Here is a 65,313-nt window from a genome sequence, read left to right on the forward strand (position 1 = left end):
AAAGGTTTTGAGTCAATCTAGATAAGCACTTTGCAGTAAGTGGCTCAAGCGTCTTGTTAAAGACGGCTCTGTAAATATCCCAACTTAAGAAGGGTATATTCATAAGTACCAAGTTAATGTTAGAGGAGTACATAGTTACTCGACCAAATCAAGGAAAAGAGTTGGTGTTTTGATAGACAGGGTAAAGTGGCTGTTGTTCCTCTTTACTTCACTAGGAAAAATAATAATCTTACACATTTGTGTTTTGTAATATATTTATGAAGTGCGTACACGGACCTGTCAATTTTTGTTGTCATCGGTTACAGTTGAGTAGTATATTGCCATCTATTCAGGTAGGTAGTGCATTGCCACTGTCATGGGGAGGCAACAAAGATTTGTTATATGCCAGACTTCATATTGGTATTGAACACAAATTGGATGTTGTGTTATTCATGTCGAAGCAGTCTCAAAGTACAAAGATTGATTTTGTTTGTCTATCAGTGTAAGGTGTGTTGGAGGCATACCTAATCCACATATTATAGTATATATATACAGATTGGGTAAGCAATAAACAATTTCTCATTTATACTTAATAGTAAATCATTTCCCATAATTGAAATGGTTTACAATACTGTTTCACGTAGTTTGTCCAGTGAGACCACACTTGTAGAGGTGTGTCTGGATTGTGCTATTAGCTTTTGGATGTGACCATAGATAACCCATAAACATGTCCGTAGAGACATGGTTGTCCGTAGAGACATGGTTGGCCGAAGAGACATAGATATGTATTGCCAAGAAAGAGTAAACATGTGGATATGCATGTATCTACTTGTGGGCTAAGAGTGGTACTCTTATTGGTTTATGTTACTCTTGATTTTCTAGTAGTGCACAGACACTATACATCACATAGACACTGTCTATGTGGAAATCATCATCGTTGCAAGATGTGTAAAGTGTTCTTGGAAGAATGCAATAACTTTTGGAGAGAGGAAAGTGTAGCTTTCCTTAAACTATGTCATCAATTGAACTTTACCACATTATAGAACAATTTGCGAACAATTTGCTAAAAAGACTTGTAAACAGTTCTGCAAATTTGTCGAATTAAAGTCCATGTGGTTTCTAACCACAAGAGGAAAACATCTTTAATGTCATAGAGCATGCAAAAGAATTCCTTGATTGTCGGAGCACATTCATTATTTATAAGGTTCTTGAGGATTTGAAAATTTCTGGCATATATTAAATGTTGAGATATCGAGCTCATCTAGTGAGGCGGTGGGCACTGATGACCCGCGTGGGGGATAGGCCCCACACTTACACCACTGGCATGGTTGGTGAGATCATGGGTGATATGCGGCCAGTGGGATGACAGGCTGTGTGACAGCCATTCTCTAGAGACTGGCATAGTTATAGCACCAGCTCATTTAGTTGGGTTCACACTATAGAGAACCCTAGTATGTATTTGGTTGAGTACCTGTTCATATCGTGTGTACTCTTATCTTTGTATATGGTGTGTTGAGTGTTGTGTGAAGAAGAAGAAGATTTTCAGCCTCTCACCTTGTGTGTTCTCTTTTAGGGTTTTGTGAGGTGTGTGTGCTTGCAAGAGCTCAAGCTCTCTTCTCCCTTGTATCTTTTCATGGCATCAGAGCCTGGTTCAGGCTAAGGGCTGAGTTGCAAGCAAGAGAAGCACAGGAAGCGGTACGAGGGTAAGAGCTTCATCTACTCTTCCCTATTTATGTTGGCGACTACACCCTTGTCTGGAGCCCTACGGGAGGCACCGACAAACGATCTTTGATTGAGGAGCTTTCTTCGTCGTGGGAGTAAAGCTATAGGGCAACCCGTTTCGGGCGCGTTAGGACCTCCGTTTTTCAAAAAGCAGGCGATTTCGAGCACTGCGGGGGTAAGTCATCGATTCTATGTAGAACTCTGTTTTAAGAACTGCAGGAAGACAGATTGGTTGTGCAGACATTGTGTGTGCTGCAAGGAGGTCAATAGTTGCCATTGGGTGTATGTATGCGCATTTAGGTCACTGGTTGTGACATTTGAGGGTAGTATAGTACCGCTACAGAAAATACAGCAGTTTGTGCAGGACAAACCAGAGTGCTGTTTCTGGTAAATTTGTGTGTCTGGCAAGATGTCAAATGATGGCATAAACCAGATTGTTGCTGAGAAGCTTGACAAGAACAACTTCCATGCTTGGAGGTTCAAGTTGACAAATTTCGTGATGGGAAAGGGTTACTGGGACTACATAGAAGGTGAGCATGAAGAGGCACCGGAGATATCGAAGATCAATCTGACTGCTGCAGATATGAAAGAGTTTAAGGATTTGAACCAAGGAGCCAGAAAAGTTATGTATTGGCTCTCTATCAGTATATAGGACACCATGATTGGGCACATACAGGATGCCAAGTCACCCAAGGAGGCGTGGGACACCTTGGTAAAACTCTATGAAACTAATACCAAGGCACAAAAGACACAGTTGAAGAATGAACTTCATAGTGTGGAGAAAAATGAGTATGTCTGTGAATGACTATGCATTGAGAAGATCAAGGGTATTGTGGAATCCCTTGCATCTATTGGCATTTCAGTAGATGATGATGATAAGGTGGAAGTCTATCTACATGGTCTCGGGGCCACAATACAAGGCGTTCAAGACATCTATTCAGACTCGGGAAAACATTCCCAATTTCATAGATTTGGTGTCTATGTTGATTATAGAAGAGAAGAGCTTGGGTGAAGACCAACAGTCTTCACAAAACAAAAACAGTTCAAAGCAATAGGCCTTCTACACAAGTTCATGAAGAAGACGAGGTAGAGGAGGCCGTGGACGCAGCCAAGGAGGTGGCCGAACAGGTAATCAGAATTATGGCCAGCATAGCAACAACAACAACAGTCCCAGAATTCACAACAGCAACACGCAGGTGGAAGAGGCCAATTCAGAGGCAGGGGGAGTCAAAGAGGTCGTGGAAATTGACGAAGGTAGTATAATGATACACGTGGATGCTTTTATTGTGGTAAGTCTGGTGGACATGTGAGTGCAGGCAGATTGTTATAAGAAGCAAGCTAACATGCAAAATGGAAAATTGCAGCAAAACAACTATGCATCCTCGAACAGAAACAATGAGGATAATGAAAGGTTGTTTGTTATGCAGCATGTCGTTAATGCCATGTCTGAAAATGTTGAAGCAGCACATAAAGATGATGTATGGTATATTAATTCAGGTGCTTCGAACCACATGACAAGTCATGGGGAGTGGTTCAAGGAGATGAAAAACCTTGAAAGACTAGGTTTTGTGGAAACAGGGGATGACACTGCTCATCCAATTGCCCATATTGGAGATGTGCCATTGTCTATGCAGGATGACAAAGTGAAGTACCTTGCAGATGTACTTCATGTTCCGAACATAACAAAGAATCTGGTTTCAGTTGGCCAGATGATTGAGCAAGGTTTGCAGGTTCGATTTAACCTTGATGGTTGTTATGTCGAAGACTTTAAAGACAAGCGCAGGTTGGTTGCAAAAGGCAGCAGAGTGGGCAGAATGTTTACATTGAATGTAAACATGCCTGAAGTGAGTGCTACGATGTTTGCAAATGGTTCAGGAATTGTTGCAGACACAGACATTTGGCATAAAAGAATTGGACATGTGAATGTACAGAGAATGAAGTCTATGTAGACTAAAGGAATTGTGACAGGGCTACCAAAGTTTAAAGTTGAAGGTATGCAGAAAATATGTGAAGCATGCCGATTTGGAAAGCAAACAAAGCATGTATTTTCACGTGACAAAAATGTGAGCAGAAATACACTAGATGTTGTGCATTCAGATGTATGGGGTCCTACGAAGACCATGTCTATGGGAGGCTGCAGGTATTATGTGACATTTATTGATGACCACACAAGGAAAGTGTGGGTATACTTCATGAAGGAGAAGGGTGAGGTGTTCACTCATTTTCAGATTTTCAGAGTTATGGTTGAAAAGCAAATAGGGAAATATGTAAAGCGCCTAAGGTCAAATGGAGGGGGAGAGTACTTCTCTAATGAGTTCTCTGAATTTTTGAAGAAGAATGGTATTCGGAGATTGTTTACATGCAGATACACTCCGCAGCAAAATGGAGTTGCTGAGCAGAAAAACAAGCACATTGCTGAGATTGTGCGAGCATTGATGGGATATAAGAATATGCCGCATAGCTATTGGGCTAAGGCTGTTTCTACAGCAGTTTACATCATGAACAGGACTCCAAGTGCAGCCATACATGATGTAACTCCAAAGGCGAGGTTTACTGGCAGAAAACCTGATTTGTCTCATCTGAAAATCTTTGGATGGATTGCATATGTGCATGTGCCAGATGAGCTGAGAACTAAGCTAGATCCAAAAGCTGAAAAATGTGTGTTTATTGGCTATTCCCTTGAGCAAAAGGGATACAGGTGTTATATCCCTGCTACACGTGAGTTGAGGGGGGTAAGCAGGGATGTTGTTTTTGATGAGATGAGCAGCTGGTATGCTGCTGGAAAAGAAGCTGTTGGGGTTGATGTGAGTGGAAATGTGGTTGCACAGAATGCAAGTCAGCAATCACAGTCTTTGAGTGAACCAGGAGAGTCCTCATCTAGTGGTTCAGTTGATAGACCATGGAGTGGCAGGCTGTGTCATAATACCAGTTCTGCAAATGTGATTAGTACATCACATAAAGGCAAAGAGAAAGTGATTGAGCCCCTTAGTATGCCTGACATTTCTGCAGGGCATTCTCATGTTGATGGAGAGTCTAGTGGCTCAGAGATGAGCCTTGATGAGGATCTTGGGATACCAGCTATGAGAACACCTGGTGTAAAGAAGGCTATGGAAGCCATGAATGCAAAGCTACGAAAATCTGAGAGGGTGAAGAATCTTGTGCAGAGGTTTACCTATGATGGTTATGTGGCACATCACTATGCATACATGGCAAAAGTTGTGCAGGTTATAGAGCCCACATGCATTGATGAGGCTGTTGGAAATGTGTGTTGGGAGAAAGCTATGGATAAGGAGATGGATGCACTATGTGGAAATGAGACTTGGGATTTAGTGCAATTGCCTAAAGGCAAGAAAGCCATTGGGGGTGTACAAAGTAAAACATAACAGTGATGGAAGCATAAGCAGGTACAAGGCTAGATTGGTAACCAAAGGATATGCGTAGACATATGGCATTGATTATGAGAAAACTTTCAGTCCAGTTGCCAAGATGGCAACAGTGAGAGTTGTGATAGCAGTGGCTGCGTCAAAGCAGTGGTCTTTACATCAGATGGATGTAAAGAATGTATTCTTGCATGGGGATTTGTAAGAAGAGGTGTATATGTTGCAGCCACCTGGTTATGAGGATGTGAGTCACCCTAAGCATGTTTGCAGGTTGAAGAAAGCATTGTATGGCTTAAAACAAGCACCAAGAGCATGGTCTGACAAGATTTTTGAATATCTTGTCACTATTGGCTTTTATGTAGCCAATGCAGATTTCTCGCTGTATGTGAGACACAGTGATAGAGGGGTTGTGCTTGTTGTCATCTATGTAGATGACCTGATCATTACGGGGGACCATGATGCAGAGATCTTTGATGTAAAGATCTTGCTTAGACAGAAGTTTGAGATGAAGGATTTGGGGGAGCTCAGATATTTCTTGGGCATTGAGGTGATTAGGTCACCACATGGTATTGGATTACTGCAGAGATAGTATGGCTTGGACATGTTGTCCAAGTATGGTATGACAGGCTGTAAGCCTATCTCAGTGCCATTGGATCAGAATGGCAAGCTGAGTGCAGATTCAGGAGAGATTTTGGAGGGTCATACTATGTATAGGCACATAGTAGGAAGCTTGATCTACATGACGATCACCAGGCCAAATTTGAGCTATGTTGTTGGGTTGGTGAGTCAATTTTTGCAGGTTTCTCGGAAGATTGGATGCATTGCGATGCATATTGAGGTATGTGAGGTCTACTTTGCATTGTGGACTATTTTATGAAACTGGGACAGAGATATGTGTACATGGGTACACAGATGTTGATTGGGCTGGTAGTAGTATCTCAGATAGAAGATCTACTAGTGGCTTCATGTTTTCTTTGGGGAGTGCTGCTGTGACTTGGAGCAGCAAGAAGCAGCCTACGGTTGCTCTACCCAGTACTACAGAGGCCGAGTACAGAGGTGCTGCTATGGCAGCATGTGAGGTAGCTTGGTTGAGAAAGCTACTTGTGCAGATTTGGGTCTATCAGTGGATAGACAAGTTGTCATTTTCTGTGACAATATTAGCAGTATACAGTTGGCCAAAAACCCAGTTTTTCATGCTCGCACGAAGCATATAGAGGTCCACTACCATTTTGTCAGAGAGAAGGTTTTGGCAGGCGACGTTGACCTTGTTTATGTCAGCACATAGGATCAGGTCGCTGACATCTTCACCAAAGCATTGGGTACAGAGAAGTACCGCAGATTCAGGGCTTCGCTTGGTGTACATGAGATGGAGTTGAGCTCGAGGGGGAGTGTTGAGATATCGAGCTCATGTAGTGAGGCGGTGGACACTGATGACCCACCTGGGGGATAGGCCCCACACTTGCACCACTGGCATGGTTGGTGAGATCATGGGTGATATGCGGCCAGTGGGATGACAAGCTGTATGACAGCCATTCTAGAGACTGGCATAGTTATAGCGCCAACTCATTTAGTTGGGTTCACACTATAGAGAACCCTAGTATGTATTTGGTTGAGTACCTTTTCATATCGTGTGTACTCTTATCTTTGTATATGGCGTGTTGAGTGTTGTGTGTAGAAGAAGAAGATTTTCAGCCTCTCACCTTGTGTGTTCTCTTTTAGGGTTTTGTGAGTGTGTGTCTGCTTGCAAGAGCTCAAGCTCTCTTCTCCCCTGCATCTTTTCACTAAAGGCATGATGTTATTCGATGCCTTAGTAGCAATTTGTGTTTTATTGACATCCTTCACAGTTGCAAGTGGCAACTATGGTTTGGTGTTCCACATGAACACGAGTGTTGCATGTTTCCTTGGTCGTAGTACTTAAGGTAAATATGTGCTATATGTTTTGCTTTCCTTGTCATAGAACTAGGGAAGTTACAGACGTAGATGACCATATGGTCTACACATAGATACTTGTTTACAACTTTCTGAACTGTTTTCGCGGATGAAAACTCTTCTTAAAGGGAAAAGTAAAAAGGTCAACATTTGACCAACTAATAAGATGTGAAAACAGAGTTTGAAAGTCTCTTTATCAAACATCTCTACAAACTATATGGCTTGCCCGCCGCGCCGCAGATAGAGCATTGGGTAGAGATATAAAGTTTGATAGTCATCAAAGGTTAAATATCACTCTAAGTAAGAGTGAGGTCAACCATCCGTAGATTGATGGTAGTCAAATTGAAAACCCAATGAGGTTCTAAAGTATATGCTTGTGCATAGATGAATAATCTAGTGGAGAGGAGTACCTCTCACCTTTGGAATCTATTTTTTTGTTGTTCATGACTAGATTTGCTTCATTTACTTTGTTTCATGGACTCTAGTCTAGATTTCCTATGGCCGTAGAGCTATACAAGGAGAAGAGTCGACAAGTTGGTAGCATAGCATGGTAGCTAGTCTACAAATGGTTGGTAGTGTAGTCTACAAACTTGAGTTGCTGGAGATCTCTCAAGTACACCTAGTTTTTCATGCTAGTGGCCGTAGAGCTATGCAAGGAGAAGAGTCAACAAGTTGGTAGCATAGCGTGGTAGCGTAGTCTACAAACTTGAGTTGCCAAAGAGCTCTCAAGTACACCTAGTTTTTCATGTCAGTGGCATGTGAAAACAATGTATCACACCAAGACAACGTAGTTTGTCTTAAAGTTGTAGTTGAGTCCTTGGAGTTACCGCACTTCTACATGAACCAAGGAGAATTCTTAGGTTCAAAGATTGGAACACGAGGTGTATTGTGTACCGATGAGAAATTATTAAGTGGAAGGATAGGGTTAGAAAAGGTCTCAAGTGAGAACAACTATATATGCTTACCAACAACTTTCCCCAGTTTGTTTTCGCAGATGAAAGCTCTTTAGAAAGAGGGGGGCGGGGGGGGGGGTAATGTCACGTAGCTTGTAATACGGCATGCGTGAGTCACTCGTAGCGAGACGACAGAGCTTGACCGACGGACATGGAGTCCACACGCTAGAGTGCATGTGGCAATTATGGTTGAGGTACCCAGGTCATAGGGCCATGGGTGACTGGACTAGTGTCTACAGAGGCAAGTCACTATATAAGCCCGGCAATGTGGACATAGGGCCATGGGTGACTGGACTAGTGTCTACAGAGGCAAGTCACTATATAAGCCCGGCAATGTGGACACTTATCCACATTCCTCTATGGTTGGGTAGTGACTAGAGCTCTTGGCCCTCTTGTCTATGTTGGTGTCTATGGAGTTGTAACAATAATACTTCCACCATGTACAATGCTTATATAGGCTCGAAGGCCCTATCTTACATTCTCTTAATAAGAGGGTGTTCACACACCAGTGGACACACTGACTAGACTCCGAAATATCTATAAGCTTCCAAATTTGCCCTTCTTTTTGGTAAAAGAGAGATGGTATGGGAGCAAGCATTTGCTGACACATCTAGCACGACCCATTTTGAGTGTAGATTGCGTACAGGGTCGTAAGCTAGAGAAAATTTGGGAAGATTGCCTCAGTTCAGATTGTTCTGTGTGCGATTCGAGAACATGAAGTTGGAATTGCTAGTAATCGTGGAACAGCATGCTGCAGGGGGTGAATGCTCCGCGGTCACACCTTGGGAATTGGTTTTGTGTGAAAGCGTCGTCCATCCTCACGTGGGGCGACGGGCGGCCTCGGCTTGATGAGCGGACAAAATGCAGCTTTGTGAAACCTCCAGAGATGTATTGAGTTGGGAGGGGAGGAAGGGAAGGAGGGATGGCTGGGCTGCAGATTGGTGGATGTTGGCCATCTCTGTGCATCGCTACTACTCTGCTGCAACCTCGTCTTACCCGCCAGGCATCTCGCCTCGCCCAACTGCCCAAAATTTCCCGCCATTTTGCCCGTTCGCCCACGCGCATGGGACTCAAAATAGTGCACACATACGACTCTTCTTTCGAGCTCAAGCCGGAGGTCTCTTTCTTTCTCAAAACAAAGCCCACTTCATTTTTCCACATAAAAAACTGAATTAAATCATTATTTTTTTCTCAGTGCCAAGAGAAGCTCCACAGCCTTCTCGACTCTCTCGCGTTCCGGAACCAGGTATAACCTGCTTTGTTTTCTCTTTTTCTCTTGTCCAGTTGTTTTTCCTGTCTTACCTGAGTCATGGGTTACCCACAGGTGGCAGGGCAACTTGCTCAGCCGTCAGGGGATTCCACAAGTGCTTCCGAATATGAATTCACTGGAGAGCTCTTTCAGCCTGTTCCTTGGAGCATTACCACGAGGCATGGCATGCCTCAGGTGAGTTTTTCTTTTTCTTTTTTTTTTGGGCACATACAGGTGTTATCCCACACATTCCAGCTATTGTCACTTTTGTTGCAGCTAGGCATTGTAGAATGTGGGATTGTAATTATGGGATTAAGGAAACGAAGAAGATAGGAATTGGGGTTAGGAAGAAAAAGATATGGGAGAAGGAGAGGTGAAAAGAAAAGAAGAAGAGGAGGAAGAGAAGACTAAGAAAAGCTTCGAAGGGGAGGAAGTGGAAGGAGGAGGAAGTAGAAGAAGAGGGGAAGGAAGGAGAGGAAGAGGAGGAGAAGGAGAGGGCCCATGGGCACTCAAGTTGCTACTACAAAAAGGATCTAGTCAAGGGAAAAAAAAATAATTTAAATATGTTTTAAGAATACCAATGTACCTGTTGTCCGGCACCTGTGCTCTCTCTTGGTACAAAGGATTCTCAAGACAATTGAAGCTATGAGCCATGTTCGTCACCTTACCCATTGTACCTACTATCCAACACCTCGGCCCTTCCGGTATAGTAAAAGTTCTCTTGGTGCAAAGGATTTTGAAGATAACTGAAGCTGGGGTACTTTTTCGACAACTGGAGATTTAAGACACAACGGAATCTGTGTGATCTGAGGACTCATGGCCACGGTTTGGTAAAGGTTAGTAAGTGAATGCATAGCTCTTATGAGGAACTCTTGGCTAGGAATCATTTGTAGAGTCCTAAGTGAGGAGTTTCTGAACCTCGACCTAGCAAGGCACTTGGTCCAAGAGAAGAGGGCATACCGCCTTTCTTTGTGGAGGGTGGGCGTGTTTGGGTGTATGAGACTCTTCTGAAGAGCATACACCAAGACTTGTTTCTAGAGTTCCAGTGAGCAGCCTGGGATGTGGAAAAGGAATTGTTTGAAGTTATTTTTGTACTTCATTACCTGCATCACGTACTTAGAAATCTGGTGACCCTGCAGGGCATCCTCATGCTTGTACCTTTTAGATACTCCTTTTGTAATACAGAATTATTATTATTATTATTTTTTTGGGTGGGTGGGGGGGGGTGTTGGGGATCGGCTTGTTCCGGCTCCAATGTGGTATCGATATTCTCATGCCGTGTATGTTGTTTAAGTGGTTCACATTTGTTTCCTAGGTGGTTTCACTTGGTATCCACTCCCTCCCCACCCTTGGCCTCTCCTTTGACTCTCCCTCCTCCGCCGCCGCCACTCCCCATGCCTTACTCCGCAATGCTCCCTTGGCCCTTGATCCCTTGTGAACTTGGTGCTGTTCTTGGTAGTAATTGTTGGACCCTTTGGAGATGATCATTGGTTCTTCTCCGGTTTTGGCACTTTCTCTAGAGTCAACTAGCACCTTACCTCGCCTCCTAGGAAACCTAATAGATTACACTCTTTTTAGATGCCTCTGGCTCGACTTGAGCTCCCTTGTGGAGGTAGTCTCTCGGACTGTATCATCCTCCACCTCTCCCGGCCTACCCTCATGGCTGATCTCTCTCTTGGTATGGAAGGGCTCCCCCGTGGCACTCTTCCTCTTCCCCTTTGTTGTGGAGACCATGAGCTACACTCACAAGATATTATTTAGGGCCTTAGCCTCCCTATCCGCACCTTGGAGGAGTTCTTAGATGTGGAACTCACATATGAAACGATAGCCTACCTTTTTCGCACGCAAGGGAATGTTCAACACTTCGCCATGTGGCAATTGAGGAAATCTGCAAGCTTCAGGTGTGCACATGAACTGGCACAAGTTGTATGGTTTCTAGGTGGAAGCTTCTCTCACTCTGACTTGACTACTGGTTGACTCTTTCCAGTGGATCCCGGACATCATCCTACTGAAGATAGCTTGGGGCATTCGTCAACCCAAATGGCATGCAAGAGGAGGTCAATTACAAGCTATTTGATTGGTTAACTTGAAAATTGGCTTAGCGAATTTGTGATTCACACTAGTGAGGAGATAACTCAAACAAAGTTTGGGTTTTCTGCTCAATATCATCCGGATGTATGCGAAGCTCATGGTATTTGGATTTCAGCTCCAGCTTACTAAACCACTTTGCCCGGCTAATCCAACAGGTCGTCAATACGAGGCAATGGGAACTCGTTCTCACCAGTAAGCTTGTTCAATGCTCGATAGTCTACGAATACACGCATACTCTCATCCTCCTCTTGACCAAGAGGACTCGAACTCCAAAAGACGAGGAGCTCGGACAGACAAACCCTTTGGCCAATATCTTCTCCAATTTCTGCTTGAGCTTTGTCAGCTCAAGACGGCTTATCTTGAATCAAGTGTGAGACGAGCGTTCTACATGAGGAACGAGGTCAATACATTGATTCTCGAGCTGGCATGGAGGTGACTTCTCTGGCAAATCTATATTGAAGAGGTGTCCATGCACGTCCAAATGTGCTGCCTATTTGCTTCCAAATCCTCCAACTCGTTTGACTCTTACAACATACATGCGTGCAACCCTCGCGCATCGTTTATTTCATCTGAAGGGTGGCTACTACTACATCACCTAGAATGAGATGGCAAGGTTTCCCTAACAACCTCCAAGTGTTGGCCAAAACTCTCTTGGAATGTCAGACTGTGCGGGAGGGTAGATGTAGTCGTTTTCATCATGAGTGCTGCAGTAGACGAACTGGCCTTCTCCTTCTTCTTCTCCTTAACCCCAACCATTTTGCTTCTTCATGTTCTTTGGATAGTCCTTCCCAATATGCGTGGTGGAGCCACAATAAAAGTAGTGCCCAGCAGCCATCTCGGTGGGCGCAACTTGAATGAGTGCACAGAGCGGAAGCAAATAAGCACTAGAGTGTGCTGAGCAAAGAGTGCAAGAGAGAGGGATATGGAGCAACTAAGCTGAATATACTGAAGTGATAACAGTCCCAAAACAGGAGACAGAAAGTGTCTCATAAGTGAATGTGCTAACACGACTCTCTTCAAGGGTGAGGCAAGACACCGAGGCTCCCCCACTTGCCTTGTCCTAGGACTGGCCACCCTTGTCTTTACCATTTTGCTGCCCTTGCCACTGAGCCCGAGACTTGGAACTCTCCCGCAAATCACAGTTCATAGCAAGAGGAAGTGCGCCCGACTCAAAACGTGTGTGCAAGGACTGTTTCAAACCATCCACTGCCTCTTCAGGTCACGCCGATAATCTACGGGAGCAAACTCCTACTGCACAACTACTCATTGTGCACTCAGACAGTTCTATCACCAAAGTTCATAAGCAAAAGATTTATGATTTTATATGGGAGGTAACTCTATTGCTCAGGTGTTCAGGATTTCTCAGAGCACCATGTACACCTTAAATGATATTAGATTTATTTTACCTTGCTAGCCACCTTCTAGCTGTTTCATAGCTGGCCATTCTTTTTCTTTATATATTTTCATGCCACGCTGCATGATAGTGATAAACCCTTGGGATCTTTTGTAAAGGTTTATTAGTATTCTCTCTCTCTCTCTCTCTCTCTCTCTCTCTCTCTCTCTCTCTCTCGTATAAAGGTCACCTGGTAAGAATGGAGATGCGAAAAGAGAGGGAGTCAGAAGCAATGGTATTAGAGACACTGGCGATATTTTAAAAAGGGGAGGATGTTGAGAACACCTTTCAGGAGAGTGGTCGGAATCCTAATAAGAAGTTACCAACTCAAGTTAGCACAGTTTCAGAGGGGGTCATTACAAAACTGAAGGACAAAAATTTTGGGAAGCATTAACAGGGCCAGGGGTTACCCGAAGGACGATTTTATATGGATTTGGAATTTTGAGGCAATATTTCAAACAGGACCTATTATTAAATGGGATGCGAATTCTGTGGATGTCATCACACAATGAGGTAAAAATCTTCCAGTTGTCACTCTTGAATACTTTTAGGCAATCAAAATCGTTGAAGGATACTCCAACATGGATAGATGAGGTGCTTCCGTTGACTCTAGTGAGGCAGAAAGGTGTAGAGCCACAGAAGGCCACAGCAGCTCAGAAGAGTGGTAAGTCAGCAGTATCGAGGGAGGTAGGAGCTCTTACTTGAGTTTTGCATTCCAAAAAGCTCAATAGACTCACAGTCTGACTGATCTATGGTGGATGCCCGTGAAGACCATGTGACAATGTAGTAGGTCTGTTTTTTTAATCAGGAGACCTGAAAGGTTTCTAGGTTGTACTGGTCCTACGGGCTATATTTTGACCTCTTCTGGATGCCTATCTCTCCTACACTATTTGGGCTATACATCGATGAGGTGGCTGACTTCATTGGTCACGGTGGTGGGGATGGGGTAGACATCTTAGGTACCACAGTCCACACTATGCTATATGCAGATGATATTATTCTAGTCTCTGAGTCGCAGATGGGACTACAGCACCATCTCCGTGCACTCGGCGACTTCTGCACACAAAGGGGGCCTACAATGAACCTTGGGAAAACCAAGGCCATGATTTTCCACACCTCAGAGCTGGTTCGACAACAGGCTATCTTCACACGAGTAGGAGGACAGGTAGAGGTGGTAGACTCATGTGTACCTGGGGATTACATTCACGACTCCGCCAGGAAGATTTACTATGGCATAGGCAGCCAGGGATAGACTCACACGAGGGTATGCAGCTCTGGCCATGCTAGAGAGACAGTGTCACCAGGCACACTTCCAGGAGCCCCGCACGAAGGGGTGGTTGTTTGACACACTAGTCACCCCTGCTTTGATGTATGCTGCAGCAGTATGGGCACCTGGGCTCGCCACCTCCACATGGTCTTAGAGAGGCCTTAGATTCTCATGCTCTCACGGATGATCCGCAGCAAACCCTCCGTCCCATATGACATTGTCCGGACAGAGTTTGCTGCACCTCCTATGCTAGTAGAGGCCCTCTTCCAGACGATCTGCTTCATACAGAGGATCGGAGATACGCCATCAGATCGATTCTCACATGGAGCTTTTGAGGCGTCCAGGCAGCTCGCAGAGAGTGGAGATAGGAGATCATGGTATTCACAGATGATACAGTGGCTCACTCAGCATGGTCTTGACATAGATCACCTTCTTTCCAGTATGATATACATGCACCACACATCCAGCTCTCTCACAGTGAGAGGAACAGAGTCCTTCAGTAGGATTTACGGTATCGATACACTCAAGAGACTTGGATTACACCCAGTCAGCCTCTACCGGTGAAGATGCTATACTACAGAGATCGGTTTATGCGTATCTCAGGGGATGGATTCATACATAGACCTGGATACATGGATGTGTACATGCCTCACAGTGCCTGAGTGGCGATTGGCCAACTCAGAGTGTCATCACACCAGCTTGAGATTGAGGCAGGTAGGGCAGCACGGATCCCCAGAGCAGAGAGGATATGCAGACTATGCCAGGAGGAGGTTGAGAGTGAGGAACATTATGTATGCAGATGTAGAGCATAATGTTCCTCACATCTGCATACATAATGCTCTGAGGTATTTTTGCCTCACCATCGCCTATGTATCACATATTACGCCCCCATTATGGTACTGGTTGGAGCTAGACAAATCTGCATTGCATTCTTGTATACCCTACGCATATAGGTTGCACACTGAGCCTCTAGCAATAGTGCTCCATCCATCACACCCCCCCACTAGCTCAGTGCTTTCATAGTTTATTTCATGTTCATTTTGTCCTTTTTTTTTTCTGGCCATCCAGAAGACATTGACAGTTGTACATTGATTTGTCTCATAGGTCGAGTTCAGCCTCTAGTAGACGTTAATACAGCTTTCTCTCTCTCGTCACTTTCAGTGGCCCACGCTTTACCATGCTTCCCGCAACACATGCTAGAGTGACGCGGGGATATGCAGCCTTGAGCTTACTTGAGTGCTTCCAGGCACATTTCCAGGAGCCCAGGATAAAGGGCTGGCTTTTTGACACCCTCGTCACACCAGCCTTGATGTATGGAGCAGCTTTTTGGGGGCCAGATTTATCCGATGAGGATTGGCAGCGAGTTGAGAGGCCCCAAGTCATGATGTTCTCTCGTGTGATCCGCAGCAAACCATCAGTCCCACAACAGATTATCCAGGCAAAGTTTGTTGTAGCCCCGATGGTAGTGGAGGCACTCTTCCAGACAGTCACGTACCTTCATCGCATCAGTCGCATGGATCCCCACAGGTACCCGAGACTTGCCCTGGAGTCCTCTAGACAGCTAGCACTTGAGGGGCACTCTGGAGTATGGTATGCACTAGTTTCACTTGGTTCTCAGTATATGGGCTCTGCATGGACCGCCTACCCCCCCTTCAGTACAGCTTGGACTCCCCTTTTTTCCGACTGTCTCACGAGGATACCAACCGGGTTATCCGGTTAGATCTTCTTAGCCTCTACACACATTGCACATGGATCACACCCCCGGAGCTCCCCACAAAGATGCACTTTTACAGAGACCACTTCCTCACACTCACTGAGGATGGATTCATCCAGCAGCCGGGCTACTTGAGTGTTCACATGTCTCATGCCATGCGGATTGCAATTGGCCAGATACGGGTTTCTTCCCACCGCCTCACAGTGGAGACAAGTAGAGCTGAGCGCATCTTCAGAACCGGGAAGCTCGTACGGACACCTAGAGAGGAGAGGATGCCACACAGAGGTTGAGACGGAGGAGCATTACATATGCCGCTACCCAGTATACTATGAGATCCGCGGGAGGTTTCACTGCCTATTTCGTGAGGGATTCGGTCCACTCTCTAGGATCATTGACTTCCAGGACCAACGTTGCCTGGGCCTCTTCCTGCTTGAGCTCTGCAGACATGGGGACACCTTCTTGAGACACAGGCCCCAGCCACCCCGTCCCCTCCCTCGGCAGCCAACCATCACCAGCTTCTTCCGGACCCAGGAGGTGGAGGACACCGACATAGTGGATCTTGTGGACCCTCCACGAGCTGCTCTGGACCTACCCCGCCCGAGAGGAGTTACCTCAGACCGAGCCTTTGCACTCCAGCGTACCCCCCCCCCCCGTCGGCCACGATCACCTTATCAGCTCCAGATCCAAGACATGCTCCACTCCCATCGAGCTACCTTTCCACGTGACATAGCTGAGGGAGACCTCTCGGCCATACTCGTCAACCCCATGCTTGACATTTTGGAGAGTGGTATACCATCTACTCTGAGCTGATGTTGCTCCCATGTTTTTATGTTCTTAGTATTCCATGACGAGTTTCCATGGACAGTTTTGTATCACCCCAGTGAGATAGCTATATTTATGTTCTCATTCTATTTTATTTTCCATTCCATCTACTCGGAGCTGATGTTGCTCCCATGTTTTTATGTTCTTAGTATTCCATGACGAGTTTCCATGGACAGTTTTGTATCACCCCAGTGAGATAGCTATATTTATGTTTTCATTCTATTTTATTTTCCATTCCATGATGAGATATGCCATGGACATTATTGTACCACTTTGGTCTCATAGGCCCATTGGGTCTTTAGTAGACGCTTAATATATCTTTCTTTCTTTCTTCTCTCTCTCTCTCTCTCTCTCTCTCTCACTATGATTAGTCCTCTGAGGGTCTTATGCTTTGTAGTGAGCCTTCATAGACGTAAATCCAATCTATCTAACTGGCAATAAGTTCTTGCTTGAATAGAAATTCTATGTTTTCAGCATTTGCAGAAGTGCATTTCATGGGATTGTCATGTTGTGCAAATGAAGTGCAATGGCTAGCTTGGGGTGAAGTTTACATTACAGTTCACAGTTCATTTTTAGCAGTTCTTAATGGACGGGTTGTTTTTTAAGCATTTAAGGTGCAAGGTGACTATCTGTTACTGAAAGATTTTGGATGGGTTTTGTTCAGGAATTTGAAAAATACTTCGGTAATGCTGATTATACCATTGTCAACGTTCCTCCAAATTTTATGTTTCAAGCCAAAGTGAGTTTTCTAAAACTAACCTTGCAAATCATGTATGTTAGGAAATGTGCCGATAAAATTTATGCATAGTCATGGTAATTTAATTGTCTCATGGTTTTCCTGGCCCTTTTTATCTCACATACAAGGTTGTCTGGGTAAGCTTTGCAAGTAACTTCTGGTTGCTGAAGGATTTTTTAAGGATCAAAGTTCTTTTTGTTTAATTTGATGTTTGGTTTTTTTGGACAGATCTTCAAGCCCTCCAGACTGTGTGCTATTTTTAGAAAAGTCGTGAAAGCAGTCTGATGTCTAGGCTCGTAAAACCGAAGGTCATAGTCAAGCTGTACAATGCGTTGGATTAAATCATGTGTTGCAAGTTGTGAGAAGATGAACGGTCGCTGGCTAGGATCTAAGACCGAGCGAACCAGCTGAAAGCTAGAGAAGTTCTAGAAGGAAAAGGTTTTGAGTGCGTTTTCCTGAGAATTTATGAACTTCAGCTTACGCTCATTGATTGAGATGAAGCTACTTCTTGTAATCTTTCCAAGGGTGAAATAAGTAGTGCCTCGGATATCTTTTTGGGGTTGTTTTCCAAGTTCATGTGTGTTGAGAGCTTTTGTCCTGTCAACTGACAGGTGAGTTGGTGATGGAATGCCCTGTTTGAGGTGTATATGTGCTGACATTACATCAATATGTACAAAGGGAGAAGCGACAGGTGGTGAGTAAGCAGTAGAAGTGACATTTCAAAGTACCTTCATGTTCTTCCATCTCCCAATGCGATTATTCTGTTTGTTTCACAGCGTTGAAATACTAACCCTCTATATGTCTACATTAATATTCTGCCTTCTTGTACAAAGAGTTGGGTTGGTGCATGTTCTTGCTTTGCATTTTCATTTGAGAATGGCAATGAGAATTGATTTGGAAAAAGACCATTTTCACCGTCTTCGCACTCATGCCACGACCTCCAACCATTAGGTAAAATAGAAGAGTTGGACACCATTAGATAAAATAGGAGAGCTGGGTTGAGTCAACTTTTTCTTACCCTCGTTTTTTTGTCCGACAAGGTGGTGGTTTTGGCTTTCCCATTTTTGGGAGAAGGTTCTTGTGGCATGCTTGTTCAAGCTTGGGACACACCAAAATTCTTGGATTTTAATGTAGAAGCATCCTTTTGTTACTAAGGTGTTTAGTGTTGTTTGCAACTAGTATAGCTCATGTGCAAAAATGTATCTGATGAGCAATGGATTAGTGGTAGTAAGTGTCAAAGATAGTACAGTCATGACTCAAATCACTCACCTTTCAAGCCACCTGTTGTGGAGGTCAAGAGTTTTGCAAGCGACATTACAGCCAATGATACTTTGGATGTGTCCTCTTCTATTGACTCATCCTTTTTACTGCTTTGGAGATGCTTTGGTGTTCAATGTTTTTTGCAACTAGTATAGCTCTTATGCCATCACTCTCGTTCCAAAGAAAGTTGCCTAAGTAGCAATGGATTAGTGTTAATAAGTGACAAAGATAGCATGGTGATGACTTGATCACCCGTGTTTTCGAGCTAGTGTGAAGCAAATATGCCATATTACAGACAAGGATAGCTTTGGATGGGTACCTCTTCTATTGGATCACAGAGGCAAAAAGCCAATTATTTTAGGCCTTGCACATCCCACCTCAACAAAGTAGTCACCCAAGTTTCAAACTGTAAAGCATTTAAGTCATGTGGCAACACTTAGGGTTTGCAATAACTGGTCATGGATGCATTGGATCTAGGATAAAAAGGAGGCCATGTCCCACTGTCTTGCAGTATGTAGGACTAATGAAGTAGTTGGTAATTACATAGATAATGTTATCTTTTTATTTTTTTGAGATTTCAAATATCTTAAAATCATGTCTTTAATTAACCTTTTGAAACCTAAAATCTTGTCATACCCTCTTAGATTACAAATATCTTAAAATAACCTTTTGAAACCTAGAATCTTGTCATAAATCCTACACATTTAAGGGTACCAACCATAAATCTTTTATATGTTCCACCTTGAGAGTACAAATCCTACACATTCAAGGGTACCAACTATAAACCTTTTACATGTTGCGCATAAATCATGCATATTTACCAATCATAAACCTTTTACATGTTCCACCCTTGAGAGCACAAAAACGACATTTAAGGTTATTGTGAGATAGAGCTGGTAAGTATTGTAGTATGGTGGTGGTTGTGTTGGTATTGGAGCTCATAATGGATGCTATGGAGCTTTTTGGCATGGATTGATGGCATTTAGATTCATTTTTAAGGTTTCTTCTCTAGAGCACAAGGGCCTCACTCTTAAGAAAACCTCCATATCTTTCATATAGACGCCACTCGAGGGGTGTGAAATATTCATTTGAAAATAGTGCATATATTTATTTTTAGGCCTGGCCTTAGTATTGGGATGGGTAAGGAGGTTTATGCTTCACTTTTGAAAGCACTAGGGTGATTTGTGGAATATTTTGATGGATATTTTGTGGATGTGGTAACATGGGGGCTAGTTATTATCTTTTGGGGTTTGTATCTAGAGCTCAATCTCCCATTTTTGGATATCTTTTATACTCCACATTTTTTTTATCTTTCCTAACAATGTGAATAATGCCTATTACTTCTTTAATTACCTTAACTAGCAATGCATTTTCACACCAAGCTTCCTATTAGTTTATCAACATATTCATTTTATTTGTTTGCATTTTCTTAGCTCTTCAATTCAGTGAGTTTTTGGTGTTAGCAAAGCAATCTATGTGACCTTGTGGAGCTTTTCCCATATTTATCTTTGCATCTTCTTGTAGTACCCGAATCATGTCTTTCGTTTGGAGTCATGAAACAACACCAATTTTTAAATCTTTTTTGATTTAGTTGTCTTTGTGTGATACTAATTTTAGCACTAATTTATAAAATCAAAATTCAAACTATGTTAAAAAAATTTGTTGCAATACTAATTTTAGGACTAATTTATAAAAAGTAGTGACATCCCATGTGGGCTTGCTCACTTTTCAATCAAATTGCATAGTTTCAACCAATGCACAAAAGACCTCTCATGAAAGTTCCTCCAGTCGGACCTTTTATTTTCGTATTTCTCCATGTTAACTCACATTAAAGTAGGGTAAGTAAGGTCTTCCTTTTGGCACACTCTACCGCTGTTGCTACCATCACGTAAATGGCCTCTCTAACCCAATATAATTTGTTTGTATTTTTAAAGACTTGAATCTTAGGTTTTTTCTTTGCTCTGTTATAACAAAATTAAAGCTTTGTTCATCCAGAGCTACAACTTTTCTTTTCTCAAAGGTTCTTGTGGCAAGTGATGGTCCTTCATAATTCAGGTGAGAATTTGTCATGTCATTATGCATATAATTTACACACAAGGGCTACATGTATGTCCACCACCTTGGGATTACATCATTTAGCCCCTCCTCCTTTGGAAACCAATATTGGGCTCCCTATGGCCTCCCTCTTTTGAGCACCATTATTAGCCTCTCTTTGCTCCTCCTTTGCATGTTTACACCTACTCACCCTCTACACCTTTGCATGTTTACACCTACTCACCCTCTCTTTGCTCCTCCTTTGCATGTTTACACCTACTCACCCTCTACACCTTTGCATGTTTACACCTACTCACCTTCCTCTCTGAGCTTATTAGACTTTTAATTTACAGGGTTAGAACTACCACATCAACATGTTGAATGAGCATGCCACATGGGCTTACCATGCCAAAATGCCCAATCGGTAGGCCATGTCATCATGCCATGCCAATTGACCATGTCATCTTGCCATGTAAGGAAGCACATACATCTTGTCCACCCCCATCACCACTTTTTTCCCATGGAGATTTGTATCCTATCCACCCCAACCATCACCACTTTTGCCGATTCTTCCTTGGGGGGGTGCTTCCCTCTTTTTTTTGACACCTTCTAGTCGAGATATGAGAATTCTTTGAGGTTCACGTTGTTAAAACCCTAAGATCTCTCTATAAACATGCATAAATCAGGCATAAACTCATCCACTTAACCACCCCCGAGCCCAAGGGGGGGACCCTCTTTTTTCTGACACCTTCTAGTGGATATATGAGAATTCTTTGAGGTTCACGCTGTTAAAACCCTAAGATCTCTCTATAAACATGCATAAATCAAGCATAAACTCATCCACTCAACCACCCCCGAGCCCAAGGGATGCACACATGAATTATAATGAAGTACCTCATACCTTTACCTTGATGTTCCATACCACCAAGAGGTATGACTCCAATCCAGCAGCATGTAGCTGTAGTGTGAAATGGTAGGTAAGTAGATATAATCCTCTACACAAGAGAACATCATATCATTACCTAGCCTCAAGATAACATCCCTTGAGTGTGCCCCATGCCCCTATTATATAGGAGGGCCCTCAAGTGACTCTTGACTCTCCATATCCCATGTGTGACCCTTGGATGCCTGACCCTAACCTCAACCCTTAAGGTTAGTCCTAACCTATGCTCCACTAGAGCTTGTTCCCATGCTCCCATGCTCTCAAGCCTAATGTGGGTTAGACTCCTAATATATGCACATAACATACTTTCCCTCTCTCAAAACATTGCACTCTTGCAATGAAAAGAAAGAAATCTGTGCTGAACATTCTCAATCGACTCCTAAGTCACCGATCCTCTATTCCCCTATCTTTCCACCTTAGGGATTAGTCAATTACGAAGTTTCCTTTCCCTAAATTCAAGTACCTTATCAGGTTCATGTGGGACATAGGATAAATTTTCGACTTCAACGAGTTCTTAAGGAGTAACTGTGTTATCCTCACCTCCCAGTTTCCCTTTCAATCTACTGAAAGACTGGATGAACTCTAACATGTGGATGCAGCAACCGTGCCAATCCGATGTATAACTCGAAACCACAATATCTAGGAGATAAATTTGAGCATTTTCTTGTTGATAAAGTCTGAGAATCTTTAGGAACTTTTAAATAAACCAATGCTCCTGGCTCAAAAGACCAAGGTGAGCGTTCTCTATCAGCATAAAACCGTGCCCTATCCTAAGCACTCCTGATAGAATCCTGAGTTTCGATCAGCATTTCCTACATATTATGCAATAAATCCCTCGATGCATCAAGCTCAATGTCCTTAAGACTGACATCAATAGGTGCCCTGAGTTGATACCCATACATAAGCATGACAGACTGAAACCAATAGCCGTATGTTTGGAACTGTTATAGGCAAATTCCATCATTGGAAGATACTTTTCCCAATTTGATGATTTTCTAGAGACATATGCACGAAGCATATCCTCTACAATATGATTAACACGCTCTTTTTGCCCATCAGACTGTGGATGATCAGAGGAACTCATATTCAAAGTAGTTTCCTCGTTGTAAACCATTCGAAATAAAATAGGAAGACATGGCATTATAATGGCAGGAACCACGGATCCATCGGCGGCCTGACGTACCCACATCTGCACAAGGATTTATCGGCGTCTCGAGTTACCTATATCAACAGAGAGAGTCATCAACGTCTTGATGAGTCACATATGTGTTCATCCATAAACCATCAGGTGGACTATATAAATCACCTAAAGTATGGAACTAGAGAAAGAGATGCCAACAAAGGAAGAATCCCAATTTCCTTAATCCGAACACAACAAGATAAACTCAATGAACTCTAAAGAAAAAGATTTCAACAAGTGAATATGCCGACAAGATAATATGCGAATAACCCGCATCTATCTAATGTCAGCATGTGAAAACGTACTTCAATACTAAACAACCCTTGAAAATATTAAATTCTCAAGAAAAAAGAATTATCATGATTTTTTTTTAAAATTTTCCTAATTTTCTACGGCCTCAAAATATGGTAATTTGAATTCCACCAAACCTATCTTATGGCATTCCAACCTATATTTTTCCAAAAAAAATTTAGCAAATAAATTTACCAAAATACCATTGATATTTTATAAATACCAATTTCTAGGACTTCTAAAAATAATTTCTAGAATATTTCTAATTTTTCCTGAGAATCCCATCGTTCACGAAATCTTTAATGCCCACCGACAATTCTCAAATCCAATGAAAATTTACAATTTTAATGGATTTTCTAAATTTTTTTGGTAAAAAATATATTTTTAAAGAAATTTAAATGGTCACAGGCGCTCGAATGGACACACCACAGACATTTTCCATAAATTTAAAATAACCTTTGTCTATTTTTTCACTAATTTTCAAGATTTTTAAATTTTTTTAAATTTACCTCGAACGCATAAGAATACGAACGGTCGAAAAATTTCGGAATCCCAATGGTTTTTCCGAACTACAGAAAGCCAACTGTTCGGGAAAATGAAAAGACAGAAAAAATCGGAATGTGAAAGATCAAAAGTTTTCGGAATCCGAAAGGTCAAAAGATTTCCCGGAATTTGGAAAGCCAATAGATTTCCCAAGAATGCAGAAAGCCAAAAGGTTTCGGGAAAGCGGAAAGCCAAAAGGCTCCAAGAAAATAAAATTTCAGAGGATATTTTTTTTCCTCTCAATTCTCATATTTTCTCTGCCTTTTTTTTCAAGTTTTTTTTCCAAGCTTTGAAAAGCTTTTTTTTGACAAAATTTTGAAAAAAAACCTCTTTTTTTAAATATATTTTTAAAAGCTAAAAATAAAGCTTTTTTAAAGCTTTGTATTAAAGCTTTACAAAAAAAAATTCGAGGGGGGGGGGGAGGGGGCGATTTTCACCCGACGGCTGCAGCTCAGGCCCCCCCTCCCCCTGCCACCCCCGCGTGCGCGTATATATAGTGAGAGAGATAGGAGGGTCTCTCTCTCCACTCTCCTCTCTCCTTCTTCTCCATTTAAAACTTCTCTCTAACCACCCCCTCCTTCTCTGTTAAGAGAGGAGGATTAAGCAAAAAATTAAATTTTACTTAATCATAATTAAAATTTAATCAACTTGCACCTATTAAGAGGTGTTCACATGCGCGAGAGAGGAAAATAGAAGGAAAATTTAGAATTGAGAGCAGAAGAGAATTCCACGCACACAGGAGAGCATTCAATGCATCAATTGGCTGCCCCACACTGCATTTCAGCAGAAAATTGATAGCATCCCCACGAAAAATCGCCAAAATGCATTAAAAATATATATTTTTTTCCATAAAAAATTAGAAAAATTTTCTTAAAAATTAGAAAAATCTTCTAAAAATTATAAAAATTCAAGGAATTCACTCTACCACAAATATCCGCGATAAAACGTGCGATATTTTGGTAAAAATTTCATAAATGCTTATTTTAAACCGAAAAAATTTAAGAAAAATAGCATTAAACTCACGAAATTCCCCCGCAAAACGTCGATTCCTCCATTGAATAGAAGAAACATGCGTTCCAACCACCATATTGATGATCCACATGATAATCATCAAAATAAATCAACAAAATAATATTTTTATTTAGTAAATATTAAAATTTACTTTTAAAAATGCTAAAAATTAGAATAAGAAAGAAAAAATAACAACATTTAACTAGAGATTGCTCTGATACCATTGTTAAAACCCTAAGATCTCTCTAGATAATTATTATGCATGGGAGATCTACGCTACTTTTTAGGAATTGAGATCATTCGCGCATCTCGGGGTATTTGGCTGTCATAGAGACACTATGTATTGGACATGTTGTCCAAGTATGGGATGGCTGATTGTAAGTCAATCTCGGTGCCATTAGATCAAAGTGGCAAGCTTAGTGTGCAGATGTAGGTTATGTGTTGGAGGATCCCACTATGTACAGGAAGATTGTGGGGAGTTTGATCTATGTCATGATCAGCAGGCCAGATTTGAGTTACACTGTTGGCTTAGAGAGGGAGTTTATGCAGGCTCTACACAAACCACATCTTCATAGTGTCCGACGCACACTTTAGTATTTGAGGGCCACTGTTGATTATACATTGTTTTATGCAGCAGGTGTACCATTGGAGTTATATGCGTACACAAATAGATTGAGTAGGTGGCATTTAGACAAGAGATCTACCAGTGGATTTATGTTTTCATTGGGGAGTGCTGTTGTGACATGGAGCAGCAAGAATCAGCCCACAATTGCCTTGGTGAGTATAGAGACAGAGTACAGAGGAGCTACGGTGGCACCATGTGAGTTAGCTTGATTACACAAGCTATTTGTTGATTTGGAGTTGCATGTGGAGAGAAAGGTTGTCATATATTGTGACAGTCTTAGTAGTATACAATTGGCCAAGAATCCAATTTTCCCTACACGGACGAAACACATTAAGGTGCATTACCACTTTATCAGGGAGAGAGTCTTGGCAGGTGACATCGACTTGGCCTACGTCAGCATACAAGATCAGGTCGTTGACATCTTCACGAAGGCCTTAGGAGATGAGAAGCTCCACAGATTTTGAGATACGCTTGAAGTTCATGAGCAGCATTTGAGCTTGAGGGGGGGTGTTGAGATGTCAAGATCAATATGGGCTGACACTCACGAGACGCCTCCATGACTGTTCGACATTTACATCACTGGTGGGTTTGGTAGCTGGCACCGACATATCTTCGCCAGAGATTCTACAATTGGACTACACCGACTAGTCCACATCTACCCACCACTTAGCGTGTTCACATTATGGACTGCTTGTTTATACTCTATTATGTGTGTTAATAACTTTATCTTCTTTGTAGACCTTTTTTGTTGTGTGAAGAAAAAGAAGAATTTTTAGCCTCTCACCTTGTGTGTTCTCTTCTAGGGTTTGTGTGAGTGTCTGTGTGCTTGCAAGAGCTCAAGCTCTCTTCTCCCTTGCCTCTTTTCAAAAGTATGGGGCATTCGAGCACCAAATACTTGTTGATCCAACATCTAATCAACAACTATGTCAATCAATCACACTGAACTCTATGGTTTAGTATCTAACTATGAGTCCCACTAGGTAGTGAGATAGAGGCCTCACCTTCAGTGTGAATACAAAATAGTAGCAAAGTTTTTTAAAACTTACCCCAAATATTTTGTGGATCCACCTCATGGCCAACTGCCATGCCCGAGCATAGCGTGAAAACACTTCCACACCTACCCAAAATACACACTAAACATTCTTGGTGATTTGGCCACACCAAATTGACAAGTTTAGGGCTTCATCTAGAATAACAAGCACCTAAGGTTTGTGACTTTCCATAAAATTTGAGCTCATTGGAAGTTAACACCCAATATCGATTAAAATATACTATCACTTATTTCACCCCCATTTGACACAGTGTCAAGTGGGCATGAAGGGTCCACCCCTAAGCACTCCGTCTCAATACATAACCCAAGAGATTTGTATGATCACTCTGGAACAACACTCACTCTTCTTCTCATAGAAACCTTGGCTAATCTCTCCAGAACAGCACACCTTTCTAAACGAGGGAGGCGATGATTGTTGGAAAATGTGCGCACATACATCGATATCATGCCTAAGTATAACAAATGGTCAAGATAACTGTTGAGCATTCCATGCTAGTATCAAGATCAAGACCTGCATAGCACAATCACTGTTCACCAAATCTACTGGGTTTGCCTCTAATATCTTCGGATTAGCTCCAAACTTGGAGTTTTCTTTGAACCATCATATTCAACCTTAAAACTCTAATATCCATGTCAAGAGACCCATCTGATTACTCTGGATCAACATCCTACTTGACATAGTAGACAACCACCAATCGTCAATCAAATAACATAGATTGTGCAGACATAATCTATGTAGTGACTAGGCACCACAAAATCAAAATCCAGGAAAGTACATTTCTAGTGTTTGCCTTGGTGTCCCATACCACCAAGGTCACAAGAGTTTGCATAGAGCAATTGATGTCCCATACCACCAAATGATCAGGAGGAAAACTATTGTGACACGAAAAAAAGAACCTTCTTTCTTTTGGTTGGATGATTACACATACCTAAAACCCAAGAGTGATGCAAAATATCACCATTTGTAAGGCACAAATTTTAACCATGTATTCACCGTTTAGGAGATTAAAATTCTAATCTCAAGACTCTACAATACTCACTCCGGAGTATACTTATAGATTAATTTAATAAATCTTGGGCTACATGTAACTCCAACCACTTGGATTCCAAATTTTACGGAGTTACAAAACACATCCAATCCATATCTTTTTCATGGGAAACCATTAATCAAGATAATAGGCAATGGATAATGTGTAGATTAGAGAAAAAATGATAGAAAAAGCCAAGGGATGGTTCCCCGACAGTGGCACCAAAAATGTTAAGGCTCACCGTAACCCTCCTTGAAACACATCCAAAAAGAGATTACCTGGTGAACCGCAACTATCGTGATCTTTCCAATGGCCGAGCTCATAACCCTTGAGGTCTCCAAGCTCTACAACTCCTTGGGAAGCAATTCTATCGTGCCTCCCATGAGCATTGTTACACCGTCGCGTTGCACTACGGGTACTCGTCCCTCCTCTCACCTGACTTCACTCACACACACTCACTAGAATGCATTAGGGAAAGATATTAGCAAGAGGATTAGCAAGAGCAAGACTTAATTGTACAATGGGAGAGTCCCTTGTATTATGAGAGATATTCACTTATATACATGACCATAAGTGTTCACACTCACTTAAATTGTGGCTAGCAAGGCACTTTAGGCTCATAAGAGGCCTAATGCAATTACAATGACTTTTCTCATAATATATCCATGAAGTACATCACTTAGGACTTCATCCTTGCTTGCTACCATATGCACTTGAAGTGGGAATCACCCCATAAATACTCCGTCATAGCATTACGGGTGCTCGTCCAAGTTGTAGCTTTGGACACTATTGCTTCATATCTTGAATGTATGACCCTTAAGTGTATCTAACATGACTCCTTGATGTAGGATAATGGCGGTAGATCTTGTTAACCCTAGAATTGGGTTAACAAAGGCATTGCTTAATTTGAGTGATTTTTCACTGTATTTAGTTCATTTTTAGTACATAGTTTGGATTTTAATCACTTGCACAAACTTGGTGCATTAAACACTATCCTAAGCATGCCCAAATCATAAGTACATAAGATGACCCCCGCACACAACATGGCATCCACACTAAATGCATCAAAGGCACATAAGGAAATCTAGAACAAAGTATCAAAGCACCAAGTAGAAGCATCAAGTGGCATCAGATATAAAGTCTACACCACAAAGGCACAATGAAGAAGACAATGCCAAAATGTGGACACAAAGACAAGCAAGGACAAGCAGTTAAAGAGCCAAGCGTCAAGCCAAAGAGAAAAGACCAAGAGCCAAGAAGTATCCAACAACGTGAAGGACACGACATTGACATAAAGCATGAAGGAAGAAACAAGGGATCTTCATTAAGCAAAAGTAAGGAGATCTTAAGAAAGCAGCATCATTGAGAAAGAAAGGAGCTACCAACCACTACCCTAACCTAATCAATTCATATGTTGTAAGCCACAAAATGAGTAGGCAAATCTATGTGTTTGTAAGTGCTTTACCACCTAAGTGTAACCAGAGAGCACCTAGAGGAAGTGATGCAAATGTAAACACTCCTTACCACCTAAGAGTAGCTAATCAAGCACATAGGGGAGATGTCCCATGTCCAAATCCAAATGTCAATCCACCTACCACCTACATTAAGGGGAGGTGACGTATTTGCAAACCTTGCATCTGACCAATTTGTAGTTGCCTAAAAGAAACATGACACCAAGGGGGTGTGTTAAGAAATGTGGTGCCATTGAGCATAGGAGTTGGTAGTAGGGAGTGAGTATGACTAGCCAAAAATGAGTATAAGCATAGCAAGCAACCACAACACAAGCAAAGTATTATCCGGTATGTCAAAGCAAGGCAAAGCCATGTATTTGGCTATATAAAAAGGACCATTTTCAAGAAATGGAATGAAGCAAGCTCCTAAGTCTCTCTAAGAGTAAGTCTAATCTTGTAACCTAATTGTGCTTGAGTCTTCAGCTTAATTAGCTTAGCAATTAGTCATCATGTGTGTACTTTGATGCCACCCACCTTAGGTTAGATTAATCACACTAGATTAATGTAAGATTATAATACCCATGATTTTAACACATCTCTCTTTACACAAGATCTGCTTCAACACTCTTATCATGGATATCTTCCACCCATAGCATGACGGTGATAATTATGACATAACATGCTGCTCCATACATTTTGGCATGTCAGTGGCTTTGTTTATGTATTTTGATACCACATGGACAATACACTGTGGAAAAAGTGGTCCTACATTATATGAATTGTTCATACATTATTGTAAATACTCTTACGATGATTACTCTTAATCTAGCCATTAAAATCTACATTATGTGAATTGTTCACATTTTATTGTAGTCTACATGCTACTCTCGTGCAAATACTCTCGAGATGATTACTCTTCATCTAGCCACTTATTTATTATATTCTAGATGCAAATACTCTTATGATGATTACTCTTTTTCTCAATCTAGCCATTAAAATTGCTTAGTGTTAAAAGATATGATGCTTTACAAATTATTGTTGTCTAAAATGCATATGATTGGTGGGAAGTGTTCCGATTGTTCATAGTACTAACACATATATTTTTGAAATGATTACTTTTAATCACTTGGTGTTAAAATTTTAATGCTCTACATAGTGATATCTACAACTTTACTGCTCAAATTGGTGTAGATCTTATTTGTAACCTCTACAAGTACTTAACTGGAAATTTCAACTTATCTTGGATTGCAACTTCCTAACTTCCTAAATTCTAACTTATCTTGAATGACGCCTTTCTAACTTTTTTAGCAACCAAATTGGGAAGAATATAATTGTTAAATCATCTTGATGTCATCTACAAAGTTTTTTCTTACATTGCAAAAAAAACTTTCATTCTTGGAATCGTGATTGTTCAATTAAGGGTGGGATGCTAGGAGCTAATTAATAAGCTAGATAATTTCCAATGTTGCATGGTCAATCAAGTTATCACCAAGTATACTAGGTGCTCTTACATCTACATATAAGAGCTTAAAAGTTAGAGACTTGTAAGTATTTCACTTAGAGTTTAACCTTCTTTATGTTAGAATCACATAGGGACAACGTGATTCTCCTTTTCTATTTCTATTTATTTTTAAAGTACATGATACTTTACAATTTTTTATGTAACGTGAATATTACTTTAATTGAATCCCACTTTTTTTTTCCAGGAAAGAGACTTCTATTAAGTATGAAAAAAAGCATACAACAGTCATGGCTACTATAAGCTGGAACAAAGAAAATGCAATAGTCCCACTCCTGCATAAATTCAACGTGCTTTGCTTACGTGGAATGAGAGGACCCCTGAATACAAGCCCAAGTAGCCATGAGAGTATGGAGGATATATCCCCATATAGTGCTAATGCACGAGACTCAAAAATATGGACCACCACTCAATAGCCTTCATGCATCTAGCTCTCCATATCTGCCATGCTGTAATATTAGCAATAGTCTCCCAATTGGTGTCAATTCTTTGTCTGGGGGTGTATAATGTGAGTGAGGGATATCTTGCAAACCATGCTGGGCAATACCTCCACGAATGAAAATGGCAGTGTCTGTATCACTGCCCTCGTAGAAAAGCTACAGACTAGATGGGGAAAGCCAAGCAACTATCTCCCAAATAACATGCATAGCATGGCTACTCAATTTTCCCATAAGTTGGGCTATAGAACCCCAAATATGTTGTGCAGTGCTGCATCCCCATAAACAATGCTGTATAGTCTTAGAATTTGCCACACATCTCAAGCAGGTAGGTGCTACACTGAAAATCGATCTTCATTGATTGGCGAGAAGACCGCCATGTAAAAATGAGGTAAAAATAACCAAAAGAAATGAGAGATCTGTCTCCTTCTGTATGAATGCCAAAGCCTATGCCAATATCTGTGCTGTATCACTGGAGAGATGTCATAACTCTCCCATGAGGCCTGAGAGTAGGGATCCTATGCATCTGTTGAGTGATGAGAAGCCTATAATTTTGGATCATGAAATTGAAAAAGGGAAGGCTTTTTAATGGATTAGAGGTATCAATCCACTCCCACTCATCTGGATCCCACTGAAGATATTTTATAGGACTGCTACCATATAGCCACAAACACCAAGAGCCATGAGTCACTATCTAATGAGAAGGATCAATGAGCAAGTGCTTCCCCGAATGACCAACAATCCTCACTGGACTAAGCTTGGTATCTGGGATGATCCCCTCCATGCTACATCTCCTTAATCTCCCTCCAAGCATGATAGAAAAGATGATACAATCTATAGCCTCCTGGCTCGGGAGAGCAATGACCTATAGAGTTATGCCTATCCTAAAAAAAACTCCCAGCCATCTCGCATGATAATTTCCATGAAAGGTCCTAGAGAGCCACTCATGTGGTATAGCTGCATCAATATGATCAATACATATGTGAGAGCCCCTAAGATGCTGAATGGATGCAGCTCTCCAATCCACCGGAAGAATCTTAACGGTCTTCCAAGCAAGAACGGAGTATGCACATCTCTCCCATCTTGACCATTACATGTAATGAGATGTACCAAGTGGCCGACCAGCCTCATCCCTACCGAACTCGTTCCACATAATAGGTTGTCGGTCAACCTCATCCAAAGACCTAGGAAGCCTCTATCACAAGAATCGTCTCATGCTTCTCCGTGCTCTGACAATGGTTGCAATAATAAGAGGGGAAGATGGTACCCTGAAATTTGCCTCCGTGAACAAAAACCATGCGCTGGGCAGCTAGTCTCTCCCAATAGGAGGTGTACATCCAAAAATATGAGATTTAAAAAAATCCTTCCAAGGCTCAATGCTTGGTAGGAAACCTCTGACCACAAGTTTGCAAAGAATTGCCCTATAGTGAACATCCAGATCAATAATATTCAACCCCCCCTCTCGTTTGGGCTAAATAATTGTGAGCCAAGCTACCTTGGCACGTGTGTTCGTGGTGCCATCCAAACCCGACCAAAGAAAATTGCAGATCAACCTCTGAAATTAACCAATGCATGCAAGAGAGAAGCACTGCAAACAAGAGGCAATAAACCAAGCCAAGGCAAGCAATACTTGATTAACCACCAATGCTCTAGAGGGTAGATCCAATCTCCTAGAGCTCCAATGAAGAAGCTTCTTCATGGATCAACACCTCATGAACATATCCCTGATCATTTGTTCTCAGATGTAGATCTATCACGTCAAATGCTTGATATTTGGAGATCTCAGGATTTCTCACAAGCCTCGCAAAGCATAGCCTTTGCCCTCTATGGTATTAGCGACTTTTATCACGTGTGTCCTTTCTAAGAGACAAGAGGCCTTGGATTTAGAAAGGGCTATTAGACGTAAACTAGCTGCCTTACAGAGAGAGCATGAGAAACATCCTTATGCTCACTGGGTTGCAGAAACTTTATGTACTGTTAGGGTAGAGCTTCATCACACTCTTGATTAGCATGCAGAGTACTGCTATCCTGCCCAAGAATCCTTTTGGATGACCTAGATGGGTGGCAGATGCTACAAACATTTCTTTGCTACTCATAACCCATCTCATGCCAAAGATAGTGTCAGGCAGTTGTGCAGGATTCACATGGCACTCTTTATTTAGATCCTCTTATGGTTAGAGAGATTGCCAATGATTTCTCTCACCAGCTTCTTATGCTGCCTCATTCTGACTTGAGACATGTGGCATAGATGAAGGTTTGTAAAGCATTGCCACATTTGATTACTAAGGAGATTTGTGCCATTCAACATGCCCCTTTTTCTATGCGTCATGCTCTTCATGCCTTACCTCATGGTGGTAACTGTCTAGGGGTCTTTGGCACTCCAAGAAGGTATCCATCTTCTTTAATTCAAAGTTGATAAGGCGGTACCTCTCTTAAGAATAACTTTGATCTATTCCCATGTAATATTATTTTCATTTATAAGCTAAGTTTGGCATGTGGACTTCCACCAAGTCTAATCCAACCGGGCCACAAAGCTTTAAATAGGCCATGATTGACTTATTAGTTTCATCTCGTAACCGGTCATGGCCAAATAATCCTCCATAGAGTCTATCCATTCTCCTAGAGTTTCTCCTACATTTGAGCCTTTGCTTGATAATGTCCCAGGCTCCTGGGCTCCATGTAAGAGATCTCAAAGTTTATTTTGATAACCCCTTGGATAGCTCCACTGGCTTGACGAGGCATGATTTAAATGAAAAGAAAAGAAAAGGGTACAAAACTCTTTAAGTAATTCGGTAGCCTTAAAGAGAACAACTTCTCATAAACAAAACCTTTATATATGATAAATATTTACACCTCTCAAAAAGCTTTAAAATCTTATTTACATACAAGGGTTTCCCTTCCCTAGGTCTTCCTAAAACTCTCCAAGAAACCTTGAACCCTCCTAATCTTTTTTGGGATCACTATCTTATGGGTAGGAAAAGGACTTGTTTAAGCTTAATAATTGCTTTACAAAAGTCATCATTCTTGGAGGCACTGTCTAAATCAACAAATTAGCCCTAACATTTTTACAACCTCCACCCAAGAGACGATTTACAGTTTGACCCTTTTAACAAATCTAAGTCAAGATCAAAGAATCAAGCCCAGGTTTAGGCAAAGATGGCTGCTCAACAACCAATACCACCTGACCCAAAGGTCTAATCAGTAAAATTTTTAGGGAAGACCAAAGAAGATCAAAGAAGCAAGCCCAGGTTTAGGCAAAGATGGCTGCTCAACAACCAATACCACCTAACAACCCAAAGGTCTAATCAGTAAAATTTTTAGGGAAGACCAAAGAAGACCTTGATTTCCATGTGGCTCAATTTGAGATCCGATGGCTAGCTAGTGGATTTGAAGGGATATATGGAAATTTGGTGAAGAAGCAACCGTTTTCTACCACCTTAGAAGGCTCTGCAACAATGAACTAGTTTAATTAGTATGGGTTGAATAATTTTAATGAGTACGATGCATTAAGAACAAAATTCTTGAGTTGATTTAGGAAGGTAAAGACCCCTAATGACATTTTAAGGAAGATTAAGGCTATGGAGGAGCAGAAGGATATGTTGGTGGAGGATTATGCCCAAAAATTTAGAGGGTTAGTGGTTAGGTTTACATGTCCTGATAGGCCTTCAGATGAAATGTTGGTCAGCTACTTTGTGAAGGGATTGAGGGAAAGTTTAAGAGGTGCAGTTGCAAATGTGGATATTGCAGTGGGTTTTGAAGAAAGTGTGATAGTGGCTACCAGAGTTGAGAAAAGGTTGGGAGTAAGCAAATCAAAGAAGACAAAAAAGAAAAGTGAGGACTCAAATTCGAATGGGGAATCAGACAGTGAATCGGAGGAAGAGGATTTGGACTTTGAGATGAAGGAAGAAGAAGAGGAAAAGTCCCTCAACTAAAAAGCAGGGTTCAAGAAAGAAGAAGTCTCAGACTAAAAAGGGGAAGGATGGATTGGACAAGAAGATTATTCAAAAGAGCAAGAAGTTGGCTTTTGTCAGATATGTGAGAAGACATGGCATGTTACAAAGTCCTACTGGTATACTCCTAATTATAGGGGATGACTGCCAACTCATATTGCTCAAGGGAATAATGTTCCACAACCACCGGTCAATCAGGTGGTCCTTGATTATTAGAATAGGGGATTTAATAGGCCTCCCATCAATTTTCTTGCAAGGTAGAATTGGCCAAGACAAGATTAAAATGAAGTCCCACCTAGATAGTAGGCATGTGATTATTGTGGGGGGGTAGAGAGGCCATAGGATTGGTCCCACTTGTGAATTGTGGTGTAAGCATAGAGAAGAGAGGGGTAGACCTGTAGTTAGATACCTAGAAGTTAATAGGGGACCAAGGCAACCACCAATGGCATAGAAACCACCATCACAAGCCAATGCAATTTTGGTGGAGTTAGCAGTAAAGCAAGGGGATACACGGGCTGCAACAGAGGTGGAAGTACAGGGACCCACAAGAGAGCAGCATATCAAAGTGGATCATTAGGAGGAAGTAAATCCCTAACTTAATCACGTTTGCTAGATTTCGAATGAATTGAAAGTGGAATGTGATTATTCTAATTACATTCAGATTGAGGATTGTGATGGAAGTGAAGAAGTGCAAGCATTGGCAAATCACTAGGGCAAAGGCAAAAGGTAAAGGAATCATTAAATGGGACGAGCAGGAAGACATTAGAAGGCATGTAACCAAACAAATAGGTCGGGTGTAGAAATAGTTAACACCTAATAATCAGGAGAAATACATTCAAGAATTGGGGCATGCTAGTATTGGGTTGTTAGAAAATACAGGGGAAGGAAAACATGATTGGGATACATAGGAACCTTTAAGAGGGTCTAATAAACTATTTGAAGCATTGATGCATGCTCCAATTCAGTTGAAATTGGATTATCTTTTGAATTTGGTGCCAGTATTTAAAGAGCATCTTTTGATGAAGCTACAGAGTAAAGTGAGTCATGATGTTTTACCTAAAGAGATTGTAGCTTTGGCTGCATATTAGACAAACCCAAAGATGTGGATTTTAGTATTCCCACTATTAAGGTGGAATTTAATGGTAAGAATTTTGATGAAGTACTTTTGGATGGGGGATCATGGGTTAACATCATCCCTGAGTCAATTTACTTGAGTATGAAGTTCAAGAGGTTGGAGCCTAGACTTCAGGTGAAGATGGCATATTAGAGAAGACGGCAGCCTTTGGGAATCCTAAAGGAACATGAGATCAAAGAAGCAGGACTAGCCTTTAAGGTTAATTTTGTGTTGTTGAGGATGGAAGAAAAGTAGAAATCTTATGATATGTTATTGGGGAGACCTTGGTTCAAGGTGGTAAAAATTAAGTAGGATTGGGGTGCTGATACTATAACTATCATACAGGGCAAAAAGACGGTGCAGTTACCTATGTTATCCAAGATATTACTCAAGTAGGAGTGTAAACCATTATGTGCTTAGGAAATTAATTTAGCCTTTGAAATTGAAGATGATGAGGAGGAAGATTATTTGATGGAAAATCCATCAATTATCCCTATTTTTGATGTTGATGTGGAGGGGATACTTGATAGATGTCAGAATGGTCTTGTGCAAGGAAGCATGCAGGATGAGATGAATCTTGAATTTCTAGAAGTAGAACCTATGACATCTGAGAGAACAAGCATGGGATTATTGTGGCTGATAAGGAGCAACCATAGCAATCAGTCAATCAGGAGACCAGATAGTTGGATAGGAGATCCAGGGAGTGACATTAACAGAGTTGATGGATTCGGCTATGCAGGTGACAACAAAGACAGAGGTGGATACACAAGAAGCTATTGTGGTTTGCAGAATAGAGGTATGAATAAGTCAACCACGGTAGCAGAGGATGAGCTTCAAGAGCTTAATCTAGGGACATAGGAGTATCCCAAGATAGTGAAGATTAGTATTCATGTAGAAGGGGAGTTTAAGGAGCACTTAAAGCAGCTATTAATGGAGTTGAAGGGGAGGTTAAGGAGAACTTAAAGTAGTTGTTGATAGAGTTTAGGGATGTATTTTCTTGGGATTATTCAAATATGAAATGGATAGATCCAACACTTCACCAATATAAGATTAACTTGAAGTATGATGCAGTGCTTATAGTGCAGCAGAGAAATAGGATGAATCCTAATTTCACCAAGCAAGTTAGTTGGATAAGTTACTACAAGTGGCTTTTATAAAACCTGTCAGAGTGAGGTGACATGGTTGTCTCCTATAGTGGTGGTTCCAAAGAAAAATGGCAAAATCAGGGTATGTGTGGATTATAGGAAGCTTAATGCAGCTACAATCACTAATCCTTTTGCATTACCTTTTTATGATACTCTTCTTGATGCAGAGTAGGGCACGAGATGTACAGCTTTCTGGATGGTTTCTCAAGGTATAATTAGATTAGTATTGCCCCTGAAGACATGGACAAAACTACTTCTATCACTGAATGGGGCGCTTTTGTGTATACAGAGATGAGTTTTGGTTTGAAGAATGGCCCACCATATTTTTCATGGGTAGCCCATAAAACTTTTGAACCCTACCTGACTAATTTTATGAGGGTATTTATGGATGATTTTAGTGTTTTTAGTGATAAAGCTCTACACCTTTCCCATTTAAGGCTTTGTTTTGTGAGGTGTAGGATGTCATTGAATCCTTTCAAGTGTGTAATAGCTATTAAAAGGGAAGTTTTATTGGGTCATATTGTTTCTTAGGAAGGAATATCTATAGACTCTAGAAAGATTGAGGTTATTCAAAAGGTTGTCACCAGTGGTTGTGAAGGAAGTTAGTAGATTTGTGGGACAGGTTAAGTGGCATGGTAGGTTCTTAAGATATCTTTCTAATGTGTGTGCTCGTCTAATGTGTGCGCTCTCATTTAAGCCATCTTACAAAGAAGGATGTGAATTTTGCATGGTCAGAAGCTCAACAGAAGTCATTTCATATCCTGAAGAAGATGTTGGTGGTGGCACCAAGTTTGCAATCACCAGATTGGGGGTTACCATTTCATGTTTTTGTAGATGCCTCTGACTTGGTCATTGGAGTTGTCCTAATGTAAGAAAAAGTAAAAGGGTTGTTTAGACCTATTTACTATGTTAGTAGGATGACTAGTGTAGAGATGAATTACTTTGTAACTAAGAGAGATGAATTACCTATTTACTATGCTAGTAGGATGACTAGTGTAGAGATGAATTACTCTGTAACTGAGAGAAAAGAATTAGGGATGGTCTATGCTCTCAACAAGTTCAGGCATTACTTGTTAAGTAATAAAGTTTTGTTCCATGCGGATCCTCAGGCACTTTTGTACCTAATCAAGAAGCCTTATTTGACTAGGATATTAGCGAGATGGATGCTTCTATTACAAGAATTTGATTTTTCTATTCTTCATACACTAGGTAAGGATCATCTATTGAGAAAATTATTTGAGCAGGTTGGAAATAGGTGAAGCTACAATGGGAGTGGATGATCAGTTACCTGATGCATAATTGTTCCAGGTTAGGCATGTTTCTATGGATTCCTGGTATTATTAGATGCTTACTTTCTTGGTTGATGGCACAATGCTAGATACTTTTACTATAGATCAGAGGATAAAGTTTGCTTTGAAGAGTAAGCCAGAGCATTGTACAAGAAAGGAATTGATTAAATTATTAGGAGAGGTGTCCCAGAGTATGAGCAAATTGTTGTTATTCAAGAGGCACATGGGAGAGTGGCAGGTGGTAATTTTTCAGGGGACATTATAGGTAAAAAGATATTGCAAGCAGGCTTGTGGTGGCATGCAGTGCTAAAGGGGCGCTTTTGTGTATACAGAGATGAGTTTTGGTTTGAAGAATGGCCCACCATATTTTTCATGGGTAGCCCATAAAACTTTTGAACCCTACCTGACTAATTTTCTGAGGGTATTTATGGATGATTTTAGTGTTTTTAGTGATAAAGCTCTACACCTTTCCCATTTAAGGCTTTGTTTTGTGAGGTGTAGGATGTCATTGAATCCTTTCAAGTGTGTAATAGCTATTAAAAAGGAAGTTTCATTGGGTCATATTGTTTCTTAGGAAGGAATATCTATAGACTCTAGAAAGATTGAGGTTATTCAAAAGGTTGTCATACCAGTGGTTGTGAAGGAAGTTAGTAGATTTGTGGGACAGGTTAAGTGGCATGGTAGGTTCTTAAGATATCTTTCTAATGTGTGTGCTCGTCTAATGTGTGCGCTCTCATTTAAGCCATCTTACAAAGAAGGATGTGAATTTTGCATGGTCAGAAGCTCAATAGAAGTCATTTCATATCCTGAAGAAGATGTTGGTGGTGGCACCAAGTTTGCAATCACCAGATTGGGGGTTACCATTTCATGTTTTTGTAGATGCCTCTGACTTGGTCATTGGAGTGGTCCTAATGTAAGAAAAAGTAAAAGGGTTGTTTAGACCTATTTACTATGTTAGTAGGATGACTAGTGTAGAGATGAATTACTTTGTAACTAAGAGAGATGAATTACCTATTTACTATGCTAGTAGGATGACTAGTGTAGAGATGAATTACTCTGTAACTGAGAGAAAAGAATTAGGGATGGTCTATGCTCTCAACAAGTTCAGGCATTACTTGTTAAGTAATAAAGTTTTGTTCCATGCGGATCCTCAGGCACTTTTGTACCTAATCAAGAAGCCTTATTTGACTAGGATATTAGCGAGATGGATGCTTCTATTACAAGAATTTGAATTTTCTATTCTTCATACACTAGGTAAGGATCATCTATTGAGAAATTTATTTGAGCAAGTTGGAAATAGGTGAAGCTACAATGGGAGTGGATGATCAGTTACCTGATGCATAATTGTTCCAGGTTAGGCATGTTTCTATGGATTCCTGAGATGCTTACTTTCTTGGTTGATGGCACAATGCTAGATACTTTTACTATAGATCAGAGGATAAAGTTTGCTTTGAAGAGTAAGCAAGAGCATTGTACAAGAAAGGAATTGATTAAATTATTAGGAGAGGTGTCCCAGAGTATGAGCAAATTGTTGTTATTCAAGAGGCACATGGGGGAGTGGCAGGTGGTAATTTTTCAGGGGACATTATAGGTAAAAAGATATTGCAAGCAGGCTTGTGGTGGCATGCAGTGCTAAAGGGTTCACATCAACATGCTAGAAGTTGTGTGGTGTGTCAAAACAGTTGGGTCAACCTATTGATAGGATGCCTGATCATCCGATTCTGCCTTTGGATCCATTTCAAAAGTTGGGACTTGATTTTGTAGGACCTATTAAACCAAGGGCAAGGTTGATAGGGAACATGTATATTACAGCAACATATTATTGTCCTACTAAGTGGGTTGAAGCTATGGCATTGAAGGATAACAAGGCCAAGAGTGTAGAAAAATTCTTGTATAGCAATATTATGACTAGGTTTGGGTGTCCTGTAGAGTTGGTAAGTGATCAAGGAACTCATTTTTGAATGATGTGATTTCTGAGTTGATCAGGACACATCTCATTTTGCACAAGAAGTCTACACCTTATCATCCTCAGGCTAATGGCCAGGTAGAAATCTCTAATAAGATTCTGAATAAAATAGTTTCAGAGAATAGGAGTGACTGGGAGAGAAAGTTGGATTCTACTTTGTGGTCATTTAGGAGAGCATTTAAAGTGTCCATTAGCATGACACCATTCAAGTTAGTGTATCGATTAGAGGTGGTAGTCCCTATGGAATATGTGGTACCAAGCCTCAAAATTACAGTCGAGCATAAACTTACACCTGAAGAGTTAATCAGGAACATGCAACAACAATTGTTACAATTGGAGGAGGATAGGATTGTGAGTGCTTACATTTTAGAAATAGTCCAAAAGAGGAGGATGGCTTGGGTTAACAGAAATATCAAGTTTAAAAATTTTCAGGTTGGGGATTGGGTGATGCTTTATAACTCTAAGTTGGGAACTCATCTTGAAAAACTGAAGCTTAGGTATATTGGTCCTTATAAGATTACGGAAGATTTGGATCAAAGGACATTTAGATTACAGGACATGCTTGGAACTCAGGTGGATAAACCGATTAATGGGTTTAGGTTGAAAAAAATTATTCGTAATCCACCTATAGTCAGACTTTCAGGAAATGTGGATGTTATAATTATTCAAGTACTAGGCAATACATGTGTTCTTGAAAAATGCATGATGCCAAGTGTGGGGGATTTTATTCCTAAAAAACACAGTTCAAGTGTGGGAGATCTTGTCAAACTTTTGGGAGATTTTCATGTGAAGAGAAAGCTAGTCAACTTCCAAGGAGAGCTAACTGTGGGTGGCAAGCATGAAGCAATCTTATGATTTGGAAAAGCTTAATGCTTTGCACAATAGCACAACTAGCGAGCATGGATAAGGTAAGGGGAAGATCATTTGCTATGCTAGAGAAATAGGTTGATACGATGCCGCTAAGATGATCTCCTCAACAACATGTAACTCCATTGTTATAAAAGGATCCAGATGATAGCCTACTCATGATGCAAGAGGTTGTAAGAGCAAAAGGTGAGCTAGGTATGAGCACTTAGATTGATATGTTGGTTTCTTTAGCTGTGTTAATGGATCCTTTTGTTGATTTCAAAGTGCACTTAGATTTAAATGTTATGGAGAATGAAGCATGGTTAAGGAAAATAGGTTTATGGGATTTTTCTAACTTGCCACGGGATAATTGGAGATGTAATTTGCTTCTTATTGATAAATTCTTAATTCAAAACCAAACTCTAAGCTTGTTAAGCTAGAGGTTAAGAAAATAGTATTTTTATGCTTTTATGTTAATAAAATTATGGAAAATTATTTAATTCCATAATTTGGATTTAAGTTAAAGGATAGTTCTTCTATCATAATTGTATTACAAAGTCTTATTCTTTTTAGAAAAAAATAAAAAATTATCAGTAATAGCAACGAAGCTATGGCAAAATTTTTAGAAATTAATACATATCTTATTTTTATGCATAACGTTAAAAGAAGACTTCCTACCATATTCTAGGATTAGAAATACTATGCTAAAAGAATGATTTTCATCAAATTCATGGGAATTTTTTTTAGTGTTTATGCATAAATAATTAATTAAAGAAAAGAGAAATTTTTGGTAATTTTATTTTTATGCAAAAAGAGGAATTCCCATGATAATGGAGATCCATGTAATTAAATGGAAAAAGAGAAATTTTGGTATATTAAAATAATGGATATTTTTATTTAATTTTAGGAGATAAATTTATTTTATGCATGAGAAATTTTAAATGATAAAAGAGGAATTCCCATGACATTTGGAATTCAATCATTTAAATGGTAAAAGTGGAATTCTTGGCATAATTAAAATAATGGATAATTTTTATTTAAAGAGAAATTTTAGATAAATTTATTTCATGCATGAGGAATTTTTAAATGATAAAAGAGGAATTCCGATGACATTTGAAATTCAATCTTTTAAATGGTAAAAGTGAAATTCTTGGTATATTTGAAATAATGGATTTTTTATTTTATTTAAAGAAAAGAGGAATTTTAGATAAATTTATTCTATGATAAAAGAGGAATTCCCATGACATTTGAAATTCAATCATTAAATGAGAAAAAGAGGAATTTAAGCATATTAAAAAAAAGAATATTTGTATTTAGTTGAAAGAAGAATTTTTATGGTATTTAAGTAGAGAAAGATTTGAATTAAATTTTGGTGACAAAAGAGGAATTTTCACCATAATTCCACCTAGAGAAATAGGGTTGATATATTAAATTGGTAGAAAGAATATCTTTAGATATTTTATGTGGATAAATCACCAAATTGATATTTACCCAAAATAAGATTAAATGGAAGAAGAATTTTTATAAAAATATGATATTCTCATATAAAACCATTTCTTAATCTATTATGGTTAAGAAGGAACAAAATTTATAAAGTTGGAATTTTCTTACGGTTAGAAGTTCTGTAGATGCTTATCTGAAGAAAATCCTTGGAATTAAAGTTAGAATTAAACCGAATAATTTTGGTTAGACCACGACTGTGAGAGGAACGGCTAGTAAACTACTTGTCCATCTCTCGATCTGAATCAAGCAAAAACCCTGTGACCAATTCCAGTTCTTAATACAAAAAAGAATAGAATACCGTTGAATTAACCTAGTTTTTCCTTGACCGAAATCACTAAGAATCTAGTTGGACATTCAGTCAAATGATGGGTAGATTACCCTGATGAACGATCAATGATTCTCATTAAGAAAATGGATTTTAACGAAAAAGGGTTTTGTGAAACCAATCTCAAACTGGGAATTTTACTTGCATAGAACCTCAGTTTTCTTTTAAAAGGACTATTTTACGCCAGAATGCTAGAGGAAGCATTTGGTATGTGTGTAACTAAGAAGAGGCTCGTTGTAACAGCTGGCGACGGGGAGTCGTCTAGGGATGTCACTCGCGGTGTTAGGTATTTTTTGGTAATATTTTCTTGGCATGTGTACACACTCATGCATGGCATTTACAAATAAAGGGTGTCCATCTCCAAGGGCTAAAGGGGGTATAAGGCCACATGTGAACGGATCTAACAAAAATATGCAATGTGTACAGTTAGTTATTGGTTTATCTTGATAAATGGGAAATGGAAGGGGTGTGAGATGAGAATCAGTTTCACAAGGCAGGTTTTAGCACTATCATATATGGACAAGGTTGTTGACAAATAATGTGAGCATGCAGAGCACTATTTTTTTAAAGCTGGATAGGGACCCGTTAGAGGAGGTCAGCTACAGTACCGGTCCTTGGCATTTCATGGGAAACAAAGGTATTTGTGGTCCACAAGATGTTATTAAAATGGTGCAAAGTCTTCCTTGAATGCAAGAGTCACCATGGGATTTAATACAAGGCTTGCTAAAAATAGAAGGTGGCCTTGGATTGCTTCAAAGGATTCTTCAACTAGCCTCAAATTTCAAAGGAACGCCGCGTGGAGGTGGGGGTGAGCTCTCTGGCAGCCTGACATGCCTTGGAGTATTATGAATAATATAATGTTTTTTTTTTGGTTGAACGGGCAGCGCAGCAATGTGTATAAAGGTGTAGGAGAGAGAGAGAGATAGGAGAAGGGGCTCTCAGAGCTCAGAGAGAAGCGCTGCACTCTCTATTGGTGTGTAGAAGGGGCTCTCAGAGAGAAGCGCTGCACTCTCTATTGGTGTGAGAAGGGGCTCTCAGAGAGAAGCGCTGCACTCTCTATTGGTGTGTAGAAGGGCTCTCAGAGAGAAGCGCTGCACTCTCTATTGGTGTGTAGAAGGGCAGCTATAGTTTTCAAGGAGTGATAAGGAGAACTCGTTGCTCCAATGCTCTCAATGAGCTACGTAGCCCATGTGTGGGAGAGCTGCGTGGTTCTGTAGCTCTCAGAGAGAAGCGCAGCCAGGTGTATAAGTGTGTGTGGGAGAGCTTGTGTTCCAGCGCTCTTAGAGAAGCTGCGCAGCACTCTCTATATTGGTGTGTAGGAAGGGAGCTGTGCAGCCCATATGTATAAGTGTGAAAGAAGGAGAGCTCGCAGCTCTAATGTTCTGAGAGAAGCTTGCGTAGCCAGAGAGAGATAGGAGAACTTGCAGCTCTAATGCTCTCAAGAAGCTGCGCAGCCCATGTGTGTAGATGAGGAGAAAGCATAACTATAGTGTTCAGAGAGTGTGGTAGGGAGAGCTCGCAGCTCTAATGCTTTCAGAGAGCCTGCGTAGCCAGTGTGAGTAAGGGGAGAAGCGCAGCCATGTGTACAAGAGAAGCTGCGCATGTACTTTGTACGGTTGTGTGTAGGAGGGGAGGAGAAGCTGCAACGCCACTTGTATGAATGAAGAGAAGGTGCCACGCATAAAGAATGCGGCTCTCTGTCATGATGACAACCCATGCAATGTAAGCTGGCCAGTTTTTTGTTCTCTTTTTTGTGAAATAACTCATATATATATGAGGAATCACCAATTTGTGGCTTTGGAAAACCCATGTATATGATAACCAGCTCTCTGATTTTGTGGAAAGCTCATGTGTATGAGAAAGACAGCCCTCTGGTTTGTTTGAGAGAATATGTCTGAAGACCATAAAGTGATTGTGCCTCCTAGTCACACACTGCTTGCCAGGTTGGGAGAATTGAAGTTCCTTACTGATGTTGTCTTTTCTTGGGAAACTGAAGTTTTGCAGAAAGCTCATATTTGATGGAATGTAACCTTGTTTATGTCAAGTGGTTCTCTCACCATTTCTCTGTGGTGATCATTTTGCTTATGGCTGTGAGCCTATTTCATAATAAGGGTGCACACCTATATGCATATGTAGCAATTGAGTAAAGGGTGGCAGATGTTGATGTGCCCATCTCCCCTTGCATGTCTTGATCAAATGTATGTAGGCTCCCTCCAGTTACTTAGAAAATTGAATGAGGGTAGAGACAAGGTTTCATGCTTAAGATGTTAAATGTTGTGTCAGCTCACTGAGTAGCTGACTGGTGCCCCTTTTTCTTGATGTTGGTGTGTACTCCGAACTGTGGAAAGGCATTGCTATAGAGGTGTTCTGTGTCTCTCCGCCTCCCTTCACAGTTTTTGGTGCCCCCACTGAGGAGCATTCCATGAACCTTCAGTTTACAAGACTGAAAACATGTGCATGTGATTAATCTCAGTGAATGACTGCTATGCCAGGACAGTTGTGTGACAGATGCCTTCTAAAATTGTGCTATATTAGCTTGATTTGACAGCCAACTGAAGTATGGTTTACAGGCTGAAATTCTTGGGATTGGTGCCGTTTCACAGTTGATGTGTTGCCTAAAAATTCTGGTAGAATTGGGAAATTAGCCAGTCGTGCCTCTTGGGAGTTGGATGGCCACTCTCAATGGATAATCACAATGGACCTCAATTTACTCCTTTCCATTTTACCCAAAGAATTCAGATAAATGTTCATGTGGACAGAAAAATTTTCTTTCAACAGCGTATGGCATATATGTTTGGGCCAGACAGACTGAGGGAAATATTGGAGTCTCCTTTGCCTGTGGTAATCCCGATGATTAACTATGCAAATTCGTTTGATGTGCATGTGTTGATCCTCTTCTAAACCTGAAGGGTTTTGAAGTTTTCTTCTGAGAATTGAGTTAGTAGAAGGTTTTGTTTTTGCATCTGTGTCAAAAGGGTTTTTTTTATCATAGATTGGGTAGCAATGGCTTTCCCTTATCCAGAGTTTCATGGAAAAAGTGATGAGAATGTGGAAGAGTTCTTAGAAAACATGGAAGTTGCGTGCATAAGCAACCATATCCAGATACCCGCTCAAATGTTACGCCTTTTGCAAATCTGTCTGAAGGGTGATGCACGGAGCTGGTGTAAGGGTTATGAGGAGGAGTTGCAGAGGTCTGATCCACCTATGCCATTGACATGGGATAATGTCCGACAGGCTTTAACAGTACAGTTTGTGAAGGTGAAAGATCCAGACAAAGTTTGGCATGAAATACAGGAATTGAGATAAAGAAAAGCGGAGCCCATTGATGATTACATCAAGAAGTTTTCCATATTATGGGAGAGCTTGTGTCAAGCCTTGCAGCCACAAGTGACCCCACCAGATATGATGAAGAAGGACCGGTTCTTGGTTGGCCTCAAGGAAAACCTACGTTGGAGGGTAGAACTGAAGAAGCCAAGAACATACGAGGATGCATTGGAAGGAGGTGGCAAGGAACAAAGAGTGGAAGTTGAATAGATTAACTCAATTGGGAGTGAGCTCACTACCTATGGTGTCAAAGATGAAGCAAATGGACTCCATGCAAAGTCGGGTTCCAGAGGAGGTTCATCCAACAGATGCGGTACTGCAGCACAAGATGATGAACTGAGGCAGGACTTGAGGCAAGTGGTTGATTTGATGAAGAATCTCAGCCTAAATATGTTAGGTAATGTGGGAAATAATCGAGGTCGTGTGAGACTTGCAAATCAGCCAGGAGGTGAAGGACAACCAAAGAATAGTTTTGGTGGACAGAACAACGGCAGGGGTTGGAGGCAGTTACCCACATGCATTAACTGTGGAGAGCTTGGCCACATCAGCCCACAATGTGATAAACCACCAAGAATGGGTGGAGATATGTATCCATTGCCTGCACAGTTGCCGAACCGGTCAAATGATTATGGCATTGAGATTAAGGGTGAGGCAGGACCTAGTGGACTGACCAAGGAGGACAAGGGAAAGACAAAAGTGTTAAGTGTGGTCACCTTAGAGAAGGCAGCAATGTTGGAGGATACATTAGTAATGCCTATTGGGAAGAGAACCACAGAAGATAAAGAAGGAAGAAATGAAGCAGGTCCCAGTAGGAAGAAAGGGAAGAGTCATGAGGGTGAAGATGTGAAAGCTAAAAGGAAAAGGAGAGCTCGCCGAAAATTTCACGTCTCAGATTTTCCACTAGGGGAAGGGCAGGATAGCTACAACTTGAAACAGGACCTGAGCAGTAGGAAGGCAGACGTGACCTTTGGACAACTAGTGGAAATGATACCGAAGCTGAAGCGCCAATGGAAGAAACTAGTCAGCCCGCTGGGGAAGGAACCCAACAGAGGGTCAGTAAGAGTGTTGGCCATTGATGATTCTTCAGACATTTGTCCCATAGTGGATGTTTGGCACAAGAGGAAGAATCTTGGGCAGGGATACGTGGATGGTGGTGCACAAATTTGTGTAATCACTCAAACATGTGTAGAAAAGATGGGCCTGACAGTAGAAGGAGTTTCAGGATTCCGCATACGACTGGCAAACCATCAAAAGATCAAGTGTCTAGGGGTAGTGAAGAGCTTGGAAATCGAAGCTTATGCAATCAAAACGGTAGTAGATTTTCATGTAATGCCAGCAGGATTAGGGGCTTATCCTATCATCCTTGGAAGACCATGGCTACGCGCTGTGCGGGCCGTTCAAGATTGGAGACACGGTACAATCAGCTTATATGGGGAGACAGGGGGCAAAAGATTATTTGACATGAGTAGCAGGAAGCCACTAGATGAAGATTATGAAGAAGGGGAGAATTCAAGTAGTGAAGAGTCTTCCACTGTGTCAGATGGGGACAGTGGCACCACCACTAGTAGTGAGGGAGAGGTAAATGTGGCATTTCTGATGGTGGACAGGGTCTTTGAACAGACCAGCATAGTCGCATCCATGAAGAGGATTGAAGATGAGTCTAAGGGCCCATATGAGGTGATTGAAGAGCTAATGCAACCCCAGGTGAAGCCGCACGAGAAACACGAATTGATGGCCAGGATGATTAGCACGGATCTCTCAGACGTGGAGAAGGAGAAGTATTTAAAGATGTTGTCAACATATCCAGATTTATTCATCACATCTTATGAAGAAGTCCGGGGCTTCAAAGGGGAAGATTTGCACATAGAGCTAAAGGAAGGAGCCAAGCCAGTACGTCAAAGATTAAGGAGAATGGGTCCAGAACAGATGAAGGCTTTGCGAGAAGAGGTGGACAAACTACTAAAGGCTGGTTTTATATGCCCTGTGGAGACAACAGAGTGGGTGAGCCCAGTCGTGGTCACTCCAAAAAAGGACGAAAAATGGAGGGTTTGTGTGGATTTCAAACCTTTGAATGTAGCCACAAAGAAGGATCCATACCCACTACCTTTCATTGATCAAATCCTGGATTCGGTGGCGGGCCATGAAAGATACAGTGTGTGTGATGGGTTTTCAGGCTATTTCCAGTTGAAGATTGCTCTAGAGGATCAGAAGAAAACTACTTTCATTACACCATGGGGCTGCTTTTGCTATACAGTACTACCATTTGGGCTAACAAATGGTCCAGCTCACTATCAAAAGAGAGCAAATTGGGCGCTTCTGCCATTCATTGGAAAATGTGTACAGGATTTCATTGATGATTTTTGTGTCTATAGCACACGAATGGATCACTGTGAAAAGCTAGAAATGGTGCTGGAACGATATAATGATTGTGGTGGCCAACTCAATCCCAAGAAGTGTTTCTTTGCAAAACCAAGGGTAAAATTGTTGGGTCATATGGTGTCAGAAAATGGCATTGAGGCTGATCCAGACAAGGTCAAGGCAATCATGCTTCTTCCTTCTCCAGAGTCTACAAAACAGTTGGCAACATTCATTCAGAAGGTAAAGTACATGGCAAGATTCATTTCATTGTCCTCACAGCTTTTATATCCATTACAACAGGTGGCAAAGCACGATCCTTTGCAATGGGATGACAAGTGTGAAGAGGAGTTTCGGAGAGTCAAAGAAGTCTTAGGGGAGATGACAGCGGTGCAGGCTCCAAATTGGGAACAGGTTTTTTATGTGAATCCTTCAGTAGGAGAGGATGCTATTGGTGCTATGTTGCTGCAAAAAGGGAAGGGGAGCCAATATATGCACCCCGTCTATTGTGCTAGTAGGGTAAAGTCAGTAGCAGAGAGGGGACTGTCAGAAATAGAGTTGGTAATGGTAAGTGTGGTGTTTGCTTGACGGTTTTGCCAATATCTTTTGACAAAGCCATTTGTATTCCTAACTAGCTACACATTCTTGCCTCAGCTCATCAATGGTGTAAACATGTCTAAGGCAGTGAAAAAGTGGGTGATTGAATTACAGGAGTTCGAGTTCTCTTTCTTGGTGGAAGAAAGCAACAGAGCTACTTTGGCAGACTTGTTAACTTATAAGGAAAACCCTCTGCTTGTCAAAGAGGAAAGTGTTAGAAAGGTAGAACATATGGCAGAAGTAAGCAATGCTCATGTTTTGTTCTTTGATGGTTCATACAGGAAGAGCCATGATGCAGCTTCTGGTGGTATAGCTCTTTATGACCAGCAAGGTAAGCTGATTTGTAAAAAGGGATTCAAAGTTGATGCTCATACTAACAATGAAGCAGAGTATTCTACATTGGAAGCAGGGCTAAACATTTGCATTAAGCATGGTGTAAAGAGACTATGCATAAGAGGTGATTCTCTACTGGTGGTAAAACAAATACTAGGAGTATGGAAGAGCAAAAACCCTGCATTGAGGAACAAGTGTTTCAAGATCAAGAGCTTGTTGAAGGAGTTTGAAGCATGGGGCATTCGGCATGTGGAGTGCTCTCTTAATACAGAAGCACATGAAGCAGCATGTGAGATCCCCCTGTTCCCACCGAGCAACGGATTCGGGTACTAGCAGCGGAAGTAGCACTTCTCGCACGGGACAGGGGTCCCACATTCGGGGCCTCGTCCACGGATATCCGGACAAGAGACTAATCCGTCGGTTTTTCCAAAACCGAACCCGGAAAAAACTTCCCTTACCCGGAAAGCACTGGCGATTCCACCAGGATAATTTTTTACTCTAACGTAGTCAAGATCATTACTGATCACGCTGATCCAACTGCACCTATAAAGATACTCGGTCGGATCAAGGAAGAAACTTGCACTTGGATCATTGGGATCAACGCTTTTTTCCCCATCAAGAGGCACAGCCGTTGATTCCTATCCATAGAACAATTACTATCCGGGACTTACTTCATCTATCGTAATAACAGAAATTGAGTCTCGGTTTACGGATCCATCAGTCCAGCCTAACCCCATCCGATCCCATGGGTTAGCCAACCGCCCAACCACTGTAGTGATGGGATCCAATTTGGAATTTGGTTAGGTTTTGTCCCGGGTACCAAGGAAAAGAGTTCCAAGGCCCCCTAGCCGGAAGTTCATGCAAACATAAAATTAGGCACACCACTTACACACCCAATATGAAATTGCCTTATTCTTAGCATCAGCTAACTTTAAAACAATCCTTTAATGAAACCATAGTACCACTGATCACAGTCTTCCAAATTATCCGGTTGATTCTCAAATTTCCCATCATTCCTTCATCATCAGAGTATCTATGGCATCATTGGCAACTAGAACGCTCACCACCTGTCCACTCAGAGGCCGTTTCCATAGTTCCTAGCCCATAATACTCGGCAATATAATCATTTATCAAGATGGACTCTCGTTGAAGATCAGCAAGATCAACCAACAGATCCATATAAAAGAGCCATGGACTCATCCGTTGAGGACCAGCAAGGTCAGTCAACCAGATCCATGCCCGGTTTCACAAAACAACTCTTACTCCTTGTTCCAATATCTTCCTCGACGCACGCGTGGGTATCCTAGGCGACCCAGAGCCCGAGCACCGTATGGTCAGCACCCTCTAGGATCCTTCGCAGGTGACCTAGCGCTTCACTCATAGGCCGCTTCCTTGGTCCCTCATCCACCGTACCGGAAGCTCACCATTTTAATCGAACCGAGGCTGGTCAAGACCTCGGTCGACCTTGCTACGCGAGACGTCCTCCATTGACTCTCCGTCAGCAGTTGCAACTTTATCAGTTAGGTCTCCACAACCTTAATCACAAGACGGTCAAAATGCTTCCCCAGCATTCTTGACATAAAACAGCCATTTACAAACAGCATTTACAAACAGTTTACAAATACAGTTTCTATATTAACTCTCATTTTCCACATTATCCCTCATTAATCCACATTACTTATTCCACATTCCATGTATATGTGTACTCATCCAATCACCTCCTTTTCCATCTCTTCACTTCAGATTCCTTCACATCACATATCATATATTCACATCCATATCCACATCCATACATCCACATCCACATCCACATTCACATCCATACATCCACATCTACATGCTTATCTCCATTTTCACATCCTCATTTATACATCCACATCTCATATCCACATTCATACATACACATCCATATCCATATCCACATCCACATCCACATCCACATTCACATCCATGCATCCACATCTACATGCTTACCTCCATTTTCACATCCTCATTTATACATCCACATCCCATATCCACATTCATACATACACATCCATACATCCACATCTACATCCACATACATACATACATCCACATCCACATTCCACATTCACATCTATACATCCACATCTACATCTACATTCACACACATACATCCACATCCACATTCCCATACATCCACATCTACATCCACATACATACATACATCCACATCCACATTCCACATTCACATCTATACATCCACATCTACATCCACATTCACATACATCCACATCCACATTTCCATTCACATCTATACATCCACATCCATTCACATCTATACATCCACATCTACATCCACATTTACATCTATGCATATACATCTTCATGCATATATCCATTTTCATGTTCATACATCCACACTCCCATCTCCATATCCACACATCCACATACATACATCCATTTTCACATTCCCATTTATATAACCCCATATACCTTCACATCTAATCTTTTACATCACATCCATTCTCGCCCTATCACAACCCATATACATCTTATCCTATCACATACACTTCTTACCTCATCCCCCCATACACATCTTAATTCATCTTATCACATCCTAACTTATTTCATAAGCATCTTATCACCTCTTATCACACCTCTTATCACATCCTATCACTTTCCATACGCATCTTATCAATTCTTATCACATCTTATACACCTCTTATCACATCTTATCACATTTCATATCTTTTTTTTTAAAAAAAAAAGAGAATTCTTTTATTTGATATAAGATTTCTCTACACATTTATTTATACATAAATTCCATTTAAGGAGACTAACACTTTCGAAATTAAAATCAATCTTTTATGCATCTTCTTATGCATGATTTCAATTTGGTAGGGAATTATACTTTTAGAATAAAAGAATTTCTCTTATGCATCTAAGTTAAGCATAAAATCCATTTATGAGGAAAATCATACTTTTAGTATAAAAAGAATATCTTTTATGCATACCTATATGCATGAAATCCAATATGATAAAAGTAACACTTTTGATATAAAATTTTTTTCTTTATGCATACTTCTATGCATGAAAATTAAAAATGATAAAAGTAACACTTTTGATATAAAAATTTTCCTTTATGCATACTTCTATGCATGAAAATTAAAAATGATAAAAGTAACACTTTTGATATAAAAATTTTCTTTTATGCATACTTTTATGTATGAAATAAAAATGATAAAAGTAACACTTTTGATATAAAAATTTATCCATTATGCATACTTCTATGCATGAAAATAAAAATGGTAAAAATAACACTTTTGATATAAAAATTTATCCTTCATGCATAATATTAAAATTTAATTTCTCCATGATTATAATGAAATTCTTTCAATTAATCTAGGATGATGATTCCTAGAATATGGTAGGAAGTCCTCTTTTTATGCTTTGAATGAAATTTTTTTTTATGCATAATTTTTATAAAAATTTTGCCATAGCTCCGCTGCTATGACTGATAAATCTCAATTTTTCTAAGGGATAAAGCTTATCATTAAGGAAATAATTAAAATGATTCTCTAATTGGATCCTTAATCCATAATGGATTGAATCATCAATATACATAAACTAAAAGCATAAGAAAAAGCCATTAATTTGGCCTCAAGCATAGCTTAATCTTGGGTTAAGGAAAAGCTTTATGAAAAGCTTGATTTGGATTGAGAATGGGTCATGAGTATGACCATTTCTTGAGTGAGAGAGAGAATTTACATAAGAATCATTTAAACATAAATGAAAATTAACTTCAATAGCATTTATTAAATTATGTAACTCTTCACTACTATTCAAACTTCAATAGCATTTAAAAAAAACCATACCAATTAAACTTCTCAAGCTTGAGAGGGGTTGAGAAGAGAGAAACATTGAGAAATTATAGAAAGATCAATATTCACTAATTACCTTACAACTTGCTTGATTCTTTGTTCACGGTAGAGGCCCCCAACCAATCAATTGGTTAAGTATGTTGATGGAGCCACTAATGGGGATTGAAGAAAGAGGGAAGCTCCAAAAACTAGTGAATTATTAAATGAATTCACAGTTCTTGGCTTAGGTGGAGTAGAGTAACGATGCATAAACACTATATATTTTTCAACAAGGGGGAGGCTTCTATTTATAGGAAAAATTGAGCTCCTAACCAAACAAACTGATTCTAGAATTTTCTAAATCAGTTTGGTCAATATTTGACCATTTTTAGGTCAGTTAAGCTAACTTTTTGGAACTAGACTTAAATGAGGAGAGAGGAGAGATGAAATATCTCAATTTTTATGAGTTTAAAACTCATTCAAGCATGTGAAATATGCACCTCCTTTAAAGAACTCCCTTTCCTTACATATGTCATATTTTTAATATTGCTCATAGTTTTTTACTAATAAACCTTGTACATTTTCAACTCTTCATCTTATGTGAAATATGCACCTCCTTTAAAGAACTCCCCTTCCTTACATATGTCATACTTTTAATATTGCTCATAATTTTTTTACTAATAAACCTTGTACATTTTCAACTCTTCATCTTATGTGAAATATGCACCTCCTTTAAAGAACTCCCCTTCCTTACATATGTCATACTTTTAATATTGCTCATAATTTTTTTACTAATAAACCTTGTACATTTTCAACTCTTCATCTTATGTGAAATATGCACCTCCTTTAAAGAATTCCCCTTCCTTACATATGTTATATTTTTAATATTGCTCATAGTTTTTTACTAATAAACCTTGTACATTTTCAACTCTTCACCTCATGTGAGCATTTACTCATTTTTGGGTATTTTCTTTTTACAAGTTGGATTTATCTCCTCCCTACACATGGATTGATGCTATTGGTCCATAGGAACCTTAATTGGACCATAGTCTAAAGATTTCTGAAAATCTAGACCCTTAGACTAAGGTTCTTTATAGCTATTTTCAATTAATTCCAATTGCACATTGGAAAATTCTTTTTGAATTTCTGTTTCAGGGGAACTCATCTGAATTAGAAGAGATATTTTTCTATCCAAAAATATTCAAAATCTGAATATTCTCTCTCTAGAATATTTTTCTCTCTCTAGGCTAAAACAGATAGAAACAAGGTCTTTATATTTCTGAAGAGGGATTGATTACAGGGAAAGATACTAGACATCAAAAAGGGGGTGGGGGAGGAATCTTACATTCTACCCCACTTAAAAAACGCGAGATGTCCTCATCTCGCAAACTGGGATAATTTCGCAAGATGCATGAATTATGAGACTTAGAGAAAAATTTAAATCAGGATTAACCACCAAGAAAAAGTCTCAAAGAGAGCAAGATTCAAAGTACGAACAAGATTTAAACTTTATTCATTCTCGGAACTTATACAGTAAAGATAGAGGAACTCTTTACACTTCCATAAGCCCGTCCATCATATGGTCACAAAAGCAGCACTCACAAGCTGCGCATGTATAAGGTAACTCATCTATGGGAATAATTCTGTGGGTTATTGCTGCACCTATCTCAGTGGTATGAGGTGATCTAACAAAAGGACCTCTGAGAGGCAAGCCAAAAACGGGATAAAGGCATATCTTCTCATGAGGAAGAAAACACGCCAGTAAGAAGACCCGCTCAGAAAACCCAGGATGCCTTGATCTCATGACGCAGTAATATCGGGGACCCAAACCCAAAGCTTCAATAACCATGGCCAAGCGGACATTGTTACGAAAGTGCTGCTGACCCCAGGGTGTTACCCTAGTTATGTCTTGATAGGTCCGCCATTTTGTCTGCGCTACAGAAGTTCCCAAGTGAGGGAAAAGTGAGCGCTCATACTGCTCTATAAAATCTTTCTTCACAGACTCCCTTGCGTCTTGAAGGTGAGAAATCATTAGGGATAAAACTAGTTCTTGTTGCCAAGCCATGAAGGAGATTAAGAAAGAAAGGAGATCGATGGAAGTAAGATTACTGTGAGAGCGACAAGTAAAAGTTACGACTTATATAAAGGAAGGAGCTAGCGTAACTTAGAAGCCAACGGTAACTTGCCACTGAAGTTTTACCGTCTTTCCATGATTTGGGTTTGACACATTTTTCTATAGAAGGCATTAAGAATTTTGAGATGAAGAGATAAAAGAAGCTTGTAGGCTAAGTCACCTACTTTCATTGAATTCAGATATAAGGCTCACAATATCTGGGGGATAACTTCATATACTCCCCAAGAGATAAAGAACTTCTTTTGGGCCGTACTCGAATGAAGACCAAAACCTTGATATCCAAAACATCGATTCTCACTTCTGAACTCATTGTTCTGAATCCTTAAAACAGGTGGGACTCTTGAGAAGTATTCTAGGAAAAGGGTCTTCCTTTGTTAAACAGAACTTTCTTTTATTTTAGAGAGGGAATAATTATAAGATCAGAAAGGGAGATTCTTACTCCTGTATACCTCGAAGGCTGGGGAGGAATCTTACATTCTACCCCACTTAAAAAGTGCGAGATGTCCTCATCTCGCAAGGTAGAAGACAACTCTTTTTCTTAACATCCAATTTTATTTTGGGGTTCCTTATATTCTGGTCAACCCAGCAGAACACTGGGATAAATATCCCTTATATAGAACTCATCATTAATATTCAGATCATATCATTCATATCTTTAACATGATAATGGTCCATTAGACCGAAAAAAATTCCTTCTGAACATTCCTCCACGGGAATTTCAGTCAAGCAAGTTCTCAATTTGTCATCCCTTAACTTGATCTACTGATCAAGTGTTAACAGTAACAATTTGACAGCACAACCACTAATCTCATAGTGATTTGCTGAATTCATTATCATCATTCCAGTTATGAATATCATCACTGGGACTCGTCCCATTCATCCTCATTGTGGTTTTGTTCAGATTTTTATATTTCAACTAATTTCAGAAATCATCATTTTTCAATCAGAATTTTCAATCAGAATCCAATTCAATTCATCAATTCTCAAACAGAATTAAAAATCATATCAACCACATTCGAATTCATCATCTGGATAGCATTAACGCTTATAATTTCAAGTCTTAGATTTACTCGTATATACTGTCAGTAAAGAGCTGCAGTTATACTCTCGGTATATACGGATAGTCACGGCCCTTGGAATTATAAGGTAAATACCATCATGTCTAGGCCTCAAGCAAGCCAAGGATTCTATATAATTGCGGTACTTCCATCTGAAGACCCAATTACCAAATTACGAATTTCAATTTGAATATCAAATTGTATGAATTATATCACACAATTACAACCTTTTTGTGTTTCTTGATAAATTTCTGACCTATTTGTCTTCTCAATTGATCTTTATTAACCAAAGGCTCTGATACCAACTGTGAGATCCCCCTGTTCCCACCGAGCAACGGATTCGGGTACTAGCAGCGGAAGTAGCACTTCTCGCACGGGACAGGGGTCCCACATTCGGGGCCTCGTCCACGGATATCCGGACAAGAGACTAATCCGTCGGTTTTTCCAAAACCGAACCCGGAAAAAACTTCCCTTACCCGGAAAGCACTGGCGATTCCACCAGGATAATTTTTTACTCTAACGTAGTCAAGATCATTACTGATCACGCTGATCCAACTGCACCTATAAAGATACTCGGTCGGATCAAGGAAGAAATTTGCACTTGGATCATTGGGATCAACGCTTTTTTCCCCATCAAGAGGCACAGCCGTTGATTCCTATCCATAGAACAATTACTATCCGGGACTTACTTCATCTATCGTAATAACAGAAATTGAGTCTCGGTTTACGGATCCATCAGTCCAGCCTAACCCCATCCGATCCCATGGGTTAGCCAACCGCCCAACCACTGTAGTGATGGGATCCAATTTGGAATTTGGTTAGGTTTTGTCCCGGGTACCAAGGAAAAGAGTTCCAAGGCCCCCTAGCCGGAAGTTCATGCAAACATAAAATTAGGCACACCACTTACACACCCAATATGAAATTGCCTTATTCTTAGCATCAGCTAACTTTAAAACAATCCTTTAATGAAACCATAGTACCACTGATCACAGTCTTCCAAATTATCCGGTTGATTCTCAAATTTCCCATCATTCCTTCATCATCAGAGTATCTATGGCATCATTGGCAACTAGAACGCTCACCACCTGTCCACTCAGAGGCCGTTTCCATAGTTCCTAGCCCATAATACTCGGCAATATAATCATTTATCAAGATGGACTCTCGTTGAAGATCAGCAAGATCAACCAACAGATCCATATAAAAGAGCCATGGACTCATCCGTTGAGGACCAGCAAGGTCAGTCAACCAGATCCATGCCCGGTTTCACAAAACAACTCTTACTCCTTGTTCCAATATCTTCCTCGACGCACGCGTGGGTATCCTAGGCGACCCAGAGCCCGAGCACCGTATGGTCAGCACCCTCTAGGATCCTTCGCAGGTGACCTAGCGCTTCACTCATAGGCCGCTTCCTTGGTCCCTCATCCACCGTACCGGAAGCTCACCATTTTAATCGAACCGAGGCTGGTCAAGACCTCGGTCGACCTTGCTACGCGAGACGTCCTCCATTGACTCTCCGTCAGCAGTTGCAACTTTATCAGTTAGGTCTCCACAACCTTAATCACAAGACGGTCAAAATGCTTCCCCAGCATTCTTGACATAAAACAGCCATTTACAAACAGCATTTACAAACAGTTTACAAATACAGTTTCTATATTAACTCTCATTTTCCACATTATCCCTCATTAATCCACATTACTTATTCCACATTCCATGTATATGTGTACTCATCCAATCACCTCCTTTTCCATCTCTTCACTTCAGATTCCTTCACATCACATATCATATATTCACATCCATATCCACATCCATACATCCACATCCACATCCACATTCACATCCATACATCCACATCTACATGCTTATCTCTATTTTCACATCCTCATTTATACATCCACATCTCATATCCACATTCATACATACACATCCATATCCATATCCACATCCACATCCACATCCACATTCACATCCATGCATCCACATCTACATGCTTACCTCCATTTTCACATCCTCATTTATACATCCACATCCCATATCCACATTCATACATACACATCCATACATCCACATCTACATCCACATACATACATACATCCACATCCACATTCCACATTCACATCTATACATCCACATCTACATCTACATTCACACACATACATCCACATCCACATTCCCATACATCCACATCTACATCCACATACATACATACATCCACATCCACATTCCACATTCACATCTATACATCCACATCTACATCCACATTCACATACATCCACATCCACATTTCCATTCACATCTATACATCCACATCCATTCACATCTATACATCCACATCTACATCCACATTTACATCTATGCATATACATCTTCATGCATATATCCATTTTCATGTTCATACATCCACACTCCCATCTCCATATCCACACATCCACATACATACATCCATTTTCACATTCCCATTTATATAACCCCATATACCTTCACATCTAATCTTTTACATCACATCCATTCTCGCCCTATCACAACCCATATACATCTTATCCTATCACATACACTTCTTACCTCATCCCCCCATACACATCTTAATTCATCTTATCACATCCTAACTTATTTCATAAGCATCTTATCACCTCTTATCACACCTCTTATCACATCCTATCACTTTCCATACGCATCTTATCAATTCTTATCACATCTTATACACCTCTTATCACATCTTATCACATTTCATATCTTTTAAAAAAAAAAAAAAGAGAATTCTTTTATTTGATATAAGATTTCTCTACACATTTATTTATACATAAATTCCATTTAAGGAGACTAACACTTTCGAAATTAAAATCAATCTTTTATGCATCTTCTTATGCATGATTTCAATTTGGTAGGGAATTATACTTTTAGAATAAAAGAATTTCTCTTATGCATCTAAGTTAAGCATAAAATCCATTTATGAGGAAAATCATACTTTTAGTATAAAAAGAATATCTTTTATGCATACCTATATGCATGAAATCCAATATGATAAAAGTAACACTTTTGATATAAAAATTTTTCCTTTATGCATACTTCTATGCATGAAAATTAAAAATGATAAAAGTAACACTTTTGATATAAAAATTTTCCTTTATGCATACTTCTATGCATGAAAATTAAAAATGATAAAAGTAACACTTTTGATATAAAAATTTTCTTTTATGCATACTTTTATGTATGAAATAAAAATGATAAAAGTAACACTTTTGATATAAAAATTTATCCATTATGCATACTTCTATGCATGAAAATAAAAATGGTAAAAATAACACTTTTGATATAAAAATTTATCCTTCATGCATAATATTAAAATTTAATTTCTCCATGATTATAATGAAATTCTTTCAATTAATCTAGGATGATGATTCCTAGAATATGGTAGGAAGTCCTCTTTTTATGCTTTGAATGAAATTTTTTTTTATGCATAATTTTTATAAAAATTTTGCCATAGCTCCGCTGCTATGACTGATAAATCTCAATTTTTCTAAGGGATAAAGCTTATCATTAAGGAAATAATTAAAATGATTCTCTAATTGGATCCTTAATCCATAATGGATTGAATCATCAATATACATAAACTAAAAGCATAAGAAAAAGCCATTAATTTGGCCTCAAGCATAGCTTAATCTTGGGTTAAGGAAAAGCTTTATGAAAAGCTTGATTTGGATTGAGAATGGGTCATGAGTATGACCATTTCTTGAGTGAGAGAGAGAATTTACATAAGAATCATTTAAACATAAATGAAAATTAACTTCAATAGCATTTATTAAATTATGTAACTCTTCACTACTATTCAAACTTCAATAGCATTTAAAAAAAACCATACCAATTAAACTTCTCAAGCTTGAGAGGGGTTGAGAAGAGAGAAACATTGAGAAATTATAGAAAGATCAATATTCACTAATTACCTTACAACTTGCTTGATTCTTTGTTCACGGTAGAGGCCCCCAACCAATCAATTGGTTAAGTATGTTGATGGAGCCACTAATGGGGATTGAAGAAAGAGGGAAGCTCCAAAAACTAGTGAATTATTAAATGAATTCACAGTTCTTGGCTTAGGTGGAGTAGAGTAACGATGCATAAACACTATATATTTTTCAACAAGGGGGAGGCTTCTATTTATAGGAAAAATTGAGCTCCTAACCAAACAAACTGATTCTAGAATTTTCTAAATCAGTTTGGTCAATATTTGACCATTTTTAGGTCAGTTAAGCTAACTTTTTGGAACTAGACTTAAATGAGGAGAGAGGAGAGATGAAATATCTCAATTTTTATGAGTTTAAAACTCATTCAAGCATGTGAAATATGCACCTCCTTTAAAGAACTCCCTTTCCTTACATATGTCATATTTTTAATATTGCTCATAGTTTTTTACTAATAAACCTTGTACATTTTCAACTCTTCATCTTATGTGAAATATGCACCTCCTTTAAAGAACTCCCCTTCCTTACATATGTCATACTTTTAATATTGCTCATAATTTTTTTACTAATAAACCTTGTACATTTTCAACTCTTCATCTTATGTGAAATATGCACCTCCTTTAAAGAACTCCCCTTCCTTACATATGTCATACTTTTAATATTGCTCATAATTTTTTTACTAATAAACCTTGTACATTTTCAACTCTTCATCTTATGTGAAATATGCACCTCCTTTAAAGAATTCCCCTTCCTTACATATGTTATATTTTTAATATTGCTCATAGTTTTTTACTAATAAACCTTGTACATTTTCAACTCTTCACCTCATGTGAGCATTTACTCATTTTTGGGTATTTTCTTTTTACAAGTTGGATTTATCTCCTCCCTACACATGGATTGATGCTATTGGTCCATAGGAACCTTAATTGGACCATAGTCTAAAGATTTCTGAAAATCTAGACCCTTAGACTAAGGTTCTTTATAGCTATTTTCAATTAATTCCAATTGCACATTGGAAAATTCTTTTTGAATTTCTGTTTCAGGGGAACTCATCTGAATTAGAAGAGATATTTTTCTATCCAAAAATATTCAAAATCTGAATATTCTCTCTCTAGAATATTTTTCTCTCTCTAGGCTAAAACAGATAGAAACAAGGTCTTTATATTTCTGAAGAGGGATTGATTACAGGGAAAGATACTAGACATCAAAAAGGGGGTGGGGGAGGAATCTTACACAGCACAGGGGATGATTGGCGAGCTATATGTGTTAAAAGCAGATCTGCCACTTTATCGGGGTCGTGAAAGTCTGACACTGGAAGGAGAGTTTTTGTTGACAGGAGTCATTCCCAAGGACATTGAGAAGGCAAAGAAATATGGGTTTGTACGCAGAGCTTGCAAATACAAGCTCATTGGTGACACCTTATACATGCAAGGGGCTGACTTGGTGTTAAGGCGTGTACCATGGAAGGAAGAGCTGTACAGAGTGCTTGAGGAGAATCATGAAGGAGCATGCGGTGGCCACTTTGCATTTAAAATCACATTGCACAAAATCTTACAGGAGGGTTACATATGGCCAAGTATACAAAAAGATGTGCATCACTGGTGTAGCTCATGCAAAAGGTGCCAGGCATTTGGGAAACGAGTTTTAAAACCAGAGTTGCGCAAGACAATTTTGGCCTTTGACATTTTTGAGAAGTGGGGAATTGATGCAGTAGGACCCTTACCCATTACCAGCAGGGGGAAGAGTTATATTTTGACAGCTGTGGATTATCTTTCCAGGTGGGCAGAAGCTAGAGCAGTGAAGCAAATTACTGCAAGAGATGTTGCAAAGTTTGTTTATGAAGACATCTGCTGTAAATTTGGGGTGCCCTTGGAGCTTCTTTCTGATCAAGGGCCTGGTTTTAGAGCTGACTTGCTAGAATACTTGTGTGCCAAAATGCGGATTAAGCATAATTTTACTACTCCTTATCACCCGCAGTGCAACGGTTTGAATGAAAGATTCAATGGTGAACTTGTACACATTCTTGCAAAGGTGACAGAACATCAGGGCAAGAATTGGGATTTGGAGCTGTTCAGTGCTTTATGGGCTTATCGTACATCGGTGAAGACAAGCACAGGTTTTACACCTTTTCACTTAGTGTATGGCAAAGAAGCTTTGTTACCTGTGGAAGTTGAGTTGCCTGCAGTTAAAATGTTAGAAAAGCTGCTAGGGCCTTCTAGCAACACATTTAAAGAGAGACTCTTACAGTTGCAAGAGGTTCAGCTGGACAGGATGAGTGCCTTAGAACATTATGAGAAGATGCAAAATAGGGCATTGACAAAGATAAATGAGAAGATTAAGAAGAAGGGTATTGAGGAAGGTGATTTGGTGCTACGCTATAATAGTAAGCTGGATAAAACCTTTCAAAAGAAGTTCCAAGTGAAATGGGAGGGGCCCTTCAGAGTGATGAATTGCTTTGCTAATGGCACATATCAATTGGCTGACCTTGATGGGACCCCACATGTATCAAGGGTGAATGGTTTGCGTCTCAAGCTATATCATGCACGACTGATGATGGTAGACAAGGATGAAAGAATTGAAGTAGTAAAAAACAGTGTCTTTGAGAACATGGCAATATCAGATGCATTGAGTCTCACGACACTGTTTTCTGCTGACCATGAATGATCTAGCAGGCTAGGGGATGGGCAAACTATGTTAGGTATTTTTTGGTAATATTTTCTTGGCATGTGTACACACTCATGCATGGCATTTACAAATAAAGGGTGTCCATCTCCAAGGGCTAAAGGGGGTATAAGGCCACATGTGAACGGATCTAACAAAAATATGCAATGTGTACAGTTAGTTATTGGTTTACCTTGATAAATGGGAAATGGAAGGGGTGTGAGATGAGAATCAGTTTCACAAGGCAGGTTTTAGCACTATCATATATGGACAAAGTTGTTGACAAATAATGTGAGCATGCAGAGCACTATTTTTTTAAAGCTGGATAGGGACCCGTTAGAGGAGGTCAGCTACAGTACCGGTCCTTGGCATTTCATGGGAAACAAAGGTATTTGTGGTCCACAAGATGTTATTAAAATGGTGCAAAGTCTTCCTTGAATGCAAGAGTCACCATGGGATTTAATACAAGGCTTGCTAAAAATAGAAGGTGGCCTTGGATTGCTTCAAAGGATTCTTCAACTAGCCTCAAATTTCAAAGGAACGCCGCGTGGAGGTGGGGGTGAGCTCTCTGGCAGCCTGACATGCCTTGGAGTATTATGAATAATATAATGTTTTTTTTTGGTTGAACGGGCAGCGCAGCAATGTGTATAAAGGTGTAGGAGAGAGAGAGAGATAGGAGAAGGGGCTCTCAGAGCTCAGAGAGAAGCGCTGCACTCTCTATTGGTGTGTAGAAGGGGCTCTCAGAGAGAAGCGCTGCACTCTCTATTGGTGTGTAGAAGGGGCTCTCAGAGAGAAGCGTTGCACTCTCTATTGGTGTGTAGAAGGGCAGCTATAGTTTTCAAGGAGTGATAAGGAGAACTCGTTGCTCCAATGCTCTCAATGAGCTACGTAGCCCATGTGTGGGAGAGCTGCGTGGTTCTGTAGCTCCCAGAGAGAAGCGCAGCCAGGTGTATAAGTGTGTGTGGGAGAGCTTGTGTTCCAGCGCTCTTAGAGAAGCTGCGCAGCACTCTCTATATTGGTGTGTAGGAAGGGAGCTGTGCAGCCCATATGTATAAGTGTGAAAGAAGGAGAGCTCGCAGCTCTAATGTTCTGAGAGAAGCCTGCGTAGCCAGAGAGAGATAGGAGAACTCGCAGCTCTAATGCTCTCAAGAAGCTGCGCAGCCCATGTGTGTAGATGAGGAGAAAGCATAACTATAGTGTTTAGAGAGTGTGGTAGGGAGAGCTCGCAGCTCTAATGCTTTCAGAGAGCCTGCGTAGCCCAGTGTGAGTAAGGGGAGAAGCGCAGCCATGTGTACAAGAGAAGCTGCGCATGTACTTTGTACGGTTGTGTGTAGGAGGGGAGGAGAAGCTGCAACGCCACTTGTATGAATGAAGAGAAGGTGCCACGCATAAAGAATGCGGCTCTCTGTCATGATGACAACCCATGCAATGTAAGTGACGGCTGGCCAGTTTTTTGTTCTCTTTTTTTGTGAAATAACTCATATATATATGAGGAATCACCAATTTGTGGCTTTGGAAAACCCATGTATATGATAACCAGCTCTCTGATTTTGTGGAAAGCTCATGTGTATGAGAAAGATAGCCCTCTGGTTTGTTTGAGAGAATGTATGGTGGTACGCTTCTTCAACAGACAGACTGAAGACCATAAAGTGATTGTGCCTCCTAGTCACACACTGCTTGCCAGGTTGGGAGAATTGAAGTTCCTTACTGATGTTGTCTTTTCTTGGGAAACTGAAGTTTTGCAGAAAGCTCATACTTGATGGAATGTAACCTTGTTTATGTCAAGTGGTTCTCTCACCATTTCTCTGTGGTGATCATTTTGCTTATGGCTGTGAGCCTATTTCATAATAAGGGTGCACACCTATATGCATATGTATCAATCGAGTAAAGGGTGGCAGATGTTGATGTGCCCATCTCCCCTTGCATGTCTTGATCAAATGTATGTAGGCTCCCTCCAGTTACTTAGAAAATTGAATGAGGGTAGAGACAAGGTTTCATGCTTAAGATGTTAAATGTTGTGTCAGCTCACTGACTGGTGCCCCTTTTTCTTGATGTTGGTGTGTACTCCGAACTGTGGAAAGGCATTGCTATAGAGGTGTTCCGTGTCTCTCCGCCTCCCTTCACAGCGGCAAAGCCTGCCAACCAGCCTCGGTATGGTTGAAATGGTGCGCTTCCGGTACGATGGGCGAGGACCGACAAAGCAGTCCCTGAGTGAAGTGCTAGGACACCTAAGTAGGATCCTAGAGGGTTATGACCAGGTGATGCACGGGCTCGCGGTTGCTAGGACACCCATCCATATGTCGAGGAAGATTCGGATGAACTGAAAAG

At 40.3% G+C, this 65,313-nt stretch overlaps 1 protein-coding gene across 3 annotated transcripts; it reads left to right on the forward strand.

The window, feature by feature from the left end:
- Positions 1 to 8,843: 8,843 nt before the first annotated feature.
- Positions 8,844 to 18,664, forward strand: LOC147610991 (uncharacterized). Of its 3 annotated transcripts, none has more exons than XR_015263931.1 (7): positions 8,844 to 9,080; positions 9,159 to 9,209; positions 9,288 to 9,407; positions 17,164 to 17,238; positions 17,464 to 17,673; positions 17,847 to 18,186; positions 18,276 to 18,664. XR_015263931.1 is itself a non-coding variant. In XM_086785634.1 (5 exons), exons 1-5 carry the CDS (start codon positions 8,886 to 8,888, stop codon positions 17,518 to 17,520), a joined length of 498 nt encoding a protein of 165 aa, XP_086641760.1. In that variant the 5' UTR covers positions 8,844 to 8,885; the 3' UTR covers positions 17,521 to 17,809. The 3 variants fall into 3 exon arrangements, 1 of the variants encoding a protein (XP_086641760.1); XR_015263932.1 differs by having other exon boundaries at positions 17,847 to 17,929; XM_086785634.1 differs by lacking the exons at positions 17,847 to 18,186; positions 18,276 to 18,664 and having other exon boundaries at positions 17,464 to 17,809.
- Positions 18,665 to 65,313: the final 46,649 nt, after the last annotated feature.

Source organism: Cibotium barometz, chromosome 48 (genome assembly GCF_041138505.1).
Source record: "Cibotium barometz isolate CiBa-2024 chromosome 48, ASM4113850v1, whole genome shotgun sequence".
In the NCBI taxonomy this organism is placed as follows: domain Eukaryota; kingdom Viridiplantae; phylum Streptophyta; class Polypodiopsida; order Cyatheales; family Cibotiaceae; genus Cibotium; species Cibotium barometz.

Excerpts from the sequence above, each read along its gene's own strand:
- LOC147610991 (XM_086785634.1), top strand. The coding sequence starts at position 8,886 with ATGGCTGGGCTGCAGATTGGTGGATGTTGGCCATCTCTGTGCATCGCT. Across the intron at positions 9,210-9,287 it reads CTCTCGCGTTCCGGAACCAG|GTGGCAGGGCAACTTGCTCA; the intron begins GTATAACCTGCT and ends GGTTACCCACAG. Across the intron at positions 9,408-17,163 it reads CGAGGCATGGCATGCCTCAG|GAATTTGAAAAATACTTCGG; the intron begins GTGAGTTTTTCT and ends GGTTTTGTTCAG.